The following is a 72,089-nucleotide window of genomic DNA, read 5'->3' on the forward strand; positions in this document are numbered from 1 at the left end:
ATTAGACTAAAATACATTAAGAGGCAAGGAAATAATTTGTACGAAACTGCCCTTTTCCTTCTGCCCAGGCTGTTGGTAGTTTGATAGCCACTTATTTTTAAAACAACTGTTCTATTATGAAGACATTGATTATTATAAGGAAATAGGAGACAGCTTTAAACTCTGTTTTCCAACCTGTTTCTTCCTGCCATGACCATGTTGAAAGGTGGAACTTAGAGTTCCACTGCAAAGAACATTGTAGGTTGTCTTTAATAAGAGCATAATAGGGGAACATCATGGAATTGAGTGGCAATAATTATACATTTCCTTTTTTGTCTCTCAAAGGTCATTGTTAAAGTAACAAAAAGAAAGTTTTCTTGGTATCACAGGAAGAGAGAGAAGAATAACTTCTGAGTCTTGAGAAAACAGTCATCCTCTCTCCCTCTCTCTGTACCTAACTATATGTGGCTTTACATATCTATTATAAATGTACATACACAATTTAGCTGGCAGTGGAGAATCACCTAATTTCTAAGACGAGCTGGTTGTAATGTGGGACACTGAAATACTGGAAACCACAATCAGCAATCCCTGCTGCTATGGGAAGGGTTTTTCATTAGTTTACTTGTTCCTTTTAATATAGAAAAACATAAAGATTGAATTATTTAGTACCAGGACTATACAATATGCAGACTGCAGCCTCCAGATTGAAACCGCCTTTACTGAAAACCAAATAGAGGAAAAAAAAAAATAAAATACTAGGAGGGAGAAAAGAACTGATGCAGGGTTACCTGAAAAATCTATACAATAATAAGTAGCTGTTCAAGACCAACTTCATGAGCTCTCCATGGTGGAAAGACAGGACCAATCGACCCACTTCTGACATCTAGGTGTCCCCACTGCTATTTTGAATGTCCACTGGAGTTACCTGCCTCTCTACATTTATCTTTTTAAAAAATTTAGAGTTTCAATCACTAATCTCTAACTTGCAAACACATAGGATGAACATCCCCATGGCAGGTTTCACTTTTACAAACAGAACAGAGGGAGCTAGAAAAGATCCTCACATCATGTTAATAAATTCTAACAGTAATGACTGCAAAAATATAATTCAAATGGAATATTTCTGTATCTGTGGCATTCTATATGACAATAGAAATATATACACACGTACTTAAATATATAACATGGCACTATACTTTACTATTCTTTGTGTGCTACTAATCTGACACATGGCAATTTAAATTTTAACATTGTTTCTACAAAATATATATATATATATATATATATATAGTTAAATAAACCCTTAAAGAAAATCTTGAAGTTCTGTTATGAGTTTCCAAAATTTCCTGACACAAGAGGTATCAAAATGACATTTACATCTAATTTCTATTGTGAGTTTCCATTAAAACCTGTGATTTCAACAACAAAAAAGAATCCTGTGAAGAAAGGTTTTTTGGATTGTTTCAATTGTACATTTTGAGAAACCTTTTTTATTTCAAGCTGCTGAAATAATATTACCATTACAATTTTCAATACGAGTACTCAGAGGGTGGTGAGACACTGGAACAGGTTGCCCAGAGAGGTTTTGGATGCACCATCCCTGGAGCTGTTCAAGATTAGATGAGGCCCTGAGCAACCTGATCTAGTGAGCAACCTGACTATGGCAGGGGGGGTGGAACCAGATGATCTTTGAGGCGCCTTCCAACCCAAGCTATTCTATGATTCTATGTTGAAATCTGCTATTCCTCAGGTTGAAATCTTGTTTGTACAGAAGTCACAAGTGTGTAGACTCAATGGTAGCAACAATATACTACAGGCAAGAGAGAGTCATATTGCAGCAGTCAGGGAAGGTCCAAGGCTTTTTTTTGCATCCAGGATTTTTTTTCAGGCTTTCATAAAATATAGCCATTTGCAGAACTCTTCTGTACATTACCTGTCCAAAAGGTACAAATTTCTGACAAATTTGAGATTTTTGAACTTGGGATTTTTGTCATATCTTGCTAAAATTCAACACTGAGAAATTTCAACTCTGCCTTTGCTTGTCCTCTGTAGTAGAAACTGGGCTACTAGTCAAGGGCTAAAATCTTTACTGAGAGGTGATCTTTTTGTTCCATACAGATATGTAGCATGGGTTTGACCATTGATTATACTGACACAAAAAGAATTTTGAGAGTTGACAATTTAATTACCTTCTAGACATACTCTTCTAAAATACTAATTCTAAAAATAATGATGATAATGTGCATAACACATGATTAGCATTGTGTTTATAATATCGTACCCATTTTTCTGTGCACATCACCAATACAAATCTAGATTAAATGTATTTGTTTATTAGCATTTTGACATGAATTGACTCAAGGTCAGAGAGGTTAGACAACAAATTATATTTAAAGTGCTATTAGGAACAGCCTAAAGAAGCTAAAAACAAACAATTCTCAAGGTCAGCACTAACAAACTCCAGGCAATCCTTGTGAAATTAAGCAAAGGAGAGCAAGAAAACAAAGATCTCCCTCAAAGGAATGTTTGAGGGTTTTGGCTATCTGCAGAGGAGATTTTCTGTCTTTTCAGTGCACCAATATTGGTTTTGGTTTTTCATCAAATTGTGTCTGCCACTCCAGATGTCAAGTTTTCCTCCCATTCATCCTGCCAACATTTGCCAAGTTCGTGTATTTGCGGTGGGTTTTGATGTGCGTGAAAGTCTGCAACACTTTTCATATGGCACTTAGTGTAGACATACAAGTGTTGTTGTAGGCGTAGAAACTAAAGTTTTGATCATAATTACACTCTGTTAGTGGATCTCATTGCTTCAAGAGATTGTCTTCACTCCTTGGCTTCCAGATCAAGTTCCAGATCAAGTTTTCCACTGAGAAGTTACAGAATTTGGACACTGAAGAGTTTTGCTGTAAAGATGGATTATTCTTAATTTCCAATGTAAAGAAGGTTTCATTTTTTTTTTCCCACTCCCATGCTTGACATGCCTAAAATGGTCTTCTAGCTTATTTTTTTCTTGAGGCACTTACATAGGCAGCTATTACCTAACACAATTCACCAGACCTTATTTCAGGATCCCTTTGCTCTAAGAGTACCACCCTTCCAGTGACCATTATTACTCTCCTCCCTAACATTTCCTTTGTGGAACATGCAAGAGGAATGTCTATAGCACCACCCTTCCCAGGTCTGTTTGGAAGGAAGACGTGCCAGAACAAGCAGCTTCACTCAGAGCATTCCTCTGTACAGTATAATAGTAGCGCACTGACAGGACTCACTGGATACTCAGAGAGTGGCAGGTAATTCAGGTAGAAAACAGCTTTTTTGTCAAGCTTGTCCACATAAGGCTTTTCAACTTCCACTGTGTTAAACCTCTCAAGAGGATAGATGTTGCTGATATCTGTCACGTAGCCAGAGACCGGCTCTGATGACTATGCTCTGAAAATACCGTCAGCTAAGAGGTGACAGTAAAGAAGAAATGAAAGTAGGGAAAGAAACACTTCAGTACTTCAGTATATTTTCTAGCATTCATCCCTATGAAATTAGGTGCCTACTTAGAAATACTCAGAGCACCTTGTGGATTTGGAAGCTCTGAGATTTCTGAATGAAAAGTTTTTATTTTCTTTGAAGATTGGTGTTGTTTTGTGATTTGTATATGTACATGTGTGTGAGGATCAAAGAATGGGAATCTGGTCTTGGGTGGCTGTAGTTCTGCATTTTTATACAGCTTAAAATTCTGTATTCTGATTAAATGACTTTTGGGGCATATTATTGTGTATTTCATGGTCAGGCAGTGCCTTTGAGAACAGGATGAAGAGGGCAGGCAAATTCCTACACTTCTGTGAATGCAATGACTCTTTGTTTATCTTTTAAGAAAGGCAGTTTGCTGTCTCTGCTGACTGACACATACATGCTCTGTTGCCTCTTTCTGTTTCATTCTTTCTTATTTTATTGTTATCTTTCATCTGAAGGAAACTGAAAAAAAAAGTCAGAGAAGTTATGTGTTGTGCTTTGTGTCTGGTCAGCAGGATCGGTCCAAATAGCTGCAACATTTCAGAAGAAAGATCAATTAATTTATTCCAGAGGAGTGAAAGAAGCAAGCAGCAGTAGGTCTAACTGCCCATTGCTACAGATAATGCAATGCAGCTTGAATCCATTGGACATTACCTGGAAATCTATTTTATTTGCTCTGTTCTTTAACACAACATCTCCACTTGACAGCAGGACTAATGAGTGAGATGTGCTTGCTGGGATTTACAGGATGTAAAGAAAACCATCAGGAAACTTGTGTACCTCTTAAATCCTACTTGCCAGCAATGACTGTTACCTATCAGCCCAATACTAAAATTCTCAGTCAGTTGATGCTTTTTACTCACAAGCAAGTAAAACTCTTGTTAATATGCTTGGTTCCATCTAACTCTTCAGTCATCTTTTCCTCCAGCACCAGGTGAGGTAGCTTCATTAGCTGTTGGATCCATCTGCAGTCTGTTGTTACACAAGGTTTTCTTTCTAGTGAGAGCATCATATGGTTCAGAGGCTGGATCCCTGCCTGGCTTTGCTGGTAGCTGCACTGGCAACTGCTTTGCTGCTCCAGTTATCTCTGAGTGGCTGCACTGTCATCTGCGTGGCACGATTTAAGGAAGGTTGCACAAGATTGCGTGTTAATCACACTTCAAAAAAGTTTCACCTGGCACCGGATTCACATAGGAAGAGAGTGAACAGGATTTAGGAGCATTTTTTTTTGCCCATTCTACTGTGTGTGGAAGGGAAATCTCTGATGAAATGCCATTCAGATTTCTTGGTGTCTGTTGTGTCATGTCTGGATTTCCACATGAGCAACTGCTCATTGCTTCTGCATTTTTTTTTTTATTTTTTTTTTTCCTGAGCATCAAGATGAGTTAGCTGGAACTGAGCACAACACAGCTACGTTGTAGCTGGCCCCAAAATGAGTTTATTTATAGCTTGTGTATCTATATCTAACAGTGCATCTCAGCAGCTGCCAAATTCCTGTGGGCAGATTTTTAAAGTTTTTAAGGGGTGTTAGTGTTCTATGAATGCAGATAGGTTGGGAGGTAAATAATGCCTAGATGCCAGTGTTTAAATACAAAAAGTGTTTGCAACCAGTTATTGTTAAGTCTGAATGTATCCATTTCCATCCATTTCCAATATCTTCTTCTTCTTATGGCCCTTAGATGCTTCATTCAATGCAGGGCAATATCCTAGCTGAACGGTCCTTGCCTTGCACCTGGTAGAGGGCTTAGAGGGAAAGGAAGCTTGTAATTGATATATGTCTGGAATAGCAACATTCATTTTGCAACACTTCTTTTTTAAGAGAAGTAGCTGAAAAAAAGTGCATAAAATACTTTTGTGTGTGTCGCTCTTAATTCAAAGGAAAATGGCAAATGACAAAGATATAAAAAATCATTGTTCCCCTCACATTTTTATTTCTTTCAGGGTATGTGGGAAATGCTAGAGATACAAACTCAAATGGGCTGTGAAAAATAAGCTATCAGAGATATCACACCACCACTCCATCTGATCAACTTTTAGCACAGTGGGTTAAAATAAAATACCTACTTTAACAAAGAGTTTGCTCACAGCACCACATAACAGCAACTGTAAGCAGTAACTCAGTAGCAGCTTTGCTTTTGTCACTTCTTTTGAGTCCCCGTCAGGTGTCACATGGCTTCAGATTGCTCTTCCCCTTTTCTGCCATCTGAGTCTAATCATTCTCCTTTTATGACATTGCATTGATTTCTGGAGCCACAGCTTGTGTTGTGACATTCCTAGGGTGATGATTGCTGTTTAGTGGATATCAAGTATGCTCGTTGTATTGTAGAAACAGAAAAGAAGGTGCAGTGCACTCAGAGGTGCTTACAGAACTGCTCTAAGATGTAGTTCAGAAATGGAAAGCACAATAGAAGAAGAGCTGCCACTTAAAAGCAAAGCACTTGTATTGCTTTAAGCAGGTCAGCAATCCCGCAGAAGTCAAGTGCTTTGTTGGATCAGAGCTTTGGAAGGCTTCAGAGACAATTTTGTCTTAGGGAGGCACTTGAATAAAGACAGGGAGATCATGTAAGGAGAGACGGTCAGAGAGGGAAAAATAGGAGAAGAATAAGGAAGGAGAAACAGGCTGGAGTCAGACTGATCCAGCAGCATCAAAGCTAGACATTTAAATCCTGTAAGGAAATGTTCAAAGAGGGAAGAATAAAACATCTTCAAAATGAAAGGAGAAAGCAGCAGCATTTTAACAAAGTGGGCTGGCAACAGAAAGGGTGAATTGCATGGAGAAGTAACAAAACCAACAAAAGGACAGAAAGTTCTTTGCTCTTGCAAGAACATCATCATTATCATTGGGGTTCTGTGGAAAAGAAGTATATGAGACAAGCTGTGATTTCTTCAGTCAGTTTTAACACCACTGTTACTCAGACACATTAACCATTGAAGCCTTAGATACCAAGATAGTATAAATTAGGTGCATATTTCTGTTATGTATAAAAATTTATATGGGAGTTGAATGGCTTGTATGAAGAACCAGCTGCTCTGTAAAGAGAATGAAAGAACAGACTGTATATAGGGGATTAAAATAAATAGTGCTGTCTTGTGCATCTGCTTCTTTTAGAGCATTGACATGAGCTGAACAGTTGATGCTGCAAAATTCTCTTAATTGGTGTAGACATTTGCCATTTAAGTGACTGTCCCACTCCCAGCCCCACATTTATCATCCCTGCTGGGACCACCTGGTAATTTTTGCCTGGACTGTTGTTTAAATGGACATAGTACAAAATAATGAACAAAACAACAGTGCATAGGGTACAATCAAGCTACCAACAACGAGCATCAGAACTAACATAAAGATAAAAAATTATCAGGGGGAAGCTCATACAGAGATTTATATGTGCACAGCATGACCAGTTTGTGAGCAGCATGAAAAAAGAAAAAAGAAAAAAAAAAAAAAAGAAAAAGAAAAAAAAAATGAAAAAAAAAAAGAATCTCCCAGTGCTAAATAATAGCACTTAGATTGTAATTATTTGTCCAGTCCATACATATTTAGGTGGAAGTGGTTGGTTAATTGTTGTTTTTTCCAAAGTGGGAGCAAAATGAGTAATACGAGTGCAAATGTCCTGAATTTACTATTTAAGAGATAATAAATGTCATGCTGCTACTAAAGAGCCACCCAGAGATGGCTCTAGAGTAACAGTTTGGAGAATCTGATTAGATTCCCTGACTAAAAGCACTGATTCCAACTGACTAAATTAAAACAAATTTATAAAGCAGAACCAAAGTGTCGATGAAGTCCTTTTTGACAATGGAGCCACCAGGAGTGAAGTCACCAAGGAAGGAATGTGGACAAGTGTGTTCCATTCACAAAAGAAACACTATGGCTATGCAAATCTGGTGAAGAATCCTGGGAGTGGAGAACGCCTATCTAAAACAACTATTATTTTTATTTTCACAGTGTTGTTTGCTCTGGCAAAAGGCTGTCGGATGGGTGAAGCCCACTGTGCTGGATTCAACCTACCAGTAGTCTGTGCAGTAGATAAAGCAGAGACTTCAACAGTAGAAATGCCCTCAATGAATGTAAAGTTATTGAGCATGCCATTATACTGCATCCTTGCACAACAGGTGATGCAAGAAAAGCTTAAAAATTAGGTATTTTCAGCTCCATGCTGACAATAGGTTTTATATTTACAAGAGACTTTAAAATCAAATAGAAATGAAGGTCCAGAAACATGCAGTGATACTGCCACATGGCAGAAAGCTAGGCAGTTATTCAGGAGGACAAGATGGGTACCCACAAGCACTTTGGGCACCTGGTGTGTTTGATATCTGGCTGATATAATATAAGACCTATATATAGTATATGGTATATAGTATATGTATACCAGATATAGTATAAGAACAGTATAAGACCTGGTGACATTTCTGGAGAAGGAGGCAAGATAGGATACTTCACAGAAGCTAACACTGTACCTGGGTTGCTCCCTGACAGTACAAATTAGGAAATTAATTTTGAAGGGGTAGTTACTATTATCAGAATGGCCACGTTGCATTTTACCATGAAGGAGTCAGCTCTGCAGTTGGCTGAGTACATTAATCTTGTTCCTTTTCATCAGTGACCAAGGTTTTTTTTGACTAATCATATTTCTCTGACCAGATGGCCAGCTCTAGAGTTTCACCTCATTTCACAAAAATGTACAGATTCACAGACCACTCAGTGTCAAAGTGTTGCTAAGATCTTCTTCTATCACACCACAAATATTACAGCAAAAAGCAAATAGAGCATTAGTAGAACAATCTGAAAAAGACCCTAGCAACAGAGCAACAGAGGTGTAAAGTACCCAATTCCAAAAGTAGTAATTTGGGCACCCTTCTGCCTCTACGTAAATAACACCTGAAGAATGCATACTGACATGCTTGTACTTCTGCATGCATTGCACAGCGCTGATAATTAGCTTAGCACCATTTTTGTTTCTGAGGGAGGAGTAGTGGGTGGGAAAACGTAGGCAGAGAAACGTACAGAGGGTAGAAACAAATCTTAAGACTTGAAAGAATAGAGAAAGAGAAGGGAAAAGAAAAGACTGAGCTAGTGAAGAGAAAATAAATTGGTATTACAGAACTGCAACAAGGACGAATATATGGCAAGGGCATTGCATGTGGAGGTACCCTTTTTCTTTGGGATCAGTGTCATCTTATCCTCCAGATGTAATACAGAGGTGTAGAATATCTGAAAAGCAGCTGTGGAATGATCTCAATATCCTGAGATCTTTCTTTAAGGCAAAACCAGCATCAGTTTATAGCAGAAGCTGTTCTGATTTTAGTACTGGAAACCTCAAAGCAGAATTACATCCCCCATTCAACCACGGACTGGTGCACGATGCTGGAGAGAACTTGTAAGGCATGTAGCTGAGTGTTGGCTTCATCAGTACACACTAATAGCTGATGTAGCAAAATCACACAGCCTGGAGCTAGTTCTCTGTTCTTGTCCAATCAGGCTCTCATCCTCTTTGATATTCATCTGGAGAGACTAGAAAGTATTCTGTAGAAATCCATGGTTAGGAGCAGATGTACTCCCTGATAAGCCAAGGAACAACCCATTCAGGTCAACTGCTGAGTTCCTTGTATTCCTTCTGTACTTTGTCTTTGCCACACATTACCGAGAAGCAGTAGACTAGAACCAATAACCTAATAAGAACTATTTTACTGCTACTGACATATATCCCATTCCTCAGTGTTTCCTTTGAAAGCAAGGACTATGTCACACTGCTTTTCAGCAACCATCTCAGGAAGAGCCACAGCACAGCATGCTTCAAGCCTACCTCCCATCCACACCTGAGTCCCAAAGGTTGCCTATAGTAATATACACAGGAGCTTGCAGTTATAATTAACACTGTGCTAATCCCATCCCAAGCTCGTGGGTGTGCTCAGAAATATAGACCCTTTCACATACCACACTCAGTCTTGATCCATTCTTCCTGGTCCATATCTTGCTGGTCTGCAAAGTGCCTCAGGTATCCACTAACAGATAAAAAGAATACATGCATGTGTTTAGTGATTACAGTACCATTCAGTTCAAGAAGATGTAGCAGATCTTGTCCATTCACTGATTGATTTGTGTTCATTAGTAGAAAATCATGTCCTTCATATGTAGGTCAGATACTGGGTCATAACTTTCATCTGTTAAGTGGTGAATTATGAACAATTTTTCCTGCAAAAACTTACTGTGTGATTATTTTCTCAATCCTTTATGTGAAATGTATATAAAGTGCCACTATCATAGGAAAAGAAATGGTTGTAATGTCAATATTGGGATCTCATCTTCAGGTCACCGGTTGGGGGGAGGTGTTACATAAACTTGCAATCTGCAGTGCACAATTGCCTCACATAACAACATGATGTGTGGCTAATAAAAACAAATGTCAGCTCCTTGCCATGAAGTATAAAGTACTACACACACATTTCCAGCTGGGCAAACCACTATCAATACATTAAACAGCTTTTTCAACTGCAGTGATGTATCAGGCAATTGAATGATCGCAGCAGGAAGCTGTGAATACACTACCAGGAGCAGTTCCACTTGGCATGTTAATCCTAACAGAACATAACCTCCAACTCAGACCAAAAGTATCAAGTGGGAATATAATTTCAATGAAGCATTGGAGATCTTGCTCATTAGTTGTACATTTTATTACATAAATAATTGAATAAGGTATGAAAGATTTTGACTTTTCTAGGCTAAGCTGTGCCTTCTATTTGTTCCTAGGAGATTTGGGGACATCTGTACTTACTGGAATCAATGAAGATTGCCAAGCACATCATGTCATGTACTCTGCATCCTTCACAACTGAGTGATATATCCATAGAAGAAATACACCAGGGATAATATTAACTTTTTTTCTGTACTATCTGTCCGAACTGCTGACCTGACAAAGTCAACTCTAGAGGAGAATTTGACCTGCATAACATTGTCATTTGTTCTTTTAATATTTAGTTTCACTTACATTGTAAATGTTGCCATTGGGATTCAGAGTCTTCAGGACCAAAGAATTGAAGGCAAAAATGAAGTTGAACTTGCACAAATTCTGCATCCTCTACTTCACATGTATTATGGAGTTGTAACACCAGAATTTGCAGCAGGATGTCTGTATGGGAGAATATACACTGCTAAATAACTAATCCTTGAAAATTTCTCTGTACAAATATACAGACAGCCTGGACATCCAGCATGATTCCGTTACTTTCCATTCATCCTTTACCTACACTTTTATAATTTAAATGATCAGACCAAAAGCCAGTTGATATTAGTATTTAGTATGTTAATATGAGACTTGAACCAAGCTCTTGATGCATTCAATTACCCTCTTTTTTTTTTTTTTTTATGTGAGGATATAAATGTAACTGGATTTTAGGTGAATCAAAAGATTTCCAGATCAAAGATTGGAGATTTGATAAGGATGAAGTTCTTCAGTTGGTGCAAGCAATAGGACCTGTAAGGAGTTCACTTTCTTGATTCATGCCAACAATTCTGCTGGGCATTTTAAGCAAAGTGAGCAACTTGGTTTAAAATAAAAATCATCAAAGCTGAAGATACATAACAGTAATGACTCTCTAAGTCAAGGTTTTTTGGTTTTCAATAATATAACATTTCAATACTTTGGTCCCTTGGTAGCAGTTTTTATTTTCTAATTGGCAATGCAGCCAGTTTATGCTTGTGTGTGTAGGCTTAGGGCTTATATATTAAAAACCCATACCTTCATTGCCATTGCATACTGTCACTGCCACCCATGTGGGTGTTTATAACAAAGCAAGATGCAATTCTGTAGCTTTCCACGGGTCAGCAGCTGAGAGTCAGCTTCACATACAGAGCTCAAGGACCTGCTCATTGCTTTAACAAATGGAAGTCACTGCTATGTTTTGAATGCAATCACATGCAATCATCGATACATACCACACTGGGAGAGCTAGCAACTCTAATTTTGTTGAGCAGATAATAGGTAAGAACAAAAGTAACTTTAACAGAGCAGGAAATAAGAGGGTTTTTTTCTTCAAACCACTGAAATTGTTAATACATTGAAATGCCTAATGATTCACTGAACTCTTTGATTTGAAAGGCAGAAAGTCTAAGAGATTTAAAATACTGTTCTTTCTGAGGAGCAATTACATGTGATTTAATCAGCTATGCATTTCAAAAAAAAAATGTAGAAGCTATTTTACGTAGGAGAACAAAATGACTCATTAAATGAACCTTCACCATAGGGGAAAAAAAAAATCTGTATTACCATCAAAGTAGTGAACGTGATTCAAAGAAATATGTAATGAGACTTGACAGTGAAGATTTGAGGGCTGGAAAGTCACCTAAGTTCATTCTGCAGCCTTCAGCCAAAAGACTTAAGACTTGATTTTACAGCCATACACAATGGGTATCTTGAAGTTTCCTGACAATATGGAGACAAGTGCAGAAAGAACATTCAACTCCTTGTATCAGCCTCTTTGTTTTATCCACTGGTGAATCTAGTACCAGCTCTCAGAGCCCTCTTTATTGACAATAACTACTCTCATCATCTTTCACAGTAGTCACCAACAAGAATAAAACTGAACTGACAATTAAGTAATGTGACTAAGTGACATGAGAAGAAAACTGATCAAAGTAAATATGTAGTACAGAAAAGAAGAGAATGCACAAAATATCTATATTTATTTTTTTTTAGGCAAATTTACCTAAAAAACACATGCACATTAACTGTTTTTTTTAATCCAAAGATACCCAGACGATACATAAACATGAACTGTGGATGTTTTATAGGCAAACAAAAATCATATAGTGATTCTTAATGTAGAACCAAAGTTATTCTCATTTGTTGTTTCTCTCTATGACTGGAAGCCCAGAAAGTACTTCAGTACATGAGTGCTAGTGGATGTATTTAACTGTGGAGGGAGCCTGAATGTCAAGTTCTCTTGAGTATACCAACAAAAACTTATTTTTAAGGTTTTCAGCTTGCTTTCCACCAAGTAAATGTTTCACATATATGAACTTACAGGATAATGTAGTAACATGGTTCATAGCTGCATAAAGCAACATTTTTTAAATCCTGCTTTACTTGAATGGATTGAAACATTATGATGAAATAAATCTGTCTTGAATTAAATACAATTTTAAGAGCTAACAGCCATTAAATGCCACCCAGTTTCTGTATTTACTATAGCCTGTATTTCAGATAAAAGTTCTAGTTCTCTTGAATGAACTAGCAAGAAGATTATATGTTGAGAGCATTTGCAAGCACCTGTCCCAGACCCACATGCACTTGATTCAGCTGCGTGCACAAATAGCATGAGTTTAATAACAAATGATCAGAGCTGGTAATTAACACAGACAGCTCCCTAATTTGCCCAGGAAGTCGGCATAGTTGTTTAAGCTGAGAAAGTACCTTGTTGCGTGCACTGATCACAGTTGGAACTATTTATGTCAGTGGGAATCCAGTGTATCTGAGGAAATACTGTAGTCCCAAAAGGTATCTTAACTTCCTAGAAAGGAAAAAAATGGAAGAATTTTTTCTTCAATTCTCAGAATAAATCAGTTTTCCCTCTTGGAATCCTTTGAAGAAATTTTTGGCAATCTCATTCGTACGAATCATCCCAGTAAGCAATGGGAGGCATGGCCTTTAGTTCTCCTGCCATTTTGTTCTGCAAGATGATCATACCCTAAAGAAGTTGTGTTTGGAGATTAAGTGTGGGAGGTCATATGGGCCATCCTAGGTACTATCCTCCAACCTCCTCATTCATGAATAATACCTGGAGAGAAGTAACAACAAAAAAATAATAATAATAAACTAAACTAAACTAAAATAAACTAAACTAAACTAAAATAAAATAAGTAGCACTTTGACTTCTTACATTTGCAATGTGCAGCTTGAAATTGTTCATATATCATTGCCCCTTGCATGCTCACTGCTCACCTTGAGATACTGCTGCAGAAAGGCAGTGGTGGCATCTTCCTTACCAGGGGACAAAAAGCAAAGAGGTATTTGTGGTGATGTACAGTGCCATTTGCAGATGACAAAAGCAGACAATTATTTGCCTTAGTCACTTGGGAGCCATATACCTTCAGGACTAAACGGCAATGTGAAAAGTGCTCACTTGCCGATGGTCAGGATGTGTTTTTATCAGGTACCTGCCTCCACAGGCTCACTGTTTGCTTTCTGCAGTGCCTCAGGGGCTGCAACATGGAGGCTGGAACATATGTTCCTATTTTAATGGTGCTTGAAACACCACAGAGGAACCAAGTTTTCTAAGATGAAATCCCTTGCCCAGGGCAACATCTTTGCTATTCCACTTTAGACCTTTTGGTATTCACATAGTTGGTATTGGAAAATGTTATTTATTTGAGAGGGCTTCTCCTCTCCCCATCCTCTCCCTCCTCACCCCCTGTTTATTTCCTTAACCCTCTACTTTGATTTCTAAGCAACAGAGATGTGCATGCATGTCAGTGTTCACCTCCACAGTTTCACAATTGCCTCCCTTGGTACAAAAAACACTCTCAGTCTTCATCCCTTCTCTAGGAACCTTTCCAGGCATTGGGCAGCATTTTGGTTAAATGACAGAATATCTTTCTCCAGTTTATCTTTGCCTGTTTGTTTCTCAACAAAATACTGATAGTACTAGTTCAAACACTCTTTCTTCTTAAACTTTTGTGCAGATTAACGATTTAGTATTTCCTCATCTAATTACAAATTAAGATGTAAGACTTAAAAATAATCTGTATCTTAGGAAATTTCCAGCTCTATCAGTATGGTAATATTATTAAAAGAAGCATTTTTATTACCATGGTTCTCAGGTTTTACAAGGAGAAAAGTAATAAGTCATAAAATAGAACAATTGAATTATTTAACTCCATAAAAGTTTTCAGACTGTATGAAAACTACTAAATGAAGCTGTGACATGCAAGCTAATATCTAGATGTTCATACGTTTTCAGTGAGATAGAGGCACTGAAGATAAAATGTGGGATGTGAATGGCCTTTTCTGTCCTCTTTTAATTTGTTAGGCCATATGTAAGACAGTGACAACAGAGCAGTGAATGAGTTCTCAGTGTCATAGCAGAAAAGGAAACACTGGCTCACTTGCTTGACCCTCTGGATAAATAATCCTTGGTGACAACAACTATAAGCCCACTTCAGACATAACCCAGGACAGCAAAATTTACATAAAATCATGAGATTTTTGCTCCTGTCCAGTGAAAAAAATACCAGGAGTTGAGATCATCTCAGTCATTCTCTACCATTTGCAGCCAAGTCCACAGAGGAACAAGTCTTGAGAACTTCTCATAAATTTTCCCTGTTATTAGTCCCGGCTTTGAATCTGTGGTGGTTTTTTTTTCCCCATGTCAGCCAGTTTAAGTAGGCAGAAGCTCACAAAATACTTGGCCAGGTATTCTTGGATCCCAGGTGGCTTAACAGAAGCACTCATCACCTTGTGCAGTTGAACATTTTGACTCATCCCTAACGTACACCTGAACAGCAAGAACAAAGTCACTTATAAAAGGCCTGAAGGTAGTTAACTATGGAGACAGTAAGAGGGTAGAGAATGCAGGTTGTCAACATCAATAAGTGTCCATTTAGTTAAGAATTAAAACATTGAAAAGATACAGTTTTAATGTTTGTTAAATTTGGACAAAATATGTTTTCTCCCTCAGTTAGATCTTGCCCATCTTTTCCTAGCTCTGCAACAGCAGTGTAAGGACATAACGTTCATTATATTTTCCTTAGACGAGGGAAGTGTTTACACTGTCCTTTTGCTAGCAGCAAAATGCTTTATCCACCATTTGAATTTCTGTACCCTTTATAATTGCTCAGCCTAATTAACACTCCAGTGAATTACACACCTGCATTACCTTCACATCCCTACGCTCCTGCTCTTCTGCACTGATGCTGTTGGTAAAACTGTTAAAATGTTTCTGAGTTGCCTGAGCCTTCCTGGAGACCACAGAATGCGTTCGTGTCATGCTTTTCCATGAAACATGAGGAAGATGCAGGCTGGCTCAGAACTCTGTGACACAATCACAATCTATTTTTAGAGCCCCCCTTTTCTGAGAAACTAGTTTTCCCATGGGAAACAAATCCTTGGGGGAAAAGTCAATTCCACCTCATTTGTTAATCTAAAATATCTTTGCTTTTGGCTTCCTGCTATGGAGCACAGAACTGCTGCATCTTGTTAATTTTGCAGCCTCGCTAAATGACACTGAGATTTATTTAGAAGAAAACCAAATTTAGTCCCATTAGATCGTAGCAACAGTTACATGAAAAAGAGCTAAAAAATAAAAGAAAAAGAAAAAGAAAAGAAAAGAATTTGTTCTGCTCTTAGAAAAATTTGTTCTCTGAAACCAACAAAATATCTACATGAAAGTTAATCAAAGCACTGTCCCGAGGACATGGTAAAAGGTATGGCTGCAGGGGAAACCCTGCAAAAAAAAACAGGATAACATTCTCTACAAAACTAAAACATCACATCCAAAGAGTAAGCAAAAGATCAGAGCATAAGGGAAAGAGAGTTACTGTTAACATGCATCTATAAAACCTCACTGCAATGAGACCATCAGGCTGCTGCTGGAAGCTATAAGTTTAAATTATGGGTGTGATCCTTTGTTTCGCTACTGTTCACTTCAATACCTTCCCTGTAACAATGGACACCCTGGGATCATTATCCCACTGCAACATATATTCAGAATGACTGGACTGGACTGTGCACACTAGAGTGACTACAAGCACAGCTATTTATGCCTTTGTTTAAAATAACAGACTAGAGCCAGACTGCCTCTGGTTATAAGGATGAGTCGTCACAGTAAGGCTAGAGATGCGTGTGATGTGATACGTGATGTGATATCTCCAAAAAAACGCCAGTTCCAAGCAGCTCTGCCACAACTCCTCAGCAGCCCAGCTCCCCCCAGTTCCTTTCCATGAAAGGGTGAGATGGGAAAAAAAGGCAAGCAACGCGTTGGCACCTTCTCTCTACTGTATTGGGGGAAATAAATGAACCAGTGAAACCAGGGAGCCAAGTGCCACCAATAAAAGACCAAAATAATTATGTCTTCCAGGAATGACAAGGTCTCTCTTCCCACTCTTTCCTGGAAGTGATACAATATTATGGTTGTATCATATTGTATTCCTTTATAGGAATATTTCTAAGAATATTATATTTCTAATATTCCTGTATGTACTATTCTGAGTGACTGTAGGAAGGCTTAGGTGAGCTAAGGCCACACAATTTGTCCATGTATATTCTGAGTGTATAGGAGTCGTTAGAGATATAACATCAGTATTTAAACAGTAGCATAGGTAAAGAGATAGGTTAACAAAAGGTCTGCCTACTGCTACTTCAGCTTGAGATGCAAAATTCACATTTGGAATAGTTTGTGTGAGTTTTGGAAGGAAAACTCACGATTTCACCAAAGATATTTTAGTGGATATACTGTTAGCATCAGTGGTGTTTACAACAGGAATCTTTCTGAGGTTATTGCCAGGGAAAGAAGTAGCTAAAATAGATGGTCTAAAAATGCCTATGTTATGACAGGACTCCATTTTTCTGGAAAAGAAAAAAAAAAAAAAAAAAAAAAAAAAAAAAAAAAAAGATTCTACCTGGAAAAACAGCATATCAGAACCAAAAAGCTGACATGAAACAGATCCATGATCTTCCTCCTGGTCCAGTTCAGAGCTGTCACAGATTCACTGTGTGACTGTGGCCAACCAGCCCAGAACCAAATTTTCACCAGTGCCCACAAATTTTCCTGCCTCAATATGTGGGTCCCTCAGCTGCCTGACATCTCTTGGTTGAAATTGTATATTTACATATGCTACCACTACACCACTTCTTTGGTTGCAGCACAGCATAGAATTTTCCAAGCATAGGAATGTCATCAGCTGCCTATAGCTCAGCTGCTGGTAACAGTCCAGTTGCAGAAACACATGTGAGCTAATTACCCCAGGATATTTACCCTCAGGGTAGGTTCATGCAAAATAGGCTTAACTATGCAGAGTGAGTGCAGTCCAGGCCCATCCTTTGTGTCCCTACCTGAAGAAAAGAAGGATAATGATGAATAGTCTCCTCCTTTTGATTGTATGGAGATCTACCAAGGAAAAACTCAAAATGCATGCATATTGTCATCATTTATCAATGTTTTTTCTCCTCTCCTTTCATTTGCGCATAGGTCAGCTGTTATATGAGTCAATTCATTATGGCGACAGCCAATGTTACACCCATTATCAACCTGCTTACTGTAAAACTGAAAGCACCCACGAGAAAGGGTTTCCGGCAATCTCTTTCTACTGACAGCTTTTGAGCTAGCAGAACCCATTGAAATAGTACCTGTATTAACAAAGAGTCAGTGTTCTGCTGAAATGATGAAGGTTGAAGTTTGCTAAAAAGTCAAAAGACTCAAGTCAGGTTTTGGTATCTGAATGATAGCAATAATGTCCCTTTTGTCAAGAAAGTCCAGTTTGAAGACTAGCAGGCGAATTCCGTTTCTTTTATCATGAAACTTCAGCTGTCTGGAGCTGGCCAGGGACTAGAAGCCAAGCTGTATAACAAAAAATGAGTCAAGCAAGAATGTGCTAAAGGAGATGAAGCAGCTCCAGCAATTCATGCCAGCTCCAGCAGCTGCTCCATGCTGATACCTGTCCATATAGCCAAGTTATCTGGGTGACAGTGTGAGATGCTTTCCCAGAGTCATCGTGGTACACAGGTAACCTACTGGAAATGAACAAAAAAAAAAAAAAATGGAAAATTCCAACATATCAGAACAGTTTCTCCATGGAAACACTTGACTGTCTTAAAAAAAAATGGCAGAGGAAGAGGGTGGGACTTGCATCTGCAGATCTATGGATGGTTTCATGGTGCTCGGGTCTTTTCTTGCTTGATTAAAACTTCAGAAACCAAAGTACCATTAGGAAGGTTCAGCAAAGGGAAAATAAAAAGCAAAACAAAACAGAAAAACACACTGATGTCTTAATGGGTTATTGATCTATTCTAAGCTTATCACCTCTCAGGAGTCCGGATACATCTCTCTCTCCTTTAAAGTATGAGGTTTTACACATTCAGAGCTGCTTCTTTCATTCTGCATAAAATTTTTGAAACAGAAAAAATGTGCTGGTAGAAAAGCTAATGTAAATTGTAAATTGGATCAGAAAAATAAGTAGATTCAGGTCAAGCTTTTACTTTGACAATTCTTCATTTTAAAAACATTTTCTTATGTTTCCTTCCTAGTTTACAATATGAGATGAAATTTGATTTAAAAATTGAAAAACAAAACTACTTATTTAAGAGAATCTTAGAATATTTTCAAAAATCAGTTTTACAAAAATTAAAATTGAACAAAATTGTCAAAAAGAATCTTTTCTTTTGATGGATATAATTACAAATATAAATAAATCAACATTTTCTGCTGAAATTATTTCAGAAAAATACCCAACCAGGTGTGACAGACATAGAAAAGTTTACCAGTTATGTCTTACTGAAGATATTTGATTACGTAGAGGTGACATTTCACTATCAGTTTCTTCTAAATGAACGTGCATAGTACATATGAAAAAAAATAAGTAAAATAAACTCTGTGTGTAACTCGTGTAGTGGTAGAGAAACACTATGACAAAAAAAAAAAAAAAAAAAAAAAAAAAAGTTATAAATTATGCAGTTTTTGACCTCTTTTCTTTTCCTATGATACTGCATTGCCATAATTCTCTCTGACCCCATCATCATCCTCTACTTTCATATTTCTTTTGCTGGTGAAACATCCGAACAAACCTGTTATTTATTGCCTTGCACTTCTGCCCTATCCCACTGTACACAGTTGCAGTTGGATGTTTTTGCCTTAACAAAACTACATTTTACGTTTCTTGCCCCTCCTTGCAGATCCTTAGATATCTCTCAGGGTCCACAGATAATTATGTGCACCATATGTAACAAATACAAAATGTAGAGTATTTCTTAAGTTTGATTATGTCTTGAGAATGAGAAAAAATGATCCTCTCGTGTTAAACAGAGATGGTTTCATGTTTCCCTGTGAACCAGTGGGTGTATGATGCCCCCACAATAGGCTGATTTGGGGTATTTCATGCATTTGGAGTATTTGGAACCAGTTTCACGTATTAGTTGACACAACGATCCCTCGGTTAATCTCATGCTGGCAAGTCTTTTTGTTACTGAATTGGAATGCATACAGCATAAATAATAAAAATGACCCATTAAATCATCTACAGCAATTCTGTGCAGCTATCAGACCTATGCAGCTTGATTTTCCTCTGACTTATCCCTCTCTTGAAAAGATGAATCTCAGTGATTTCAGCGTATTAATCTTGATTAGCATTCATTAACTTACCACATATTGTATTTATTTTAATGTGTTTAGCTGCTTCAGAACAGAGACACCGCCGGCTCTCCCCACAGACTAAAAGGAGAGAGAAGACTCAAAACACCCCTCAGAGGCGGGGGTGTCTCCTTGTTTTTTAGGGCAAGCAGAAATCTCTTAAACTTCTGCCTTCACAGCTGTATTGAGGGCTTTTCATTCAAAGACCACAATGGGAATTTAGACATCTGGCTCACATGTATAAACCTACACAGAGATGCCTAAATTTAGTTGTCTCCATTTTATACTGAACATTAGCAGAATTGGGTACACACTGTGCTCTGGATCCACACAACTAGGGTGAGATGGCTCCTCTGTTCATATGAAATACAAGGAACTCCACAGAGCTTGTCTCTGCATATCTTCACAAGCTCACTGAAGTTCATTTAATGATAACAAAGGCCCACATAGCTGCTTTCAAACGTGAAGGAGTTGACTTGATTCAGCGTTGCAGTTTGTTGTTTCCTCAGTACTGTGCCCCAGGCTGCAATGCAATCATTACTGCTGTACTGAATTTCAAGCCAGATCTAAAATCAACAAAAGACAAGGGGTATCATGCAGAAAAACATCAAACTAAATTTAGTGTGAATTAATTTTACCAAAACACACTGTAAAACTTTTATTTCTTTGTTTTGATATTGTTGCAAAAATGTAAAATGCAGATAAAAATCAAAATGGTGTACCAAAAAGGAGAAAGGGCAAAATTAAATGGATCACAAAGGCACATCCATTAGTATTTTGCTTTTGACTCCTAACAGCAATAATCTGCTCCAAGCAGAGATAATTCACAGAGAAGAGTGACTGTGCAGTACCACAAACCTGATGGAAAGTCAAGCTGAATAAGGGGTAGAATCTGCTGGGGAAAGCTGGCTGCACTGATAGCGTGCTTGAATACTGATGGCTTGGACCCATCTGATCCATAGCTTTCCGTATAACCCATTTTAATGCCAGGCCCCATAAGAGGAGACACAGAAATGTTTTCCAACTCTGAATCTTGAATATAGCTGAGTGGGTATCTTTTTTATAGATATGGTCTCAAAGACATGGTGTGATGCCCATCAGCATCTATACTGAGGAGCAGTTTTGGTCACGCAGTAGTATCCTGATAGCAGTCACTGAAAGGCTGAGCTATTGGACAGTTTTTAGAAACACATCATACCTTACAGAGAAGGGTTTATGGGCTGAACTACTGTCCCAGGTCTTTTCTTCCTGGCATGCAGTACAGTTTTGTTTATTTTCCTCCATTTTTTTTGTCTTGGAAAGCCTAGGACTGATAGACTCCAATTCACACAGAGTAAGAATTTGTATCTGGGATACTGTGTCTGAAAAGATTATTGCCTTTTAATTTAATGTAGGGAAACAATTCAGTTCTCACAGGATTCATGGTTGAGCAGCAAATGCATGATAACCCCCATTTTTAAAAAGCTGTTTTAAAGCAACCATACCACTTCACATTGTCATTTTAAATGATACAGCGATTTCATACATTAAACACAACACCAAAGGATTTTAGTAGCAAATTTTAATGAGGATCAAGTGGTTTCATTTCAAGATTTGCCCTGTATTAATTTATCTTAACTTTCTCATTTCAGTATCACTTGTAAAACTACTGAGGCCTTGTAGTTCTCAGCAGTGGGTATTAGTGGATAATTTGATGCGGTTAAATGAATAATAAAAGCTAATAGCTTCCTAGAAAAGAGGGAGCAAAATGTCAGCTATATTAACATGAAATACCAGTAACTAAAAAGGATATATTTTATTTTAGCATCTCCATTTCATTAGGTCAGAACAAAAAATCTCCTTTCAATCCAATCATGACAAAACCTTGTGCATTTCCAGACATCAAGAAAATGTCCTCATCCTCAAATATTAACTCTAGCAATAACAAACTGAGAGAACACTCTCCCTGGAACACCCTGTCCATGTTCAATGGGCTCCAGCAGAAGATGGAAATGATGGTGAAAGGACTGATCAGGTCAGTATAGATGGCAAGCTGGGAATCCTCAGGGTTTGACTGCAGCTTTGCATGGGCAGTGACTGGGCAATGAAGTGTGCCACAGGAATAAGGCTGCATCCATGTGGGACATTTGCACCCTGCTCCATCACTCTCCCTACTTCACTCAATGCCTTAAGATTTTTCTGTTCATCAGCTGGAAAGGGCTCCATTTTCTGATTTTTCTTCCTGTTATCCCTAACATAGGACCTGCTATCATGATCTTTCCTTACACAGCAGAATTGAATTGCTTGGAGCTGCTTTTATTGCAGGCTGTAGGAAGTATTCCAGCCTCCATGGGCATAGTTCCAAATCTTTATTCCTCAATTTTGTGTGAAAATTAACTGAACTGCCTTCTTGTCCTGTTCACCCATAGACAAGTGACTTACTGTGTGAGAAATTTCTACTTATTCCAGCAGTCAGACAGCTTGCTTTATTAGTGCAGAGACATGAGCCGTACAGGAGCTTTCTTCCTGCTGTGCTTAATTTCTGAATCCAAGGGTATTATTAAGAAGGAGGAGCAAAAAAAAGATTAGGTGCGCTTTCATCTACCTACCCAAATGGCGCCAGTTCTCATTAGAAAACATTTTCTACAGAATCACTCTTTTATGGCTCCCCCCAAATCTTTGATCAAAGGTCTCAGAAATAAATTGATTCTGTGAACATCCATCTATTTGACGTGCAAATTGTGCACTTAAAATAAAATAAAATTAAACTTTATACTTGTCATCTCAGTATAACACTTCATTCTTTCCTGATCCATTTGAAAGAACCTTGAATTTGACACAACACATTTGAATTTATTTAAATTCTTCATTCAGTTGGTGCAGTAGCATGGTAAGTAAATGACATTGCAATTAATGAAAAATACTTTACAGTTCCATTTCTCCAGAAATTAATTGGATTCTAATTCTTAACTATATTTAATTAAATGACTATTTCTGAGCAACTTTCTAATTTGTTTGGGATTTTTTTTTATTTTTTTTTTATTTTTTGCATATGCGGCAAGGACTACATTTTAAACTTTTAAAAATGTATTTTACATTCCTCGTGTATTTTGCTACCTCCAACATCAGCATTTACTTCTATATTTATCCAGGATCCAGCTCACCCACAAATTATCCTACCTGAAATCCTCAAAAAGCTGAAATATCTGAGTGGAAAGACAGATGCTGTAGAGTACACAAACTGCTAGCTGCAGAAGGACAGTCAGACTTTTCCCTCCGGCTGTCTCTATGATATCCACAGAGGCACTTTGTAGCTGGGGTGCTCTGCATCTGGTCCCCAGTAAAGGGTGTTAAACTTGGACGGAAGCATTTTACATCAGCTGCAGGGTCTCTACTGGTTAGAATGAAAAGTCCTTTCCACAGAGCTCCCCAAGCCTTGCCTGGGGCAGTATGGACTGTGCAAGAAATTCTCTTCAATTTAAACATGCAGCTTCCAACAATAATAAATAAAATAAAAAAATAAAATCTTATTCTTTCCACTCACATTTTATTTTTAAATTAAAATGCCAGTTTCTTGAAGCATTTTTGTAGTTTTTTTCTATGATTTTTTCTATTTAAAAAAAAAAAAAAAAAGCAATAAATTTTGTCCTTGAAACTGACCCCATCAATAAGAGCCAGGTCCAACAAAGCTCTCATCCAGTTTTCTTTTAAATGAACTTTTTATATAATTGAGCACATATCAGACCATTTCAAGACGTAAGCTAATCATAACAAAACTGCAATAAAAGATTCATGATCCAAACACTGCCAGAATTAATTCAGTAGAGCTACCTCTGAGCCTAAGCAGAGCTGGTAAACTCATAATCCATCTGTGGATAAAAACATTTGCATGTGAAAGTCACATTTTAAAAGCTTTTAAATCGTTTTGAGATTTTTTTTTAGAACTTCTTTTGAAATTTTGGAAATTGATGGTACTTATATCACAGATTTTCACAAAATCATCTAGGAATGTTAATAATGAATCACGAATATATGATGTTCATATTGATTATCTCATTCAGTCAGATGCATTCACTCTGCTCATTTTTGTTTCTTCAAGCTTCTGCTGTCCTCAGGAGAAAGCAAATGGTAAAGTTTGCAGTATAAGATCTGATTATCCTGAAGGATGACTAGAAAAGCTGGCACTTGGGGGTGTTAAGAACTTTATCTTTATTACCATGGGATTAAAGTCTCAACTGAAGAAATCCTCAATGTGAAAAGTGAAGGCTATCAAAAAAAAAAAAAAAAAAAAAAAAAAAAAAAAAAAACAAGAAATGGAGCTAAGTGACTGACAGCTAATTGACTTTTTGTTGTAAAGTGTTGCTGCAAATATCCCCAGACAGATGAGCACTTAACCAGATCAAAATGTTGTAGCTAGCTGTTATTTTGCCAAGAAGATACAACATTCAAAAGAAATAACATCTATGGACCACAGCGGCTTTATCATTTGCTGAAATTCCATTACTGAAACTTGAGAACCAAAAAAAAGCCAGATACTAAAGAATACTGTATATTGTGTACTAAAATAGTACAAAGATTTTGCCATGAAGGACATGCCAATACTGCAGATTATTTAAAAAAAAAAAAAAAAAAACTTTCTAATGCTCTGCAAATAATCTCTAACATGAGATACAAATACAAGTTTATTCATTCTATTTATACACATGTATGAAAATGTGAAAGGGAGATGCATCTCCACATTTAAAAAATAGTTGAGGTTCACAAGTCACTGGAGTTTGACACACACCACCAGGAGCTTGAACAGTGAGACCAGTGAGCCAGTCAGTAGCTGTAATGTTAAACGTTCCTTTGAAAATAATAATATATTGTTAATTGTCAAGATCACTATCATGCCATGGATCCACCTTTGAGCAGCACTGCATCCACTTGTGAATCTGCACAGCAGCACTGCCCCACTGACTATGGCCAAAACCTTGTTGCCATGCTGTATGTCAATCTAATGTTTATGACATATTACATGAAGAGATTCTTATTTGTGTGGGGGGAAAAAGTGATTTGGGAGATTCCTCCTGAAAATTCAGTGTAACTTTAGTCCTATGTCTGTCCAGTATTTATGCTAAAAGTGGAGAGGGCTGTATTGTAGGAGCAGAAAGCAAAGCTGCATAGATGTGAAACATCCTGTGTGCAAGCACATTCTACATCTGCAACCAAAAATGGTTCAATTTTGAATTCTAAATATGCATAGTAAACCGTTCATTCACGAATAGAAAATGCAGAGCCGCCTGATAAATTTATCCTGTAATTTCAAGTAGTAAATACATTTGGGAAGGAACCTATTTTTTCAATGAAATGAAGAAAAAACCTCACCGAATAAAGCTATTTACTATTAATTATTTACTGAGCTGGACTCTTACAGAGATATGTTAGTATCAGGTTTTTTGGAGAAAACATCTCTGCACAGTTCACTGTATTGCAGAGAACTTAAACTCGCTTCAGTCAAATAGGGAGAGATACTGCAGTCTACTAAGTTATGTCACAAAGAAAATGATAAGACACTAATACTTCCTCTGGGTGATTTTGAATGCTCGGTTATGATTCTCAGATCCACTTTAACTACAGCAACATTATTCCTCCCCAACCTTTGTTTTTTTCTTTTGTTTTGATTTTGTTTGGTTGGTTGGTTTTTGTTTTTTTTTGGTAGAGGTACCAATTTGTCCATAATGGCTCTAGACATATAACCATACAGTGCACATGACAAACCACGAACAGCTCAGCATTGTGTACTTTGTCTCCTGAGAGCTTTCGACCACTGATCTAGATGGACAGTCATTTTTGAAAACCTACCTAAGAAGCAGATGTCTGTAATGGTATTTTGAAATAATTTTTATAATTCCATTCTTATTTCCCTGAACAGTGAAAAACTGCTCAAATTTCATTCAGTTTCTTCCATGCAAATTGTCCTGGGCATTTAGGACGCACCAAGAAAATGGCTACTTAAAACACCGTGTAAAGGAGATGCTGATGTTTTGGATTTCTCTGAATATTTAGGTAAATGTTATACTAAGAACAAAAAAATACCCAGGCAAAAGTCACTGACCTCTCAAAGTAAAACATATTGTTAAAAATACTGCAATGTCCTTGCTAGCAAAGCAAGTGACCCAAGGCGAATTTGTTCCAAAGCCTGTATACTTGGAGATCTTTGCTTATCAGGGCAGAAAGATAACCAGTGGTGGCTTTGAGCTACTGCTGACTGATTTAATCACAGTGATCTGTGCTATAACTGGAGTGGAATACTACAAAACAGAGCGCAAACGCAGAACAAAAATCATCATCTTCAGTCACTTGTGTTATTTGATTCTTATAGAGGAAGCGAGCCCATTTTTGATTGGGTTCCTTAGCTTACTACATAGTTACAATGAGCAGCCATTATTAAAGACCAGTCATGGTAATGTCTACTCCAATAATCTCTTGTAGGTGATTACAAATTACAGAAAAGATTCCCTAATATTGAGAAAGCCTGTGAAAGCAAAACTACAGCATTGCAGTGGCTGCATTTACAGCTTTTGCAACAAACTGGTGGGCAAAGTTTTGTTTAATCCTCAAGGGCTTTTTGTCACTGTAAAACTGTCTCTCAGGGCTACAGTAATGAAATGTCAGATTTATCTAGGCCAGTAGAGCATGATTTTGATAACACTCAGGTAGGTGCTCAGTGCATAGACCTGGACCCCACTATTCCAGGTGTTGCACAACCAGGGAACCAAGAAAAAAAAAAAACTGTCCCCAGCTGTCCACTACAGTAGTCAAGTGAAATAACGCTCCTGGCTTTTATCCTGATCTAGATATGAACCGTCATGAAATAAGATTTGTGAAGTAAATGAAGAACTTATTAAAATAATGTAGTGGTATGGGATAAAGACTTCACTTCCCATTAAAGATTTGCCTGTGTGGAAATCTTGAAGTCTGTGCCCCCTAGAAAGGGGGTTTAGTTATAAATACCCAGTCATGTTCATGTGGTTTATTCTGATTCTTTTAAGTCAATATCACTTCCTATTTCAGTACTTTTTTCTCATTTGCCTGACTTCTCCTCATTGTGTTATTTCCTATTTGTAAGAATGCCAAAAAAAATCCTGGGAAATTTTTAGTATTCTGCAGAATGCTATATGCAGTGAGCCAGCCACCTGTCTCCACAGTCATGATTCCTGGCAGTCTGTGGCTGCAGACACCTCCTGGACCTCTATAGTTTTAATACTGCCTGCTGAACTGCAGAAAGACAAGGACAGCTTGCCTAAACTGATGCTCCCAGCACAGTGCTTCTGCAAGACAACACCTGAAATTAAAGTGGGTTTTGACTTTTAATGTGACCAGAGGAGATGACCAAACTCCATTGCATTACACCTCATTGGCACATGTGGGCCCAGACAGAATCTATAATTTAACTGATCTTTTCTTGGTTCATTAATAGGGCTCATCTAAGGTACTGTCTTTGTGGCTTAACCACAAAACAAGGAGTATTTTGGTATTCCACTTTGTCCCAGTAAACATTATGACCAACTGTGCAAAGAAAAGAATAGAACCCTTGCCTCAGAAAACAGCATGCTTCCACATGCCTTCAATTTTCACGCATAAACTGAGTGACCTGTAGAGAGGAATTGTAAGAATCTATTGCTCATCAGATGCTTTAAAACTTCATGAGAATATTTTTGTTCACATGAAACTTATTACCTGCTACTGCTGCCTTATAGTTAGTTCATTTTCACTCTGGTTACCAAAATGTTGGGCTTAGGGGGTTGTGTACAAATGTTTGTTATACAAGAACAGAAATTCCATTTTTACGATTAAATCTGCAAGTATACAGGTAATTAAGACATACAGCACTCACTAAAATTAAAGTATAGAACTTGACAAAAATATATACCAGCATTTGAGACTAATTAATTCATTCTCTGCCTGTCTTGGATTTTAATGTATTCAGATGCAATTTCTGTATATAAACCTCTCATGTTTTATACATTCTGAAAATTCATATTTATTTTTTTTAAACATAGACACCCATTGTATAAAGGATTTCTTCACCTCCCAGTTCTTCTGGAATAATTATATTGCCTGCTAGAGTAACAGTGACAGTTTTGAATTTAAACCTAGTAAAGTTTTTTTCAAATAATCTTTGTGGTGAGTTCTGAGTATATACACCTTCTGGCAACTTTTATCATATCTAGCCAGAATGACAGCCTATGGGTCATGCAAGGGTGGTGGAGAGACTTTCTTGACAGTTACCAAGGCATACATCCCTAGCTCTCATTAGGACTTAGCCCTTGCTATGTTAATGACACACATGAGAATCACAACACAGCCACGACCAAAGAAGAGCCCAGCATTAGGGAAAGTGAAGAAGAATAATTGGAAGATGAGCTCATTTGTGATAAACATAATTTTTTTCCTCATTTAGATGATCCCTCCCCTCCCACAGCAGGTTGCATGAAGTCAAAGCTCAGATTTTTCTGACAGCTCATTACTGCTTTACTCAAGGAAATGTCCATCTACCTTAGGTAGAGTGTAGTGGTTATATCCCTAATTCTGCCACTCATAACAGGTTATGAACTACTTGGAGTGTCATTCTATTTGTGATCTACAACAGGGTGGTTTTACAACAAATTTTAAAACTGGAGATGGAAAATGAATAAGGCAAGAACATGTAGATATTACAGTGTCTCCTGTGAGGATAGACTGAGAGAGTTTGGATTGGTAAGCCTGGAAATGAGAAGGCTCCAGGGTGACTTTTTAGCAGCCTTCAGTGCCTACAGGAAAGCTGGGGAGGGACTCTCAGAGTATAGCAATAGAACAAGGGGTAAATTAAACAAGGGTAAATTTAGATTAGATATTAGGAAAAAACCTTTTATGAGGGTGGTGAGGCACTGGAATAGGTTGCCCAAAGAAGCTGTGGATGCCCCATTCCTGGAAGTGCTCTGGGTCAGGTTGGATGAAGCCCTGAGCAACTTGGTCTGGTAGGAGGTATCCATGCCATGGCAGAGGGGCTGGAAGTAAGGATCTTTAAGGTCTCTTCCAAGCCAAACAATGCTATTATTTTATGAAGAAATAACGAGAGACATTACAAGAGTAAGATCCATAAGAATTACTGCATCTACTTGAAGGAAAAAAAAGGGGAGTTTTTTTCTTCCACCAAATAGAGGCATAAATGCTTTGTATAGTTACATGAACATCTTTTCTCCATTTTCTTTATCTTATGATCTAGATTTGACTCTGACAGATGCTTAGATAAACACTTTTTCATCATTCAAATGCATTAGCTTGCTTTCCTTCTTCTGTTTATGGAACAGAAAGTTCAGCTTGGCTCCCACAGTAAATGAAACAGAGGGAATGTAGAGTGATTTATTTGGCTCTCCCAACTGCAGGGAAAAAAAAAAAAAAAAGAAAAAAAATAATAAAAAAAAAAGTGGTGTTCTACTGAGTACTTATTTAAGTATAACACATAAAACTATCCAGTCCAGTAAAAAACAAATATAAACGCTTTAATTAATTATTTGATACACCCTGTGTTATGGCTATATATTCCAGTGAAATAAATTTGTTTTAGTGTCCTGTACCTTTTTTACCTAAGGCTTTGTAGAAGCTGATACCATTGTTCAGAATTTATGAAGGTATGATTTTCAATAACTGTGCCTTTTAATAGTTAATATAGTTATTACAGCCCTAGATGTATTCTGGAATAGGCAATGTGCATTAGATATAGTCACAGCTAGGTCAAACATGCATTACCCTGTGGCATGTTGGAAACGAAATCCCTTCTGTCTGCTCCCCCACAACCTCATTTGTGACAACAGGAATGCAAAAGAACATCTGGGTTGTAAGGCACCATTAAAAAACAGTAGCTGGTGTCATTAAATACAAGAAATCCTGCTTGGCCTCCAGGGATTAGGTATCAGTACAACCCATCTGCCTGGTCAACACTTCAGAATGGCTGGTCCTGATTTTCAGGAACTGGAGGCTGAAAACCTTTTCAAAGTCCCTTAGTTTTCATTCCATTCCATGAGTTTTAAAGTGGAGGGCATGTCAGGAATAACAACATGGAATCACCTACTGAATATTCATCATCTCAGTACCTACTGCATTTTTTCCTGTAGACTCCAAGGACATTTTGTTGGCTCTTAACCATAGGCAAAACCTACCATATGGAGAGGACAGTAGCATTATGTAATAAAGGCAAACAAAGGTCTTTAGAAAGACCTATTATTATGCTCCAAAACTGTAATTACTATAAATATCATCATGTAGATTCTCTATTTACTCTGTTTCTGTTGTTTCTACACAGTATTTGCACACAATATTTCCACACATTTGCAAGTCAGAAGAGAATTTTGCTTAATTGCTTGTAGAACAGACTTATGTAGGTACAAATATCTAGCCGTATTTTTCTGCTCTTACTATCAGCAGCAAAGGTAGTACAAAGGTAGCAGTCCTGTTATCAGAGCTCTGGTTGGTAATACCACAGGGCCACTTTGCTGAGGAGAATCACCAGCCAGAATATAGAAATGAGCTTGCACTTGTTGTATTAAGTATTGCTCGCTGGGTTTCAGTACTACATTGGCTTGCATTGAACCTGAGCAAAACTTAGTTTTCTTACATTTATCACCCACCCATGTGCAGCGCTAAGAAGGGCCAAAAAAGCTGGAATCAGGCTGGCATAATAGGCTGTAAAAGTGGACATACCACCACAGGTTTGATTTTGAAGCTATGTTTTTCACTTTAACACAGTCTTCTGAGGGTGATGGATGGACTCTGCTAAATAAATTAGCCCATAGACATGTTTATGCTTTCCTACTCCTGGGGTTACCATCTGACTTTAAGCACCTCCCAACAAACCTCCAGATGCAGAAACAGTTTTACCTACCAGCCACAGAATTCAGCTCAGTGCTCTGATTTGTTGGCAATATTTCAGCTAACAGCACAGGGATGAGCAGAGCTGAACTGGAGGAGGCCACAAACACATTTGGACAGGATCTATGAGAATAAGTTTTGCCTTCCCTTGCCTGACCATCCTATTTCACTGCCTCTTTGTGCCAGCTCTTCTAGAAAGCTGTAACAGCTGAAGGCAATGCATTACTGCTTGGTCTCACTCTTGTTTTCATACAGATTCTGAAAAGCCCATGCTTCAGTTGTACCATAAGAGTAAATTTGATGGCAGATTTCAATGGGAATTGTTTTTGGCTCCGATTCAGCAAGATTTTATGTGCTTAACTTTTAACACATGCATCATTCAGTTGATTTTAGTAGGACTCCTAAAGCTTAAGTACCTTGTTGAATCAGAGCCTCTATGCATCCATGGCTACAGACTCAAGTACTGATGTTCAAATATCTGCGGTGAGCTACTGGCTTTCAGATATCAGGACCCTTCCACGCCTTTTACTGAGTTTACAGTCACACCATGCTGCTATTAAACAACACTTTAATAATTTCTCCAGTTGTCAGAGGAAACACACTTACACTGCAGAAAAGCAAACCTCACATGAGAGAATGAAATCTAAAATGGTCACTTAACAGGCAGCTCAATACCCCATCCTACTGTTGTCTATCAAGTGAGAGAAAGAAGTGTTTGGGGACTGGGGTCAGACTTTGAAGGTCTGAAGATTGGTCCGAGCTTTGCTACCAACTTAGCAGCTGAATCCAGAAATGCATCTCCTGAAAGACTCTCCCATTGCAAACTCTGGCTTTAGATTCAACCTTACTGTGTGCAAGAGGGAAAGTTTAGGATTGCCTTCTTTCCCTGTTAATTCTCATCTGTATGAGCAAAGGTGGCAGCAGCAAAGGATTAAAGGGCTGATTATTAGTTCTATGTTAAGCTAAGTCAGGACATGCAAATCAAAGCTGTTTGTTAAGAATCTACAGGAAGGATTTAAAAATATAGCAGTACTGTTTAAAATCCATTTTGGATATGTTAATACTTTATTACAAATGTAAATTTATATTAGGCTGTGCAAAACTTTTTTCAGGTTATGCAAATTCATTTTAAAATATGTTAATTTGGTTCCTGACATAAATCAGTAGAACATGTTAACAAATTCTAATATTAAAAAAATAACTTTAAAACTTTATGATTATATATGGCTATATTTTAGAACTCAAAGATGAATATTATATAACAGAAATTCTGACCTAAGTCCAGGCTTGTAAAACAAATTTAGAGAGAATACATTTGATGCTAAGTTGTTCCATATCAGTCGCAAAAATGGTTGTTACAAATATTTCGCTTCTACTATCTCATCTCTGCTGGATACTTTTGAAATGCTACTTAAAAAAAATAAACTTTATATACCAAGGCCTAATAAAGTTCTGAATTCCCACCCTATCTTCATCTTCCTCCTTGGTAATACCTGTCTGTAAAACACGGATTTGCATCTTGCGCAGTAGTGGCTGTCTTGTAACAACAGCTTAAAATTCTTGGGGGAGAATAAATATATTCTACTGCTTCAGCAGAATGTTGGTAGAGGTGGCAGGCATTCATATTAATGAAACTAAGGCATTAGAAGTATTGCAGCACTGAACCGTTATGTATCTAAGAACTATCCTGGTCAGCAGAGTTAGCAGCTCCTCTGGACCCACCGAATGATGACAAGATCATTTTTATTGTCCTTCTAGCACTCAGAATGCTAAAAAGCTGACCAAACATCCCCCTCCCCCTCCAAAAGGTAGATATTAAAAATGAGGATTGCACAGAATTCCAAAAAGCCCCTCACATTTTTGGTGTGGTTATGTATCAATTCATATTCTACACCTTGTGACTCAGCCAGGATGGCTACTTGCCTCAATCCCAAAGAGCAGAGCGGGTTCATTTGAACCCACATTGAAGTTTGAAGAAATGTACTAATAAAGAAAGACTAAAGGTATGTTAATACTTAACCTATCAAGTCATTTTAGAAAAGACAGTCACGCTTTGTGACAGAAATAACTCACAGTACCAAAGATCCAAACACCCTGAATTTTGGTAAAGCTCATATTTGAATTTAAAGTTTTTTCCCCCTGGATCCAGTCCTCTACTTTGTCAATTTAAGTTATAAAAACTTCACCATAGATGATATATGAACAAAAGAAAACTGATGTAGTTCAGTGTGACATTCAAATCACACATCAAATTACAGTGATTCCATTAGTGTAAGACTCAGGGACAGAAGGGTTACATCCGTTTTGATATTCCAACCGTGCAAGAATGTTCAGTGGCTTTTCCCCAAACTCTTTGCACCTCTTTGGGAACCAAAATTGTACAGGAGTGGTACAAGCAGCAATACAGGGAAAACATTTGTAATGTTCAGTATATCGGCCATACCTAAACAATGGTGTTTCCTCAGAGCTTCATGTGCTGCTCATTAAAACTAGAAGCAGAAAGAGTCCCAATATGCTCAGTAATTAAATCGTACTTTCCAACCTCCAGAAAGTTTTGCCTTCATTTTGATTCTGACTCTGACCGGGGTTTTCCTCTCATTTGGGATCATAGCTTCCACTTTTCTGGAAACACTTGCCTTTCTGGTACTTTAGAGGCATTTTCAGTTATTCAGTCACAAGAAAAGTTACTAGAATATCCAGGAAAGAGAAAGCAAGGCCTCACAGGACCCCTCAGCTGTCACCATCTCCAGGGAGCAGTAAATCCCAACCCACAGCAAAAAGAGCACTTGCCAAGAAAGCTGGGGATTGTTAATTCTGGATAGTTGCTAAAGAGGTAGTAATTTATTTTCAGAAGCCTTCCCCAGAATTCAGCATGCCCAAATGTCAAAGGCATTTGTCAGGCTTGTTATCTAGGGGTAAAGGCTGCAGTCATCCCTGCAGGAGAACCTCAGTTACTGCCAGCTGGCACCGCTGCAACCTGAGGGAGCAGTTTCAGTTAAGGAGCAAAGATGCTGCTCCTCTTGTTCCCAGCTGAGGCTGAAAAAAGGCACTACATTCCCACTGAGCATTCTCCCCTTGGCCACAGGAAAAGTCATCACTCCTGGATGCTACCACACACAGCCAAACACTAACCCACTAACTGAGCAGAGGAAGCCACCCTGATGCTGCCACTTGCACAGGCTGTCCCTGCACTGTCACCCTTTCAGTGCAAAGCAGCACCACATCTGCCTCCACTGGCAGCCCAAGGAGCTGCCCTCTCTCAGGAACAGCTACTTGGAATTTATTTACATATCGGGGGGAATAAAGGATGCTAATATGGTAAAAGTCCCATTTGATTTGACCTGATTTAAGAATTCAGTTTCTTCCCTATCACTTCCCCCACCCAATTAGCATCTTCCTAATGATCAGGATTTGAGCAGTGACTTTGCCTTTGATAGTAAACAGGCATGTTTCTGCTCATCAGCAAAATGACCACCACAGAGGGCTGGGTTGTTTTTTTTATTGAATTGGCCCCATGTGACTGTTATGGTGATAGCTGGGAGGAGGGGGAGAGCAGCATTTGATCCTTCAGGGTTTGCTTTAGAATCAGAGCAAGGCACTGATTACTCCTCCAATCCACTGTGTTCCAGTGTTAATCACAGTTGTTCAAAAAAGCAGTCCTTGTCTCCCACAGCTAGCTCCTCCCAGACAATAGAGGAAGGTGTTTTGTTTGATGAAAAAGTACACCCTAAGCAGGCGACTATTCTGTTCAAAAAAAAAAAAAAAAAAAAAAGTGCTATTCCCTGCTATTGAAATGATGGAGCTCTAGCTTAAAAAAATAATGGACAAGTGTTTGCTTTAAGAATGTGGGCATGTGGATACATAAAGGGGAAAAGGCACAAGAAAGGTGCTCCTTCTTGTTTAATTTCACTAAAGATCGTTACCATTTTGCTAGAGTCGGGAGCTTGAAGTTGACAGCAATTTATCTTTAAGGCAATAAACATGGATTAGATATTTGCATCTGTTAATTTCTCACATTTGTCTTCGTTGCCTGTTTATCTCAAACCAGCTCGTTTTCACATCCTCCTGTAGACAACTCATTGTCATATTCATTTTGACTTCTGTGGTAATATCATGGAAAAGCAGATGCAACAAAACTAATGACTGTCTCCACAACAAACTAAGAACAGAAACAACCAAGAGAAAAGGGAGCACTGAAGATGTGTGTGGTGAGGAAAACACTTGTTGCACCTGGACCATTTCACATCAGAGAACCAGCTCATGCTCCTCAACTCATTTTCCATAATGCAGTGCTCACAGAAATATTGGGAGTGGAAAAAGTTTCTGAAGACTAAAAAGCATAATTTTAACTTGGTTTAAAATAAAGGGGCTGTGGGCTGCCTCTGCCCTAAGAGAAAATATCTTTCATGATTTAGACTTAAAGTTTCTTGAACTCCAAATTTGAAATAGCACATTTAAAGGCAGGTGGGTGGATGGGTGTGGAGGTGGGAAAGTGAAAAGACAAAGGGAAGAGAGCAGGGGAGAGCTCTTGGGAATCTGTTCACGGAGAGCTCTCAGAAATTTTTGAAGTTGAGGAGATATTATGTTAATATAAGTTCTAATTGCTAGGCAATAAACAACACCCACCTGCTGACTAAATGTCAGGACCAAACTTATCTCTAAATCTGCTTTGAAACAATGTCAGTCAGTGCTATTATCACAAACAGATAGAACCTTTTTCGTGTGTTAAAATAAAAATAATGCAACATTTTAATTACCTGAAGTTGGAGACCTCATGTTAAAATCACATCAATATTGCATTTCACCCTGCAGCTGCCCATTGGCAAGCACCAGCAGGAAGTTTGGACCACATAGTAGCTACCCAAACATTTTGTTCAGGCCATGGACAAAAGTCTTGAACACCTGGCAACAGCTAATAGTGCTAATGCACAATCTTGTTTTTCATATAAGCACTAATAGCAATATTTGAAAGGAGTGGTTATTCCTACTATTAGTAACATACCAGGCCTAAAAAGTTTCTAGGGATTTCAAGTAATCAATAGTGTCTTCTACACAAGCAGCCAGTTGTCTACATGCAAGAATATACCACTAAACTTCCACAGGAAGGTCAGAAAACTAAAACCAGATTGTGATAAACCCCTCAACGTATTCAACATTCATCCTTCCTTTACAAGAGGCCTACAACAGGCATGCTTCTGACAACTTGCTCCATACACATTCATGGGCCCTGTGCCAGAAAGTAAGTCACAGCCCAGACAGGGAGGCAATTCTGAGCAGAAACAAGGTAGAGTAGCCTCAGTTTCTAATAATAGATTACTTCGGATTCACCCTTTCTTTGTATTTATATATATTTATAAAAATAATTAAGAGAAAAGTTGTCAGAGTTAAAATACACAGGTGTTTTGAATCAGTGCGTTTGGTGAACTAATATCTCAACCCCTTACCCTCATATTCACCTGTAGATTCATCAGCCCTCTAAAACACAGCAAAACAGATATCAGATCTTGGGCAGCAAGACAAGAGGAATCTTGAACTTTCTGCTTCAAGTAAGTAACGATCTATAGAGTTTTGACTTAGTCCATTATTGAATTGGAAGGGCAGTGTTTAATCCTAATATTAGTTTGGGCTGTTGAGTTTCTCTATATTCAGAAAACTGACTTTGTGATTTTATTTAAGAGTCATCTTTCTATGTAAACACAGCTCCTCAGAGAGAGGAAGAAAGTACAAGGAACACAAATTGATTTAAAACAGGCTATCCAATATTTTCCTAAATATCAGTAATTGCAGGTATTTAAATAAAATCCTCAAAGATATTTTAAGTCCATGGAACTTACGTACCTAAGTACATCAAACCACTGAGAATCTGAATCAAAGCACATCAGTGAGCTTCTCTATCCTTACTGAATGCTAATGAGGACATGAATTAATACAAACATAATGACACATGGCCAGTCACCGTCAGGAAATGGCAGCTTTAGTTTACAAGATCCATCAGCAGTGTTGTGCATCTGAGTCACACCTGTCTGAAGGATGAACAGAAGTGATTTGTTTAGCAGATAGGATTAGGAGCTACAGGCTTTTCATGGAGTAAAAGGATGGTCCAGCAACAATGGAGCCATCATTGGCCTTGAGAAAACCAAACTGATGTCTCTGCTGTATTCCAACATTTTTGCACAACCTTAAGAAAGACACCAATGGATTCCCTACCTCTTAGAAGTGTTATGAGAATATCTGCAAGATAAATAAATGAGCCACTGTAGTACCACTGCAATAGGGACCATAAAACTACACAACTCTTTGCCATTATAGAAAGTTACTATTGCCATAGGAGCTTGGAAACATAGTCCATATTTAACTCACCACGTGGGCATTTCACACCACAAATATATTATGCAAGTCTTCTTAGCCAATTTCCAGAATAGATTAAGTGAAACCTGTGTGCAAGATGACAATATCCTTGTGGGAAGGTAATCTGAAATAGTTATTTGGCTTAAAATCCATGTTCTACCATGCTGTGTAATAGTTTTCCTGTGTAGATAAACCATAAACAGATAAAACAAAAGAGCAATAGCTATTAAACAATTTTTGTAACAACCAGTTTACTCATTATCTATCATTGAATTGGGAGTTACCTTTAAAAACTTTTAACCTATTAGGATAAACAAAAAGGAATCAGGTGGTAAAAAGAAAATTCACCACAAAAGGCAATCAATTGACAGATGGAGGGAAAACACATTTGAAAACAATGTAATTGAGAAAGATCATGGAAATGTACATTTCTGTCCCATTTTGGGCAGCAACGCATAATCTATTAGGACTCTCACAGGACATTTAAATATCATCCAGCAGAAGGGATGAAGTGGAGTTTGTGGAGAAAAGTAGGTAGTCAAAGAAAGCAGATGCTGAACTGAGATCTGGAATATTCTGAGCCACCAGCTAGCAGAGAAAGAAATATAGCTCGTGGAAAAGTCATACAGCTGAAGCCGAAACAGATGAAAAGCAATGACTATTATGTGCTTCCAGAGCAGCAGAAGGTAAAACAAAAGTAGTTATGAAGCTATAAGCTAGAAATACTAAAGGCTGTTAGAAACATCATGGTTATTTCCTTCAATTTCACTCCCAGATTAAGTTATTCCTGTATTTATAAAAGATACACTTGGTTTGTTAAAATGAGACATCTCTTGTATTTATAGATATTTCACTAGAACCTGAAGAGTTTAGTTTTCTATAAGAAACATATAGAACCTTGGACTCTTCGGGAAAACTATATTATATCATACCCATTACAGATGAATCTATGCACTTAAAACTACTATGCGCCTAAAGATACAGGCAGGGGTTTCCTGATCACTTCCACCAATTTCTGTACTCTAGACTTTATCACCATAGTTAGCTACCTCACTGCTTGTATAAGTTTGGCCTGACTGCTAGAGGTTTTTTGTTCATTTGTTTGTTTGTTTTTTGAGATGCAAAAATCCCTAAACATTTGAAATTTGCTATAGATCTGAGCATAAGCTAGCAGAATTCCCTGTCTCTCAAAGTCAGTGCACAAATCCTGGAACCAGGCGTAGAATTGGTGAGATTTGCTTGGAATGCTTCTTGGTGACAGACTAAGCAGTCCATGGTCTCAAGATCAGAAAGCTGCTTCATGATATTTCAAAGAATGCTTCCCAGTTTGGTGTCTGAGACTTACTGGAAGCGTTCCCTTGCATCACCCCATCCCCTTTCCCCACCTGCAAGCAGCCTACTACAGACAGTCCCTCACATATACTGTTACCCCAGATGGTCTTAAGGGATACAAAGGGCAATTTGAAATGAAATACATAAGTTTTCTGTAAATAAACACACTTCTTGTTTTCATGCTGTTACTCTGACACCTTTCACAATCACTAACTGCAAATTAGAGGAACAAAGTGACTGGAAAAAGAGTCATTGTCAGTGTTGTGTCCGTCTGCACCAGAGCAGTCAGTGCAGTAGGTTTGTAACTCCCGTTGCTCTTTATGTTCTGTTTGCACTGCTAGGAGACCTCAACTGTTCCATCTATACAGTGCAGAGATAAACAGATGATAGTGTCGCTTCACATCCAGCTCAGGAACTAGCACTTCCCAAATCATGAATCTTTTTTTCCCTTGTGAAGTTGTTTATTACAGTTTTCTTCTCTTTCCTTAATTGCCTAGGTTCATTTAGTAGCCTTCACACAGATACATCAGCAAGGACTGAAGGAAAGTTAGCTGAAACCACAGTTAGCCTTCCTACCCGGTTGTCACATCCTCTGGCATGATGATGACTTTGAAGTTAAAGTGAAGCTGAGAACAGCGTGACAATCTCTGACAGAGAGGAGGAGGATGTGCAAACAATGTAAGGTCTTTGTTTCCTGGGTGAAGAGTGGAGTCCCATGTATACATCAATTGTAAGACTGAATCTTTGCAACAGGGTTGTATCAAGTCCTGTCTTGGAGATCTAATCCTCCCTACTTTAGGGCTTTCTTTAAGAAAACCTCACTTCTGTTTTGCATTAATTGAAAAGGAGGACTGGTGTCCTTAGAGTACACTTGATATTTATTAAATTCATTAAGCGATGAACATGAAGCTACTAAAATGTCTAGCCGAAGTATCTGCTTGCAGCATCTAGTTGAATAGCACTAACTCAATATTATAAAATAATAGCAGTGGAGTCATTGAGGCATGTTTCAGCAATTGCTCTTTGGAACTCACAATTGCAAACTGCTATGGAGGCATGCAGCTTATTTAAACTTAGAATAGGATGACACATTCCTATGACTAAGAATAGTATCATCAATCATAACACCAAGGATTAAAATACAAGAACTCAGTCCTCACAGTCCAGGTTATTGGCTAGTCCTCAAGCAGGTAAACAATTTTATTTTTTTATAGCCATTATTGTGCACTCAAAACCCTGGCTACTGCACCTAGCCGGGGGTTCTGGCTTCCAATCCCAGTGTTTATCCCTTAACTGTTCAAAGTGCGTCTTCACATCAAGGCTCATTGCCAGCTCATTTTTTACTTTCTTTTTCAGCTACTCTTTGAAAAAGATTAGGATACCTTGTAATGAGAAAGCAGGGTTTCAGAATACAGAGCTGCTGTACAGTTTAGCTTCAAAACAACCTCCCCCCACAGCACACCAGTAAGAAGCCTTCAGAGATCTACATTGGGAACATGGAGGGAGAACGAAGCACAGGGGGGAGCTGGAACCACACAAGCTTGGTGGAAAGAATAAACTTGGATTTATTTAATACCCAGCAAGCAGTTAGAAGCTTAGACTCTGCTGGTCCAGGTTAAACCAGAAGCCATCTCAAATCACTCTACCAGTTGAGAAATGACACCCTTACTTACAATTGGTGGAACTGAGCACAGAAGAAACATGAGCAGGTTTTCTGGAACTACATGAGCTGATATATTGCTTTATATACCTTTCACACTCACATTTCCAAATTCTGGTAGTTGTGACCAGAAGCCCCTAGAAGTGATTATTTCTCTTCCAATAGCTCTTTCAGGAAGCATTAAACATGTACATTTCCAAGTTGATACCTGTTTTTGTTATTTTCCAAAATTATGGCTTGGCATGGAGCTTATACTAATGGTGTTGATCACAGTCTGTTGCATTTACAGGCTGCCTAACTAAGCTTCATCATAGCGATTACCAGTGGCAAGAGGGCTATGACTGCTCTCCCACTGGCTGAACGTGCCCTTCAGGCAGGGACTCTCTGTGACCTGTGCCTTGGAATGCTGCTGGACTACACAGTTACTCCCTCCTTGCCCATGCCCCCCACATGCATCCAAAGGATGCTTTAAGCCCATGTTATCTTAATCATGCTGCTTTACTCTCAAGGTAAATATACATATATGTAGAATATAAATTTAAAAATTAAAATATAATGATAATTCAAAAGGCAGCAGCTAAATAACCTGAATTCAAACATAGAGAAAAAAAAAATAAGAAAAACAGAAGAGACACATAAAACCATAGAATCATTCAGGTTGGAAAAGACCTCTAAAATCACCTAGTCCAATCTTTAACCTAATACTGTCATGTCTACAACTAAACCATGCAATTAAGTTCTACATACCATGCTTCATTTATTTTAATTTACCTCTCTTTCTTCCGTTAAACTCCAACATAATGGAGAGAAAAGAGAGGGGAAAAAAAAATCTCAATATGCTTTTTTAAATAAACTATATTGTGTTTCACTTTCTTCCCTTTACTTGTATCTCTACACTACTTCCAGCCAGCTTCTGGGAAGCTTTTAAATTAAGTCTCTAACTGCTCACATATGCCCCTCATTAACATCGCCTCCAACAAATCTATGTTTCTTTAAAAGCTCTTAAGAAGACTGTAGTAAAACTGTTTTGTACAAATTAGAGAGTTGTTTTCTTGTTGAAATCCTGGGCTAAAGAAAGAAATTGTTTTAGGACTCCAAAAAGAAAGAGGCAGCAAGAAAATCATAGAATATACCATCATGTTTATTTTGCTTTCAATCTCATTTTGCATTATCTCTCTGTTAAATGTTTTATGGTCAGGTAGACAACTTGGTATGCTCAGAACTAATGAGATATGAAGGACTAATAGAGAAAGGGAAAATATCCACTCTGAAATAACTGGGCTTTTAATCTTGGAACAGAGATGAACCAAAAATCTCTCTACAGTAGCTCAGTTCATACGCTGCTTCTGCTTGGGGAGGAAGGGCAGCTTTCCTCATCTCTAATGGCAGCTCATACCTGAGAAAACAGAATCAAAGGCTTTACGTGATCATGACAAAATGAGTGAATACCTTCCTTTCCTCTTGAATATTATTCCAGTAATTCAAAATGAATTAAGTTTTGATCAAACTAAAGCTCCTCAATGTAGCTTCTGATGTTAGTTCACCATATTCAAGAAATAAAGTGTGCATGATGTGAATGGTCATATTTACCTGTAGGCAAACTGAAACGATTAGAGGGAGTTTAGTAGAAAGATTGGGGCTCATAACAGACAGTGACAAGAACCGAACTCTGGGTGATAATTTCTCATGTATGCCCATCTCATCCAGCTTGCAGTTATTGCACATTAAGCAAGCAAGTTTCTAAGCCAGTAAATCTATTCTTAAGAGTTAACACAGAAATCAGTTCTAGACAGTTAAAGTACTGAATCTTTCAGATGAGATATCTTCTCTAAGTCCTCTTCCTTGTGGACAGAGCTTTACTTTCAGGTAGTACCTAGGTGTTTTAAACATTAAGTGAGGACTGTCAAAGCAAGTAGCCTAGCTATGCTTTTCAGTTGTCATTAGACCAACTCTGTAATGTATTGAGGTATATAGCTTTGATGTTTTGATGGACTCTTGGAGGTGAAATTGATGCCTATTAACTTCAAAGAGTCCTTTGCTGAAGATTAAAAAAAGAGTAAAAATATTCCCGGTCGATTGCCTATTTTAAAAATGTCCTTGGAGGTTGGAAATGTGGGCTACATGCATGGGGTGAGGTATCAGGGGGTTCTTTCAATGCTCTCAAATATATTGTCCTGCTTTGCATGGTCAAAATATGACAGCAACTGCATCATGGTCACAACAATCTATGTTGTGTCTATCCAACATACGCATAACTTCTTCAGCCCAAAGGAGGACATCATTTGAAGAGGGCTCATTTCTACTTTGATTCTAGTAATCCTATTAAAGTAAATCAGTTGCACAGTAGGAACCTGCAGGCTTGATTATGTGTACATTTGGGTGTCTCAGTGTATATGCATAAATATTTAGAAATGCTTTCTGACTGCTGTGCGCTGCTGTAAATTTTAGTTGTGCACGTGACATAGCCCCAAAACAGCTCAATGAGTTCCTGAAATAGACTCTCAAATAGAATCAAAGAACATTGACCTGCCACTGTCACAGGGTTTTCAACCCAGTGTTCACTAACACAATATTTAGCACAGTCATTTCTAAGCTGTGCAAAGGATGACTGCAATTGTAGAAGATCTCGGGAGAGGGGAGAGCCAGTCTTCATACCAACAGATGGTTAGAGTTAATGAAAATGAAGCCAGCCTCTCATCTTTCCTGATTAACACTAGGACTCAAGAAAATGATTCATGTGAAATCACTGTGAAACTCTATCCCAAAAATGAGCCTCTCCAAGGTCAGGAAGTGTGTATCATAGCCTGTGGCTGTGATTGCATGGGGTGTAACCTTGCAGCTGTTTGAATAAAAAGCTCTGGAGTTTGGCTCTTGTTTGTTGAGCCTTGATGGATTTTTGGTTGGTTATTTTATTCTGGCCTACTGCATGGTTCACAGAAAACAAAATTTCTCACCCAAGAGTTGCTCTAAAGATGGTGTAGACCTGTTATCTACAAGCTGGTCATCATGAAACAAGTTTTAGCCTGGCTTTTGGACTGACTTGCACAATGTCCAGGAGCCACATCGCATCTCTGTGGCTCAGTTCCCCTCCATTTTAGAGAGACAGTCACATGTTCCTCTTCCTGACACACTTTGAGATTAAGTGAATAAAATGTGGTGAGAAGAAGCTAGTTATCATATGTGCTTCCACACAGCAACCAGCTGAGAAAAGGAAAGTTTTCTTTTTCTGATTTATTTTCAGAGGCTCATTGAATTACCTTCCATGCTTACACCTTTTTCAAATTAAAAGCAAACTAATTTCTTTAAATCTGTCAGAGCCAGAGGACAGAGATTCTTACAAAATTAAATGATTTAAATATGAAAATTGAACCCCTGTACTGTTGTTTTTTAGGGAAATCCTAGAAAACCTATTGTCAAATGACAATAGGTTTCCAAAATCTTAAAAGCCTCCGGGGAAACAACTTGTACCTGTATTCAAATAAAGTAAGAGCATTTATATTTTCTGCTGCTGTTAAACAAAACAAAACAAAATAAAAACACACATGATTGTCAAGTGGCTTTTAGGTACAAGAAAATAGCTGGGGAAAAAGAAATTTGGTAATAAAACAACAGATGAACGCTTGGTCCCTCCTCCATTGGTGTTGGCAGACATAAGCACAGTGAATTCCCAACTTTGTAATTCTTGAAGAGGGTAGACAAAATTTGTTACCATTGAAATCATAGACTTTTTCCTAGCATTTCTGTGCATGTGTTGGGGAAATTCTCTCATTCTCTCTGTAATTCAGTTTATTTGAGATTCAGCAACTGTTTCAAGCATGGGCACATATCTGTCCTGAGAAAAAGGAAGTCATACTTGCAGTTCAGTTCCTGAAAGCATTTTGAAAATTAGCTTGCCTTTTCTGTAAATACCACCATCACCAACAACATTATGAGAGTAATTCATGATATGTAAAAAACTTGATATGTTTCCATTTACCAAGCATAGCCAAGATTTGTTTGTAAAACTCTTTGGATGTTCAGCATTTAACCAGTAATTATTTTATTAATGTATTTATGAATATTTACCTCCACTTATCCTATCCCCCAATGACAAAATTCCTTTTAATCTCTATAAAGGAGGACTGGACCACTGATAAAGCAAATCCCAAAGTGAACCATACTGTAGCTTTTGGGAACTGAGAGATGAATTCCCTGATTCAGATCTAGTTCTGATGCAAAGAAAATCATCCATTGAGTTCTTTCCCTGTGCCTGAGCAGCCCGGGCAGTCTCCAGTTCTCAGAGGGAAATCTGAAGAACCCAGAACAGTTCCCTCTCAAGTTTGCCTGTCTGCTGCTTTTCTGGGTTAGATGGATCCTAAATAGGTTTTCATACCTTTGAGATATACACGTTATTTAAAAAGTGAAGATAAAGAGGCAATAACAACATACTCTATAAGGCGCCTTGTGATGGCTGAGTAAAAATGACATTTTCTATTTTCTTATGTGACATTGCTAAGTAACCCAGAAATTCTCCAGTGCAAGCATGTGATAGCTCAGCGTAATTCCTGCTGTCAATGTATTCACATGCATTAAATCACAGCTACAATAAGCAAGTACTACAAGTAAGTGGAAAATAGATTGTTTACACCTCTTGCTCAGTCCCTGGCTGTCAGCATCTGCAATACCTTTTACCCTATATAGTAGGGTAGACAGCCAGGACTGCTTCTAGATCTTGGTAAGTGGCAAGGGGACATGGGAGAGCATTAGTCTGTCTTTCAAAGACCAAGCTTTGAAACAAGTAACAGTGGCAGTCAAGGAGCACTGACAGGGCCATGATAAGAAGGGAGGCTTTCTTGTTGCCCTTAAAAAGTGCTGGGACTTCAGGGCTGAGCCCTGAGCAAATAGGAAGGGCAAACAAGCATTGTCCACCAAGGCAAGGACACATCTGGGCGCAGCTCTGGGAAGAGAGAGTACGAGTAGAGGGGGTTATTGGCTATGGCTTGCTGGAGGTGTTGTTTAATTACTAGTTTTCTCAAACTGTAATGAACCAGCTTCCAGAACTACTGGTTGTGTTCTGTATATCACCTGCTCTCACAGCAGGAAGTTATTTATTGCATTTTCGTCTTGTAATTATTTTAATCTATTTCTTTAGGTGAGGCTGTTTTATCAGGCTGTATGGTCAGACAGAACATATATTACAAGCATAGCCATGTATCTTCTTTGTAAGGATGCAAAACTGTGTTATGCAATAGTATGCCTGATATATCTGTCTAAGAATATCACAGCACAGTGCTCCATCTTTACAGTAGATGGAAAGAGACGGGAGTTATGGTCTTTACGGTGTGATACAGGAGCAAATTTTAGCACTTCGTTCTCCATGTATTTAGGCTGTATTCATCATTCCTACTTCTAGTTCCATGCATTTCCCTGGTGTATCATTGCTGGGGAAATGACATTAGTGAGGATATTGTTCAATGCAAGTCGTAAAAAAAAAAAAAAAAAAAAAAAAAAAAAAAAAAGACCACTGCAGCCCATACAAATCAGCCTCAAGGAAGTCTTTGGGGGAAAGCTGATATTGCTGAGTAGTTTAGAGAGCTAATGTTGTCATTCAGAGTAAGATTTAAAACTAAGGAAAAATATGAAGAAAGAATGAGGGAGAGCTGATGGAGGCAGTTGGGGAAATCTTAAATGAAGAGAAAGCAAATAAATTTGTTTTACTGACTATCAATGTAGCTAAGCATGAATAATGTTGCTTTCCCCTTTCACCTTCCCTCCAAGGTTAAGCAAAACTGAAATAATTAAGAACTACAGACACTACTGTGCTTGCTCAGAACTTAACACCACTCTTGGGACATTATGAAAATCTTTCTGTAATGTTAAATAAAGTAAATCTAAAAATCCTGTGCGAGTGGAATGTGCCATGAAAACCAAAGCAATTCCTGTCTCCGAACTCTGAAACTGCTTGCTACCAGCACTTTTGAAGAGAGGTGTGGATAAAAGACATTTGGAGGGACATTTGCAGGAATTCTGAAAACTGCTGTTTTGCTACTGGAAAGATTCCAGATGTCTCAATTGGATTTCTTAAAAATAAAATTCCAAACCCATTTTTAAAATAAACCTGTAATTAGCACTTTTGAAATGCCAGCCTGTCTCAGCCAGAGGCTGCCTTTGGGCTCATACCATGCAAATTGACACAGCATATGTACAGGTCTTATCTTAAGGACCTGTTCTTGTTGAGTTCACCCATAAGGTTTCCCAATTCCTTCCTTTCCTACCCCTCTCCAGGCGGACTGGAGCTGTGCTGCTGAGGGGAAAAGAAAGCTGCAGCAGAGGACAGACCTCAGCTGCAGAAACTGACAATTTTATCAGAAAACAACTCTACTTTGGCATTCACTTACCAACCTCAAATGGTGTGCACATGCACACATCTATGTACACAGGCACAGGGCACATATACATTGGTTGTCTCTTATTTCCAAAATCTTGACTATTTTACTAGGTTTCGTGGAACTGTTCAGAAACTGTAAAGAAAAGCAGAGAACTGGAGTAGAATCAAGGGCTGTAAGGTCTCCAGTGAACATAGCACCACTTAATGGGCATTTGTAAAGCACAAAATGCAAAGGCACTAGCATCCTGACTGAAAAATGGGATGTATTTTACTAGAAGTATAAATTATACAAATAGAATAATTATTTTAGCCCAAATCATCAGCTATCCAGAAATAAATTTCACTCATTCATTCATTAAGAGAACATCTGCCAAGCTCATGTGTAACTTAAGTAGTATGTATGTAAAATATACATATACCATTCACATTATATTTCTCATAGAGAGATGGTATTAATTCAGCAGCAAATGTGACCCAGCTTCCATAAAGCCTTGAGATATTTCTATTCCTGCCAACATCAACTGGGAAAAAATTAACAATCTTCTGTGTGTTCAGCCAACAAACAGAGTTTTTCTTAAAGGTGAAAAATATCTTGGTTTAGCTTGATGAAATCTTTTAAGATCTGTCTCAAATCCGTAATTAAACCCAGGCAGTCACCTGACAAACTGCAAGGATTAAAACAGCAGCCTGCTGGGAGGCTCCATCTCTCTGCAAAGAAACCAAGTCCAGGAGCAAGGCACATGGCAAACCTTGGATCTGGCAAGAGGAAAATCCTGCTTGTGCCGCTCCCTAATCACATTTCTTTCAATTTAACCTGAAAGTTAAATGCTCTGTTAAGAGTAAATATGAAGGGTGTCCCTCTTAGTCAGAGGAAAAGTAATGATCAGGCCAGCACAAGGTACAGTAAGCAGAAAATGCAGAAACACTGCATGCTGCCAGTCAGAGCCTTTTGCTCTTTTATGCACTTAATCTTGTTTGCAGGATTTGTAAGAGCCTGTGTTTTTAAGCCTTACATCTCCAGGCAAGTTGACAAACTGCTTGTAATGGTGCTACTGCACACCTAACACTGAATGCCTGCACAGCAGCCCATGACAAACCTCTGCCAGGACCAGCATTTAGATTTTCCAGACCAAAAATTAAACTGCTTTATCCCCCCCTTTCCTCCTGTTTCTCATCACTAAAGCAGGCAATTTTCTAATTTTTACCATTAATATGCTATTGCACATGGTTATCTTAGCGAGGATTCTTGCCAAGCTTTATGCTTTTCAGAAGGCTTTATGTAGTTGAAAAGATGACAAATACAGGAAAAGTTCTGAGTAAGCTCGAGTGGTTTTAATAACCAGATATTTTAAAGTGGAGTTGTAATGGACAGGCTGCTATAGGAGTGACTCCTGCTTGCAGTGCTCCAGCTGTTTAATTCACAATTAAATACCTTGAGGACAACGTATTTTCAGAGCTCTGAAGTACTGAGTAGTTTGTACAGAGTCAGGAATCTCAGTGTTATTTTTTCTATGCTGATAGTAGTACAAATTAAAAAGCATTAATTTACACTCAAAAAAAAAAAAAAAATCCCAGTTGTTACCTCTCAGATACTTCACTTCAGGTATCAGACAATCAGCATAAGAATGTAATAGTAGGTCCGTGTTTTCAGATGTGCTTTCCTCAAGTGTCATTTTCCCCTACATTCCCCCTGCAATGAAGCATTCATGATTTTTGTGAAAGGTTCAGCCTTGACATTGTTTGAGGCAAGAAGAACATTACTTGTATCTTCTACTGCATTGTTTATAGTATCAATAAAAATCAAAGACAAAATTTACTATTTACCAACTCCTAATGATGCTCAAGGGCTGTATTTAAATCACGTCCAAACAGAGGGCAAACTTCATAAAAGAAAACAATTAATTTCTTGCAAATGAGCCTTGCAGAGTGAATGACCCGTCTTTCCCCTTATAGCTCACAGCTTGAGGCTGACAGTGAAGATGGACAGAGACAAGAAACTTTTATTGATGCTGAGCAATGTGCTGCCTTCTGCAGGGCTGTTTTTCTGTCCATGCTTCTCCCTTTGCCTCATTCTGTTTCCATTCTGTTTGTCCTTTTTGACCCTGTATTTCAAGTCTGCTTTAGTTGGACACTGCCGCTCTTCCTGGAATGGTGCTTTAAACACCTGAGCAAAAAGCAGGATAAAAGCCTTTTTTTTTTTTTTTTTTTTTGGCTGACTAATGCTATCTAAAATAGTGCCAAATAGAGTTATTCTCTATAAAAACTCTCCAGAGCTAAAAGATAAAGTAGGAAATGTTGTTGATATGAAAATCTGTCTTAATACCTTCTGTTTCAAGGACTTTTCTTTCTTTTTCTTCTGATACTTCAAACAAAAAGTTTTGAAATATGTTGGATGGGTGTTTCCCATGAGATTATAGCAAGACAGATGTCTGTATTTGAAATTTGATCAGCTCTCCAACATTGCGCAATGACTGTGTCCTGTTTAAGCATAAAATATTTGGGAAAACCTCATCACAACACGGGCAGGGGGGCTATGCACTTTCATCCCAGAAACACCCCTAGCACCTCCAGCCTTCCTGAATCCTCTCCCATACTTCAGCCCTGGTCCTGCCTGGTGTCCACCCCAATGACCTCAGGTCTGTCCAGACAGAAATAAGAGTTTCAATACAATAGTTACACTGGAGAGTCAAGATTTCGGGTGACAACAAGAGGACGATAAGTGTATGGAGATAAGTGTGCCTTGGAAGTACATTTAAGAACAAAACATCTATTTTCATTACCACTCAGATGCAGAAGATGAGCTCTATCTGAGCCTGCTTTGTATTCACTCCACCCTGTGTAGGACCTGTAATATATGCACTTATGGTACCCGACTGTCAAAAACTTGTTTTGGTTCTGCTGGTGTTATTTTACATTTAGTCTCAGCTGATAAATGAATAGAGATTGGCAAGAATCCTGATTTGCATGTTTAGAATAAGGTACAAGGCTGTCTGAAATATAATGACTGAGAGAACATACATGTAATTACAAGTTATGCAAAAAGTAATATTTTGCATTTTTTAACAGCTTTTACTTGGAGATCTTAAAGCACCTTATAACTTCAAATTCTTAAGACCAAATTCACTTACACCCTTGCTGAATGACAAAGAAATTATAACCTGTAATCCAGTTTCCAATACCAAATAAACTATGTTTTCTATATACAAAATAAATGTGCATGGAGCCTTATCTGTATTCAGATACAGAATTTATAATAAAACACTTCTACTGGATGCATATGTTAATTTTACAATGTCTGTAACATGACATTTGCGTTAGGAATGTGCTTCCCAGCATCTATAATATGTAGTTTTCAGGCTAGACATAATTTTTCAATACACTGCAAGTCAGTGATATAGCTGCTCTGTTAACAACAAAATCCAGCAGTGTTACCATTTTCCTTCACTTTTACTATCATCATCCTATTTCTTTTAATAATAAAAAAAATAAATCACTAGTATATATAAATATTATCAGACAGGAGGTATGGCACAACCACTATTGAGGCTGGCTCCCTGTTCCATTCCACCTGCTATGTTTAAAAACAGAAGACTTGTGAAAAATCTCAAAATTCTGTTGACCTAGTTCTTCGGTCTCTTACAGTGGCGCGTATGTAAGTCAGTGGTACCACTCCCAAATTGAAAACAGATTACCTGGGGATCAGTTGGCTTTGTGACACATAGGCAGGCAAAACCAAAGCAGAAAATGACATTTGGTCAACTCAACTTCTCCCATATTTTTTGGAATAAAATTAAAAGATTTTGATACCATTCAGGTTATCTAAGTGAAAAGAAATATTCAGACATCCACAATAAAAAAACTTATTTTATTGATTTGTACTTTCTATGCTAGGGAAATTTCACATTCAAAGTTTCAGAAATATTCGTGACTGATGTCATGATTTACTGGATTTAAAATACTAATAAAAGACCTGGGGTAAAGCATAAGAATAAAGTATATTTCTACAGCCAGTGAGGGGTAATATAAGACTGGTTCTTAAACTCTTCATAAACTCTGGCAACTCATTCAGATACAATTCAGATACAAACAGGTCTGGTTTGGGTGTCTTGCCTGAATTCTTCTGAACAAATACAAATTTATGTCAAATGTTAAAAAATTACAAGTTAGATACAAGTCACAGAAACTAGGGAAGTTATCAACAAGGCAGAACATAGGTAATATCCTAACAAGGCTGCAGGAGAGACTACATAAATGTGACAGAAAAGTCAGAGAAAAGTAGATCTGAAAGGATAAAAGGAGTTTGTCTTGGTGTACCAGAGTAGCATGTACCATGTTATGGCTGTAATATTTATATTTCATGAATATATATACAGATGTATTAACCTTGATTTGGTTTATTATATAAGTGCACATTTATAAATGTATGATATAATTATACAAATCTCAATACATAAATATTTATATTCTGAAAGTTTTGTGGGTTTTTTTGGTCTTCCAGTCAGTCTTCACTATCCTTCTGTCTGAAGAGCTGAGGTAGTGCCTAACCTTCATCTTCCTTACTGTAATTTAAGCCCATTACTTCTTATGCTGTCTTTAGAAGTTATGGAGCATGATTTATTCCCCTCCTCATTTTCTCATACACAAAAGTTCTTACAATTGGCAACAGGAACACCAAAGGTTGGGGCAGGACAGCCTGAAATGGGGTCCTGGGTTCTCATACTGTGGACACGACTGACACCAAGTTTGCTGCTGTGTGTTTTGGTCTTTCCTCCTAAGCCATGTTCTTCGTCCGTTCTGTGTCTCATTTCTTGGATTCTTTCCAGCAGGTTCATACTTTTTGGAAATATCATGCCCCATCTTGAATTTAGAACTTTGTGTTTGCAGGATTTAAATTCCAGTATCCTTTCCTGAAGAAAAACCTTATTGATTGCCCCCCATTTTTTAGCTATGCAGCTGCTACTCATGACTGCCTGTAGACCCTTGCACTGCTCCCTGTCCAACTTGATCCTACTTTTTTCTGAGCATCCCCATTTGAACACAGCCTTTTTCAGTCCTGGGACACTCCTTGCCCCAGCCATCCTCCTTAGCTTCTGCTCAAGCCTGAATCCTGATCAGCGTGAAGGCAGGCTCACACACTTTTAAGGGCTGCTTCAGTCATTGTGCTTCTGGAAAACAAGTTCCCAGCAGTTACACCACAGCCCTCATTCACATGCTGTCAGTGGGAGGAGGGAGTGGAGAAGAACACCGTTTTGTTAATGTCTACCATAAGCCATTGTGGTAATGAAATTTGACTAGACTGGCGCAATCCATGGACAAAAAGAATAATCAGAAATGGCATGAGCTGCATTAGATCAGCTTGCAAATGATTTGAATTTCCTTGGCTACAGCTTTCAATAATGTTAATTTTTTTTTTTTTTTTTTTTTTTGTACTGTTCAGCTGCAGAAGGCAATATGATTTTCATACAGGACACTTGGGACCAAGTATTTAACAGCATAATCCACTTAATACATGTTGGTCAAAAGGGCACAATTATTGACCACCAGGCCACGGGTAAAATCCCCATTAGCAAGTTCCACACATCGATGGATGACCACTCTGGCTGAATGAAAGCTGATAATGGTATTGTGTGAGCTCAGAGGCTGGCGTATTTGCACAAAGCTCCCTGTCTGTAAGGTTAGGGTTGAGTTCTATGCGTTGAAACAACTGATAATTGCATTGACATAGTGGACAACCTATTTTTAGATGAATCAGTGAGGTCTTCCAGCCCTAGAGTTATTGGCCTAGATAATGGCTGAGGGAGAACTAACAAGAACAAGAGCTGCTTTCTGTAAAACATGGTGCACATAGGTTTCCGTGCTATGATGGTTTCTGTGATGATTCTGCTATTGCATTCATTGGTATGGTTTTGAAGTCTTAAACCTTTCCGTAGTTCAACTGTGTGAAATTAAATATTGAAATAACATATAAGTACACCATACAGAGGTACTATTCTTGGTACAGTAGCAAACTGATAGTCACTAATACTTTTTTTCTCTCTTCCTATATTCCAAGTAGAGCCATGACAGAGCCTTTGTGCAGCTGGGTGATACTTGGGTGAAATTTAGATGATTATTACATCCTTCTTACTATCCCATTTTTATGTTATAGATTACCAGCAGTTCTGGGTTCAAGCTCTATGGCCAAGCTCACTTCCCACAAAAGCCATGCACTGAGGCAGCACCAGGCTTGTGACAACACCTTCTGTCATAGCTAGGGCATAGGTACGTCACATAAAACACAGCTATCAAAAATGATGCTCATTGCATTTTTCTGCATTTTTGTGTGGACTGACTAAGTTGAGTGCTTTTGCATGATTCAGTTACTGAAAAACTTTTAAAGCTGTGGTTTCATTTTGTTAAGACTATCTTAAGGAAGGTAATATGGGAGAGTAAAATATGAAAAACTCTAAAAATAATACAGGGAAAATTGAAACTGCATGGGATTAGTATATTAGTATATTTAGTATATTTATACCTAGCCACAGAATAAGGAGTCTGTTAGATGCCAATCAGTTAGCCACACTAAACATTAAACTAAAACACAAAAAGGGGCTCCAGGTTTGCCTGATCTGAAATGCTCTATTCAGTGACGCTCCTGATTAAAGAATCCAAGAATGCTGCAGGACAAGTATCTGAATACTTGTGCAGTTCAGTGGGTAAAACCCCTGTAAAATGATTAATTTTCTTGTTGGCATTTTTTTTTTTCAAAAACTATTCATCAGTTTGTTACAGATATGTATTATGACCCAGGAAATGTTTGACATTCAAAATGCTACCTATTTCAAAGTGAATTTATCTGAAAATTTATGAAGGTAGTCAGGACATTTTATATTTTCATATACTCTTTAGATCAAAATAATTATGACCAACCTGAAATGGTTTTGTTCCACTTAAGGAAGGCATAAGCTATAGAATTCATCTGAAAAATGAATGGAAATAAACCTAGAAAAAAAAAAAAAGTTAGAAATATTTAGACACTGCAGTTACAGTTTCCTCTTTTAAAGATATCAGGTACTTAGTTTGTCCCTTTTAGACTCTAGCCAGCCTGAAACTGCTTTTCACATCTCCAGTGTTAAAAAAGGAAAATAATACTTCTGAAATAAAAAATGTGGAAACAGAATAAAACATGGAAATGATAAAACTAAAGAAAAAATACATACTTGGACTGTGTGTTTTTTATGAGCCCAGGCTACTGCTCAGAACACCTACGGTGTACATACATACTCCTATCAATTTCAAGGGGCACTTTTCTGGGTCTTTAGGGTGAGCTGCTTCTCACAGACAAGGACAAGTGGCTGATTTTGAGATGGCCAGAGAAGGAAAGGGATTTTTTTGTTTAAAAGCCTTTGTTGCCTTCCTTTTTTTTTTCCCCAGTTTTACTGTTGTCCTTGGAAGATGCCCTTCAGAGCAGAACTGCTGGGCCCTTCCTACTGGGGGCAGCCAAATGCTCATTAAAATGTGTCGGAAATATCCTTATTTAAGTCAGACTGGTGCTATGTCTTGATCCGACATTGCATCTGACCTTAAATACAGTGCTAGCTTTTGGCTTAGATTCATTTTCATCACTGCAAAGCTTTTCAGGCAACATGAAGTGTGTGACACTTGTGTAGAAATCTGCACTATTTCTACTTGCATGTTGGGGATGATCAGATGAATATTAAATCCATCTCCCTTGTTAATTTATTGTACTGCTCAGTTAAATGAATGTATCACTTACTGTACAGATAAGGAAGGCCCCTGAAAGGAAAGAGAATAAGGAGAATTACTCATGTCTCCACATTTTACCGTGGTATAGTTCTTGACCGCTGGTGTATTTTAAAAAGGAAACCACAAATGGTGTGTAATTAAAGATTTTTAAAGATATCAAATTCTGTAATTCTTTCTCAAGAACTTTGCTTGAATTAATCTTGTTACTATTCTGTCTAGAAATGAGGAGCAAGGCTCCATTTCAAAGCAGCAAGTACATACCTTGTGTACTAAGCAGTGAAGAAGAAAATAAGCTGTTATTCTTGAGTAGCTGCAATAGTGAAATACACAGAGGAGAAAATCTCATTTTCCTTTTCTACTCATATAACTTCTTCACTTCAACACGTGAGCTCTGAAATACAGTTATATTAAAAAAAAAAAAAAAAAAAAAAAAAGAGTGAGAGAGAGAGAGAGAGAAAATGCATTCAATGTTTATTAAAACTGATGAAAATTCATGGCAATGATTCTTCTTGGTGTTCCCTACTGATTCTATATCATTGTATCATAATGAACACAGATTATTCAAAAGCCCATCCAGATCCTGAAGAGTATGAATAAAGGAAGGGGATGAATAAATCTCCAGGAAAAAATAATCAAGGTACAGTTGCCACTAGACCAGTTAATTACTATAGAGCTTTTTAACCAAAATAAATTCAAAGCAATATACTGATGTCAGAGTAGAAGTATTTATTCTAAGATAAATATTACACAAAAACATGTAAATCTGCTAACTACGATTGATTTATTCTTTTTGTTTTTTTAATCATTTGAGATTAAATCTCTGATTTATGGCACCATGCTGCTGAGAGTGAGAGTTCTTGATACTTTTAATAGAAAATCTTCAGAGCTGAGATGCTGAAACAGAAAAGGCATAAAGCAAACTGGGTAAATAACTGTCTACGTAACTGGCACATGCAAGTAACTAGAAATATTTTTTATCCTGGCTGAGTAAATGCACAGCTTAGGAGGGCTCTGCTCGGTGCCCATGCAGGAGCTGCCTACCCAAGAGCTGCAGGCTTAAGGTCAGCACCAAGGAGCCAGTGACCCTGACCTCGTACTTACAGTTTTGCCCACTTGCACACCAAGAGGTGACCCCGCTCTGTGCCACACATCTGGCAGCTCTGATGCTCCCAATAACTTAAGCGGAAAAAAACACAGGTGAGGGAAAAGGATGAAGCAGCCGGCAATGAGGGATTTCCCACCTTGCAGACAAGGATATGCACATCTACAGTATGCATGGGAATGTTTGTGTCCAAGCATGGAGAGCTGCAGGAGAGAGATGTGATAAAGCCTTTGTCCCTTTTCTGTCTATGCTTCATGAATCTGCTTTTTTTTTCTTTTTTGGCTTGTTTTTTATGGACTGTTTCTCAGTATAAGTACAAGTATTGGGCCAAATTCATCTTCTCTGTACATCCGGCATTCAGTGGAGATGCATCTATCCCAAAGAGGAGCAGCATTGTACCTTAAAAACATTAAAATGAAATGAAATAAATAAAATAAAATAAAATAAAATAAAATAAAATAAAATAAAATAAAATAAAATAAAATAAAATAAAATAAAATAAAATAAAATAAAATAAAATAAAATAAAATAAAATAAAAACAGGATGGAGGAGACACACTCTGTGGTCTTTTTGGCTTAGAAGTAGTCACAAGGAAACTTTTCCTGATTATCTAGTCCACTTCAGAGAAAAAAACTTCTCTAATTCTCTTCCGGTCTCCCTCCCTCTCTTTTATTTGTTACAGCCACTCACTAGTTCTAGAAAGAAGCATTCGTACATGATTTGCAAATCCAAGTACCATCCTGATATCATGCTTTAATGGTTTCTACTGAGAAAAGTTGGCTTCATGGGCATGAGTGAGCAAGTGAAGTTGTGTCCACACCTTAAAAGAAAATGACCTGGTGTTCCACATTGTAGTTTCAACAGAAGACCCATCTTAGCTAAATGTGCTCAGTCTTTGGCTGAGACAAACACAGAGTGCAGTAGATAAACAGCATCATGCAGGGCCTAACAGGGACTGGAAGAATGGACACATGGAGGACACTGACAGGGTAGTATTACCTCCACGTATGCTTTCAATACTTTCAAAATTGTAGAAGATGACCTATTGCCAATTTCCATGGATTTAAGATGATGTTGACAATTTGGGTATATTTCTGGAAAAAAAAAAAAAAAAAGCTACTCATGATTCATGATTCTGCCTTTTAGCATGATGCTAAAGAAGCAGAACAAAGGCAAGAGAAAATTGATTTGATCATCATTTCGAACAGCTCTTTGAAGGCAACTAAAACCTAAATATTACCTAAAAATTAAATACCTAAAATGTATTAAGGTGAAATAGTTCTGAAAATGGGACATTCATTTCCATTAAGTGTGAAAGCTTGTATTGGTGAGCAAAACAAAAGAGAGGTTAAGACTTTTACCATGAGACTCCATCCTGAGAGACGCTGGTGGGGAGGATGCAACATCTGAGTTTGCAGCACACTTAAGATTGGACTAAATTGAACCTGAAGTGCAAAAGAGATATGTTTTTTGCTTTATACTGTTATTTTCCCTTTATTTTTTCTTAAGTAAGCCATTTGCTTTCTTAGTGGTGATATTTACTGTTGCCACTAAGCAGCAGAGTAACCTCTGTGATGATATTTCACTGAACAGATCCTAGCTAAGGCAAGAAACTGTGGAAAATAACACAAAGCCATTAGTGTACAAACGATGTTGCTACAGTTACCCACAAAAATGAAGGATTATCTTAATTTCTCAGCATTCTGTTTTACAAATGTTGACAAAGACGGAGATTAGATTGGTTTGAATTTGAGGATATGCAAAGCTAACTTTCAGCAACTGCGTTCAGAATGAGTTAGTTGATATCATTTAATTTCATCTCCATCTGCCTTCTGAACAGTTTGGCATGTGTTTCTGAGTACCCATCTGTGTCTGTGGGCTGGGTCAAATGATTGTACTCACAGACGTCATTTGGGATTCTTCTGGTTTGGGGCATTCATGAAAACCAGCGATTCATTGGCACATTGCTCTTTAGTCATTCTGGACTCTTCCCACATTGTGCTTGTCAGCTATGATATTTCTCTTGAACCTTTGTCCTGGGCTGGTTTTTGCAGTTGTTCATGCTACAGAGAATATAAAGCTGAATCTCAGAATTATGGAACAGAGCCTCAGAAAGGTCTGGGTGGCCAAAAAATTAATAATTTCATCCTCAAATCTGATGCAAAGCACGAATCTGGTGTCAGGCTGAGAATCCAAGAGCTCCAAGAATTTGTCCAGAGACCTATGCAGACTGCCATTAAAAGTACATTGTTAACATCACAGATGGTGCATGCCTGTCAGTGCAGACTTGCAAGGTCACAAGGAATACTTAATGCATTTTGAGGACACTGTGGAGACCATCCAAGTTTAAAGACAAGCTTTGGGTTTAGGAGAGAATCCAGTTGCAGCATCTGCTGGAATAAGTTACATGTGCACCAACAGCAGAGATCTCCTGAAAAGTTACCATGCAGATTAGAGACAGGGTTGGTTTTGGCTGGGATCTCCCTCTGCCAGGAAAAGCTTTTCAAAATCATGGTGATATTGGGATTTTTCTGGGACCTCCCCAGGAGAGTCTGAGCACAGACTTATTGTTGTGGATTTATGGTCATTTTTCCCCATTTCTTTGTCCATCTTCCTTGAGCAACCAAAATGCTAAAATTGTGCAGATTTCTCTTCCTGCTGGTTTGTGTGTATCCTTTCAGTGAGGTTAACTATTTTCCCCTTAGCTCAGAAATATTCAGGTCAAGCAGTTATTCCTATAAGTTGATAGGAAAGCGTAGGCCAAAGCCCATTTTTTATCATTTCAATGTGTACCAAGGCTGAGGACAAAAGCCTTGTTGTGTTTTCATGAACCCTGATTAATAGGCTCTGGTGTTCCTGCGTTCCTGTATTCCTGAACAAGTATTCCCGATTTGTTATACTGTGATTCCTTCTTTTAAAGAAACCTTTTTAAGGAAAGAAAAAAGAGGCATTTTATAAATACAAAACCATCCGTACTGCTCAGCAGACCCTAGGGCTTAGGGCGTGATGTTTCCACGCTGAAAGGTAAAGCAAGGACTGACTCAAAATGCAACTTGCTGATTTAAGTGTAGTCCGCAGGAAGGTTGGCAATTCAGAGGAGACTTCTTTTCTTCGAGGTCTTTATCATAAATTAACTTGAAAACAGAAAGCTATTGCAAAGATTTCTGTTACCGAACCTTTCAGCCTTGCACTCTTTTTGTCGATACACTGCTAGCTGCTGAGCAGAGGGCTTCTCATCCTCAGAACGAATGTGGTCATCCTAATCTTTGAGGAAAACAGAAATTTCACCTTATTTTGACGGAGTGAAAAGCAATAAATAGAGTGATAAATATTTTCCTTCCCCAGTAATAATCAAGGTTTAATAGCTTCCTCTTGCCTTGGAAGAAACCATGTAGCCTCTTCATCAAATCCCTGCCCAGAGGAGTGTCTGGGGCCTTTTGTGTTGCGGCATCCGCGTAGTGACCTGGCTGTCTCTCCCCATGACAAGTGGCACAAGCTAATGCACGGCTGCAGCACAGTTTAACCCCAGCGCTGTCAGTCCCTGTTCACTCCCGTTCCAACCCAGCACTTCAAAAGAAAGTACTGCAGGTTGTGCTGCCGTCTGTGGCTCAGACCAAGCTGCATCCTCAGAGCAGTGACCCATACACAGCAATTCTCATGCCTGATTTTCTCCTGCATTCTAGAACCTAAATTTAGCATTCTTTGCAATGCATTTGGCTGAAAGCAGACCTCAGCTGCAAGGGTCTTTGCATTGGCTATTCTCGCAGCATCCTCTACCTAATGAACTTGTGTTCAGTGAAGCATGGCTGCTGCTGGCTGCCCTGGAGGACCCCCAGGCTTGCTCGGCAAGGCTGCCATCACCAGGGCAGAAAATGGCTTCCTGCTTGCATCCACGCACACAAAAAATGTGCTCTGCTAGCATATTGCAAAGCTTTTCCAGTAGCCACACACAGCACTGGCTTTGGGACAATTTGCAGTGCCGGCTCCGGAGCAGTTGGACTGCAGTTTTCTCTCTCCACCTCCCTTTTTTTCTCTCCTCATTTTCCCTGCCACTTTTTTTCGGAACACTGACTTTCCAGCTCCAGGCAAAACAGCCGCTGCTATTTTTCTCTTGATTTTCAAGGATCACCTCAAGTGAAACTTTGTGGCATTTTAAGAACAAGAGCATTTATCTGTGCTATTTATATAAACCTCTTCCATTAACCCCTGGATTTCTGTTCGGATATGAAACTAGACTGCAAAGGGTGTGATGTTTCCCCCCTCTTGCTCCTGCATCCTCCCTTGGCTGTGCAGCACAAAGATGTTGCTTAGTCATGTTTGAATCACGCTGTGGGAGATTACTACAGAAAGGGTTATCACACTGTCTGTCAGAATAGATACAGCACCCTTTGAATATTGAGTTAGATTAACTGTACATTTCAATTTATAAATGCCTGGGATTAAACTAAAATCTGCTTAAGCCATCTGTAATTATTTTACCCAGTTAATAGATGTATTTTCCTAAACACTTCTGAAGAATGCAGGTCCCTTATTACAGTGTGACACCTGATTCTTGCAGGCCACGGCATTATGGACCTTTAAAGATAGGGGCTCTGTCCTAGAAAATTTTAGTGTATCACTTCTTTTCCTTATCTAACCTTTGCTGATGTTTTAAAAGTAGTCCATGGATCCCCATGGGACAGCAAGCTGCCTGTTTAAAACCTTGTAATAAGCTAACCACGCTTCACATTTAAGTCTTCTCACAACAATTACCATACTATTCCCAGGCCAATATAAATTATTACAAGTCTCAGCATCAGACTTGCCTGTCAAGATGCTCAGCTTCAGTACAGCTCAAATGCTCCAGCATACAAAGGAGCTTCTATAACCAGCAAGGCTGCGATATGTTCAGGAAAAAAAAAAAAAAAAAAAAAAACGAACAACTCTTGTACATCAACCTGATCAGCTCTTGTTAATCATGCAACACAATCATTTGTTCTCTCTAGCCTTTGCTAGGAGCACAGGCTTAAAACTTTCCTGGTTCTGTGTCTGCCAGTCCAAATTTATGTTATTGCCAGGAGGCAAGGATAACAGACACTTGTCACAAGTGACTGGTTTATGGCTTCCTACACGCTACAAATATAAGGTGCTGTTGCTGGCTGTCAGGGACCTTTTCACTGCTGCTGGTCAGGTCACTGCTGATGTGTGAGCAATGCCTGCAGCCACCTGGCTGTTCCCCCTTCCTGACAGTGATCCCCTTTTCAAGTGTCTCAGGCCAGTCTGGCTCCTGAGCTCTCCAAGCTGAGCCCTTGCAAGCCATGCCCTCTGTGACATCCTGTCTGCCAAAATCAAGTACTAGGCTAAAGCAAGACTAAAACACTTCTTTTCTGGGTTGTATACACACTGATGCATTCCTGTAAACACTACAGATGCAATGGGGTCTGTGAAAATGTTATCTACCACCAGCACAATGAGAATAAATTAGGAAAAACTGAAACAGCAATAAACACAGAAGCACAGCAGACTTCTCACTAATGTCTTCTGGCAAACACTTCTTTATCCAGGGACTCAACAAAATTATATCCTCACAACATGTGGTCATCAGAACAGGCCAGACTCATTTCATGCAGCAAAATTCAATGGGTGATTTTGGTCCAGGCATCTCAGAACATCCTGCCCAGTGTTACTATATAGAGATGTAGAAAATTAATTAGAGCCACCCTAAAAGTTTTGTAACTCTGTATTTGATAGGAGTTATTTGCAGAACATCTGTGCTCCCCTCCCAGCTAATTGCAAACAAAGAGGAAAAAACATAAGCAGAGTTTGGTGCCTCCTCCCAGAGACCTATTTACATGCACTGGTGCAAATACAGCTTGCAGAAAAACTTGCCAATGCTCCAGGCTTCTTACACCACCAAATTTCTGCTTGCTGGCCACTAAAGAGATGTTGTGATTGAACCTGCCAGTCAGACACATATCAAAGCCCTGTACACCTCATCGAGTAAATTGAGTGGTTGTGACACAACCTGACAAAACAGTCAAGGTTTGTGCTCCTTCCTGAGATTGAGGAAAAGGGATTTGAAAAGACCTGGCTGTGCAAGGGGTGGCTGAGATGTCTGTCTTAGTGTTGCAAACTTCTCGATGTTTATTGAATTATACAATTAACCCTTTGACATTGCAGAGAGTTCAGGGCATCCTCTCTCAGTGTATTGCCAACATGTGCACGGCAGTGACGTTACCTGAAATATCTGAGCAGAAAATAATGCTAATAAGGGACGAAAACTGTGTCAAAGTGAGTGCAGTTGGAAACAGCATGAGACTCAAAGGGAGAGCTCTGCAGATCTTTTGCAGGTGCCGCATGCTGTTGCAGAGCTGATGACTGGTCTCACTTGCTATTTAAGCTGCTCTCACTGAACTCTTGGCAACTGTTATGTTGTAGTCTGCGTAGATTCACTGACATTTCCAAGCAAAGCTTATTTATCATTGTGAAAAGGTACATCATCTCAAGTTCTTTGCCATTATTGATTGGCAGTTTTTTTCTGACACTTCCGCAAAAAGCTACTCAATTAAACACCTGAATATTTATCTGGGAGGAGTTCTCCATAAAAGTACACATTTTCAAGAGGGAAAAAAAGAGAAGGATAGAGAAAAGATTTGTTGAGAGATATATGAGGCAAAACAAAAAACAACCTCATTAACACCACGACCTACAGAAATCTGTGTCCTGTTTCTCTTGGCTTTCCCATCATGTTGAACCAGTTTTAGAGGGGAAGAGAAGAGATTTGAGCTCCTCTGTTAGTTTTCCTTACTTTATAGTCAGACTGATAAACAGTGCCCTGTTGCTTTGATAGCTCCATTAAAAGCCAAAGCTGTCAGTCACCGAGGCTCATAGATCATGATTTCAGTTACTACTCTGCACTGCTACAGGAGGCATGAAATGAAATATTAGTACAGACAGCCTTATTTATAGGCTGTGGTAATAATAAAGATTATCTGCAATAATATTTTATAATAATACAACCTTGTTATAAATTACCTCATAAATAAAGCAAAAATAATAAATGAAAGTCAGGTTAATTTATACACATTCATCCCTGAAGCTAAATGCCTGCGAAATGCTGTTAGCAAACCACATGTTGGAGGGGCTTTCTTTCCTAATGGAACTCGAGAAGAGAGACTGATGATGAAGAAGTGCTACTTAGAGTGTGCACAGTGACCACACAGGGTCCTGGGGGTGCTGGCACATAGTGCTTTGCTGTGGGATGAACACAGAGCAAGGGTGGGAGGTGGGACAGGAAATGTGTTGGGCTTGGGCAGCTGTGGCTGAGCTGAGACAGAAACAGCTCTGTGGGCTTGCCTGTGCTGTCAGCCGTGTCCATCTGTCCATCTGCAGGGGCATGGGGCTGGTGTAAATGGTAAAAATCACACCAACGGCCTGCTCAGTCCAAGGGTCCCTGCTGCCCGTGTCCTCCTGTGTGGGAGGAATAGGGCTGGTGGTGCTCAGAGCTCGCTCCGCCTCAATATTGATAGTGCTGCACTTGTCATCTCCCTAACATTTGTTTTCATTTTGCTCTTATCATGCCCTAACTATGTACCATCTACCAACATTTCTCTAACAGAAGCTGCCTCGGGGGAAAACACAGATGAACTGCACTGAGAAATTACTCTCAAAATTAAGCAGAAAGGAAAAATTTAAGTATATATGAAAATAAAATGATTTGCTTCACAGTAATTGGAATTTGTTCTTGCAGAGCAGTGTTCCTCTGCAATTACTTTTCAGACCTTCCATCATAGTGTGGGTGAGAAGCAGAAATATGAAAATGAGATTAGCTAAATTCAAACCGTTTAATTTATCTCAATTCTTTTAAAGAGCAAAGCAGCTACCCTGATTGGAAAAAAATGAATAAATATAGAGTGTGCAGTTTTCCTATTCTACTAGACATATATAGTTTTAGAAATTTTCATATTCTACTTCATTATCCTGTATTTTTAACCTTTTGCTTTCTCTGTAACTGTTTCTCTGGTCAGCCATAACAGAAAGTAAAAACCTTAGAATCCAAGCTGTGAAGCACTAAATCTTTACAAGTAAAGTAACTTTACTGAACACTGAGATTTTGAGGTAATACACATATCCGGAAAACAAGAAAAAGTTTCAGAAATAACAAAAATAAAACCAATTTAATTTTTCCATCTCAGTGACTCCATCCAGCAATGGGAGTGTGGAGCTTAACTGGGAAATGTAATTGTATTTTACAAGTAGCATTGAGACCAAAATTTCTATTAAAGTAGAGCTGTTTTACTTGGGAGTATCGGCATAGATCTGGAATTATTCCACTGAAGTCATGAGAATTATTTGAATGTCACAGCTGACGTGAGATGAGAATGAAGGTGATGATTAATGCCATGACTATATTAAAATATTTATTATTATAATTAGGTATTATTAGCAAATCTAAAGAAAAATAAATGATGCCAAAAATACTCAGTTGCATTTGTGTTCATCGCAGCTCTTCCTTTTTTTGCCTGTATGGGAATGCATCTGGAACCAGAACTGCCTATTACCAACAATCAGGCTTTTCTGCAGCTCATCTAGCAAATGTCACCTAAATAAAAAGAAGCAAATAAATTAAAATCTTAACATCACTTGGTCTAACATAATAATGTCAATGTGAAAAATTTGTTTGTAACATAACCAGATGTCTGTCGGTATTCACAGACTTGACCCTGCAAACCCCTCCTCAGGGAGTGGTCCCAGGACCCACCGTGGATTATTTCCATGAACCACATTATTCCTCATGTGAGCAACAGCCTGAGAGATTTAGTGCTTTGTGTGATTTACACCACTGAGTAAAAGTGACTTTGCAGCCACTGTGATTACTATTTTTGTGTGTACAGTATTGTATTGCTGCTGCTTTTTTTTTTTCTTAATTATATTTGATTAGAGAAACTGCATCCCAGCAGGAGATGGGTGGGATCAAACTTGCTTAACCCTTGCATACTTCCATTACATGACTGCAAGCCACTGAAAATATTTGAAGGTCATGCTACCCTTCTGCCAAATACTTCTTTTTTCAGATGGTAGAAACTTCAAGAAAGTGCAGCGTTGCCAGTTGGTGAGTTATTAAGGAAGAAGCTTTGAGCAAAATTTAATACTTCTACTGACTTAATTAGAAGTGTTGTAGGTGTTGTGTAAGTGTCTGTTTGGGAGCTGTGTATTTTAAACTCTTGCAGCTGTCAACAGCAGTGCAGGCCACTGCTCTGAAGCAACCATCCAAGGTGTTATTGTGGTGTCTGAAGTCCTGACCTGTCGATAATGAGCTGCCAACCCAGAGCTGGATACAAAATGCATTTGTCTGGTTCCCCGGGATAGTTACAGGAGGGAAATGAATGATGGGAGAGGGGATCTCTGATATTTTTATAATCATATCGGATTATTAGTTAAAGAATGGTTCTATGTGTGCGATCTCAATGATTACCCTGGTACTGACTGATAGGTATAAGTCATAGCAGAAAAACCCTAAAGTGTATGTTATGCCGTGATTCCATGATTCTATGAAATATTAAGGGTGTGTACTTACAGACACACATCCATGTTTTGTATGGAATATTGTACAGAAAAAAAAGGGGGGAGGGGGGGAGCTATTTCATCCATTCTTCTCAAGGAGAGCCTGTTGAATTTCTACAATTCTCCAAAGACTCCCCAAGCAGTCCTGATTTACTTATCTATTATTAGTCTCTTGATTAAATATCACAATTGAAGAGGATAGGATGTGGAACTTGAGCATTCAAACACTGGAAAGCATTGCATATAATATTAATTTGCATTGCATAGCTAAATGATATAATGAAAAAGCTATATTTGTCAATTTTAAAACTCTGTTGATATTCTCTTCCTGTAGTAAAAAAGTTTTCTTTCTATGATTTTAGAAATTCAATGGTATTTCTGAGTTCACTTTAAGGAAGAGGAAGCAGCTGAATCACACAGTTCTTGGATGACTTGGGATCTCAGTGTAGGAGTGATCAACACACAGTTTTATGTGCTCTGATTTCCTTCTTTAACACTGCCTTTCTGAGCAAAATTTTATGCAATAGGTTGCATTGAACAGTACCAAATATTGGTGTTTGCACAAACCAGCTCCTTGCCCAGCCTGCTTCTGCTTGGAGGCACTTCTGCTCATACTCATAATACTTTTAAATACTCCTGGCTATAAGTCTGATGGAAGACAAAAGGCATGTTTTAATTTGAAACTCAACTCAAGATCAGCATTTCTGTCTGCTTTTCCCCTATGGTATGAAAAAAAAAAAAAAAAAAAAAAAAAAGCCTGTGCTGAAACCCTACCACCAAGTAGTAGGTTTATTGTATTCTCTTATCAAAAGTGCATAAGGCTTTCAGAAGTGTTTTAAGTGTTGCAGCACATATGAGAGAGTAAACAACAGTGGCAATGAAAAGTGGTCATACAAAAGAGTTTACTAAAATGGAAGAAAACATGCCCTTCTTTTGGGTCTTTAGGAATTGTTTGCATTTTAAGTAGTTTCTTCTTGCTGATATAATAAAAGCAGGATGAATGTTGATTTAGGTTTTCCACAAGCTCATCCATTTAGAAACTTCTCTATTCATAATTTAGGTAAGACATTTGTGTAGAAATGAGTTCATGCAAAATTGCTTTCTTCTCATACTTTTTGGAACTTCTCTATGGGAAAATCTTTTCTTCATGAGTTTCTTGCTCAGATAGGTTGCACATATTTATAAATCCATTTGTGGCTGCAACAATAAAGCTACAGCAAAAAACAAGTTTTATCTCCATATCCAAATTCTTCAGAGAGGTAATGTCATAAGTGTCGTGAGAGCTGGAAGTGGTTACAACGAACAACATAACTATTCACCGAAAAACAAAGTTAGATTGGGTGTAAGGGATCCTATCTGTATAGTGTCTGAGCTACACATTAGAAGTGTGCTACTACAGCTGGAGCCAGGTCATTTATTCTGGCCATAGTAGAAACAGGAAAAAAAACAATGGCCCTTTCTCTCAGTAGATAATAGGCACAATCAAGGTTGCACAAGGAGGTGGCAAAGCCAATACTTATACGTGGGATATACATGTATAGTAATCTTGGCACCTAATTTAGTAATTTTTTTTCAGATCACTCCACCAACTGGAAGACTTTAAAACAGTAATGTGGTTGTGTGGAAGTTGGTGAATTCTGAAACATGAAGGGCAACATGGGAGGGAGCAGGGAAGTAGTTAACTGAAAATTTGACATGATCTAGAGATATGGACACTGCAGTCTGATAGAGCAAATTTCTGGTTGAAATTACAAATGAAAGAAAAAGAGGGAATAAGAGGCTTGAAAATAAATGCAACTTACTTGATACCAGTTAAGAGTGGTAGGATGTAGAAGCAATGCAGCAGCCAGCAGAAGCAGGGAAAGGGTCTCAGGGTGATGCAGCTAGTCAGAGCCATGTTTGCTACAGCTGAGGTCCCCAGATAAGTGGCTGCATTTAGAAAATATCAAATGTTGAATCTCAGTCATCCAGGTTCCTGAGGTACAGCTGCAATATGCTTGACCCTGCCAGGCTGTGGATCTGTGAGATCTTCCAGTTATCTGTTCAAGGTTCTCAGCACCTGAAGGAAAAGAGCAGATGGCTAACTCTGCTTTTGAAGAAAAATTGAGACTTTCCTTTCCTGGTCACACCATGATTCCCACAGCTAGAGCATTGTACCGTGTGCTTTCACACTGTGAGTGATCCAGAGGGCCTGGTGTCATTCATTCACCACAAGTAGTGCGAGAGCCTGCAGCAAGAGTTCTCACTGTATGCAGCAAGTAAATCCCTCTTACAGAAGGAGCCATAAACCCGAAGCATAAATTAAAACCTACCAAAATGAAAATGCAGTTCCAAAAATATTCATTTGTGTGAGGATCATGGTTGCCAATTTACAGTGTTGTTTAATTATGAAATTGCTATAGCAACTTCGTTAGTTTTATAGAGTCACCCTGGTGATTCTTAAGTAAACCTTTTTATAAAGGGAAGTGCTTATTCTTGCTCCAAAAGGAAGAATATAGTTGTGGTTAAGACACTTCATAAGTGCTTTGAAGACCTGACTCACAGGTTTGAGGTAGTCACTCTGTGGAACCTTGGGTTAGAGACCAATTTTAGCTCTCTTTGCAGGATATTCAGAAGGCTGCCAGGAAAAGATGTAAATCCCATAAAATTGTGCTTGCTGTGGTCGGAAAGAAACTAGATATCTAGATAGTGTGTGATTATGGAGCTCCTGTAACAGAGAGAGAGAGAAAGAGAGAGAAAGAGAAAAAGAAAGCCACTGGGGTAGTTTTCCTATCGCTTTAAGGACAGGTAGCACTCTTCTCCTTTTGATATACATACTTTATCCTGTCATAATCATTATTTTCCAAAGAGATGACCAAGAGGACCTCTCATTGCATCTCTTTCAGCCTTCTTTTCCACTTTTAATATTTTTTTTGTGAGGAGCCTGATCCTGTCAGCATGTTTGAGATGTGTTCACTGCATTAGACTGGGGGCCCCATTTTGTTCAGTTTAATGATCTCAGACCCCCCTTAGTGTGAGCTAAAATTTTACTGCTCAGTTCTAGAGAGATTCACAAGGGGAAATGCATGCTTGTGGCTCAGAATACACTTGTAGGTCAAAAAGTGGTCAATAAGTGAGTTTGTAGACCTTGAGGTTTATTATTCTCAATTTGATACCCTGAGCAAATATGCTTGCTTTGAGAAGCTCTGAATTTAACTTTCCATGATGACATTATTTCTGATATTTCAGATAATCAAGGACAGCAAGGGATTGTGTTGTGCTATTTTTCTAGCTGTTGTTCAGGTAATAATTCAAGACTTGCTCAATTCTGTTTTCACTGATTCAATATTTAGACAAATGTTATATAATTAGATTTCCTGTAGGCTTCCTTTGGTTCATAACATTTACTTTGGACTCTTTTATTATATATCTCTGCACCCAAACAAGAACCACATGATTTCATTAACAAGTAACTCTTCTTTCTTCTTAGCAGAAAAACCAGGATGGATGAGAAAAGCAAATCTCCCTGAGAGGCAGAAGAGTATACCTTCTCCTTTACACTGCATCAGCTCCAGCTAATAGACAGCACCTAAAAACACCTCCCTAGGACTGTAGACATATGAAGGCAAGGGCAAGTTTGATTGCTGGGTAAAGTATGGGCCCTGGTCATGAAATATATTTTGTAGTAAAAGAAGCTCTTCAGTATCAACCCTGGGAAGATGCTTCATTTTGCTCCCAGTTACCCATCTGTGAACTTGGTGCAATTCTTTCGTCTGTTCCCTGAACTGACTGTTGCTGTAATCTCAGGATTTGCTGCCTTCAGCTTGGCAAGACCTATTCCCTGTCTCCCCTATTTACACCTTTATCCACTCCCTTGGAAGCACTGTGTGTAATGATATTCTCTTTGTAAAGTAACTAGGGACTCGTCTACTGATAGCTTTGCACAAACCCATTGCAGCTTTATCTCCCTTTCTTATGAAGTGAACCACTTTCAGCTGACAAGTTAGATACCTGGGTTTGGTTGAGGAGTTTTTTTTTTTTAACTTCCCCTTCTCCCCATGGAAATGTGAAATGGGCAGTTGAGAAAGCACAGCTTTATCTCAGTTTATAAACCCTGGGGCTGCCCCACTCCTAGCAGTGCTGCAGCATGCGCAGCATGCCACGACAGGGCTGCTGCTCTGCACCTCCTGAACTCAGGCCTAAAATAGATTTGTCTGTCTGTATCTGCCTGCGTGGTCACTGCCTGCATGCTCCTCACCCACTTGATCGGAGGATGCTCACTGCTGACTGCTGTCTTGGCTGCGCGTGGGCGTCATGATATATTTTTCTACATTCACTTTGGGTTTTTCATTCTAGTTTCCCCCAGTTGCTCTCCACTCAGTCTTTCAAACCCAATAAGATGTTAATTAATGATGAACTGACAGTGACAAATCACCACGCTTGGCTTCCAACAGTGCTTCTGTTTATTAGATTCACTTCCTAAAAGTGATTAAAAACAATGGAAAATAAAAATATGTATTAAGCAATACAAAACCTTTGTGTCTGCATATGCATGAAATATTGAAAAAGAAGTAATTTGTTGCTTGTTAAAAGAAGCTTCATTCTCTGTTATGCAAATACATACCTGGGAAGCCAATTCTTCTAGGCTGGCTACTTTCTGCCATCATAAAAAGATATGAAACTGCAGGAGTTCAGCTTAAGTGGATATAAACATTGTGTTGTAAGGATGAGCTCCCTTGATCACAGTAAAAGACTTAGATTAGCACTGGAGCTAGCAAAGTGCTATCTATACTGAAACGAAAAATATATCAGAACTGTAACAAAAGAACAAGTGTTACTACAGAAGACTATAGAATTGAAGGCCATCATTACAGTTGGCTTTTCAGTCCCTGAAGCATTTTTTTGTGATGGGCCCCTGAGGATTTCTATTATCCATAATACTTTTTCTAATGGCTTTCTGAGAAATACAGCATGTGTCAGGAGAAAAATAAGGTTTAGAATTAAAACTAATTCACTAAATTATGTGAAAAGCTGGAAGCTAGGGAGAAAAAAAACATTGCCATTAAAGTTTTATCATACACCAAGGTGAACAGTATAATCCTTTAAGATACAATTCATAATGTTCAGCCTGCTTCATTCTATTCACCACCATTAATAAATACAGTAGCTTTGTAGTAGTGAAATGGGAGTCCCAAATTAAGATCATCTTCCTCCTAATCCTAAGAGCAGTACAATATTAAGCCTTCAGGGAAAATGAATTCTGAAAGAGAAACTATTCATTAAAAACTTTGGGGATGAAAAACGGGGGTGGGGGGAGGGATATAAAGGAAAGGAACAATACTCTGTATGTCCGTATGCATTGCTGGAAAACAAAATGCCACAGCTATACCATATTCTGGAGTGGGATTGCTGTCAGTTCATCTTTTGGCACCTAATCAGGAGCCACAAAAGACAGTCAATGGTGCTGGGCTTGCACAAAAAACAGTAAAAGAGAGATTTTCCCTGGTGGCAACCTGCACAGCAGCCTGGAGAGTCATTGTTGGCTCCTGGTCAGCTAGCGTACACCAGCATCTCCTCGATGCTGCTCACACTTTGTATCCCTGGAGTAATGTGCCCATAAAATCTGTTACTAACTAAATGTTTTTTCAGTTGACTCTGACCTGTGGAGACCTTGAAGTCCCTTCTCAGGCTGAGCTCCTGATTTTGCCCTGTTTTTGCCCTGTTCAAATGCTAAGGTGTTACTGACCCAGGAATACCTTTACTGTGGTCGCACATGCTTCTTGCAGCACCGATACAACAAAAACTGGCAGCTAAATCTGTCTTTGGTTTACTGAGGATGAAAATCGGGTATTACTAAAGAAATTAATGCCAGGACAAACACATCCCAGTATTTCTCCTTATTCCTTGGAGGATACTGTGGGAGCAATATTGCATTCTGGAATACTTCAAAAAAAAAAACAATGATTAGAGGATTTTTTTATAAGTTTGAATCTTTGAATTTCAGGGTTCCTTTGCTTTATGGATTTTCGACAAAATAACTGACGTTAACTGTGTTTTTATTTGCTTTGGATTTTGACAGCTGTATTAAATGGAGTCTTTCAAATCTAATGCCAAGTTAATGAAGTATCTTAGCTGGGAATATGTGATATTTTATATTGTGTTTGTATAAAACTGATTTTTTTTGAGTACTCTGTAATTTCCATGTCATCGTGTTGCTTACATTGTTTCCAGTATAAAATCTAATCTGCAAAATGTATTGTTACAGGTTCTGCGGGAAGAAGAAATTTGTTTTTAAAACAAAACTGAGAAAAAAAAAGAAAAGGAAAGATAAAGGGAAAAGGTAAAAATAGGAGGAGGAAAGGAAAGGTAAGATAGAAGCGAAGAGAAAAGAAGAGGCACTTGTAAGCTCCATTATGAATATAAAATATTGGTGGTGATGGCTTAAAAAGAGATCTGAGGAAAAGAAGAGGGATTTATTTATGCAGTAAGTGCAGCATTTTTGTGTTTTTAATACCTAATGTATCAAAATTGAGTCTACTCATCAAAGATAGCCATTCAGTAAGATACCCAAGAGCAACACGAAAATGCTGTGTTGATTTCAGCTGAAAGCTGACAAAATGAAGTATGCTCTTACATGCAGAAAATTATCTGCAAGAAGAAGGTGGAGTTGCTGAAGGAATGATTATTTGTACATTTGAGGAGGAAGGAATATTACTCTTCTATGGACATCAGTATGGTAATCTATATGCTTCTTTTCTCACAAACGGATGAAATATCCAGCTGAACTACAGACTGAATTAAATTACCAACTATTTATGATGACAACATTTACTAAGTACCTGTACATACCCCAGTCAAAATTACTGAAACCTTAATAAATACATGGAGATATAGTGTACACAACTGCATTGTATATCATATAAAAGTGTGAGCTAAGTGCACTGGTTTTGATATGTTGTTATGAAAATCAACAAGGTTTTTTTTTTTTTTTAATTTAGATCCCAAGCCACTTTACATATCTTTACCTAGCAAGCAATATATCCCATAGTTCATACTAATGAATTAAGTTTAATCTGTAGATATTCAGAAGAAAAAAGTCACTCACTGAGGAGCAACAAAAAAATCGTCACCTTTCCCCAGCCCCACAGCTTCTACATCTGCTGAACAGTGTTATTCTTCATAACAAATATCTCAGCAGGGCACCATAAACTGAAATGTGCTTGCATAGTGTTAGAGTAGTTGCAGATAACAAGCATATTTCTTGTTTTGTTGTTATTTTTTGTTAAATTCATCCTAGGAAGGAAAAGGGTCAAAC

Source organism: Aythya fuligula, chromosome 14, assembly GCF_009819795.1.
Source record: "Aythya fuligula isolate bAytFul2 chromosome 14, bAytFul2.pri, whole genome shotgun sequence".
In the NCBI taxonomy this organism is placed as follows: Eukaryota; Metazoa; Chordata; class Aves; order Anseriformes; family Anatidae; genus Aythya; species Aythya fuligula.